This window comes from Apium graveolens, chromosome 5 (genome assembly GCF_009905375.1).
Source record: "Apium graveolens cultivar Ventura chromosome 5, ASM990537v1, whole genome shotgun sequence".
In the NCBI taxonomy this organism is placed as follows: domain Eukaryota; kingdom Viridiplantae; phylum Streptophyta; class Magnoliopsida; order Apiales; family Apiaceae; genus Apium; species Apium graveolens.
In genome coordinates, this window is record NC_133651.1 from 151,359,338 (window position 1) to 151,431,426 (window position 72,089).

The 72,089-nt window shown below is 35.1% G+C and overlaps 1 protein-coding gene across 2 annotated transcripts; it reads left to right on the forward strand.

Moving 5' to 3' along the window:
- Window positions 1-26,212: 26,212 nt before the first annotated feature.
- LOC141724572 (single myb histone 3-like) lies at window positions 26,213-31,636 on the forward strand. 2 transcript variants are annotated; one of them, XM_074526760.1, is made up of 7 exons: window positions 26,213-26,433; window positions 28,483-28,664; window positions 29,264-29,348; window positions 30,105-30,188; window positions 30,534-30,575; window positions 30,983-31,238; window positions 31,361-31,636. In XM_074526760.1, exons 1-7 carry the CDS (start codon window positions 26,284-26,286, stop codon window positions 31,396-31,398), a joined length of 837 nt encoding a protein of 278 aa, XP_074382861.1. In that variant the 5' UTR covers window positions 26,213-26,283; the 3' UTR covers window positions 31,399-31,636. The 2 variants fall into 2 exon arrangements, with proteins under 2 accessions (XP_074382861.1, XP_074382862.1); XM_074526761.1 differs by lacking the exon at window positions 30,534-30,575 and having other exon boundaries at window positions 26,215-26,433.
- The last annotated feature ends 40,453 nt before the right edge of the window (window positions 31,637-72,089 follow it).

Sequence of the window (72,089 nt, forward strand, 5' to 3'; positions counted from 1 at the left end):
ATGGAAAATAAAGTGAAAGAATCAGTAAAATTAAAAGCGTTCATGAATACGCGTGATTACAATTAGTATGTTAGGCCACACACACTGTAGAAGGGGGTTGAATACAGTATTTACTATAATCAAATCGAATATAAGAACTCAAGTAACAAAACACAGATTTTATTCAACACAATAAACTCTATTACAAAGAACTGTTCTCTCTCAGTGATGAACAAATTATCACGAGAGCTGCTAGGGTTACAATAAATAATAATCTCGATTAAGATAACACATATAGTGTAAACCCTATGTCTGTGTTTAGATACTACACAGTTACAAGATAATCTTCTAATTGATATCGAATATAATTCTGCTTCCTAATATATATCAATCAGTTATCTTTTCTTCCAAGTATTCTATTCCTTATAGAATTCTTCTTCTTCATGCATATCTCTTCTTGTTTCAGTGTTGATCTTCTTTCCTTTCAATCAGCCGCCTTCCTTATCTGAAAGCCTCCTTAAGTCCTGATATTATCTCCTGATAAATTAAGTTCTGATATCTCAAATCCTAACTTCAGTATAAGTATTGATTTCCAGTTAAGTACTGATTTGTCCTGTTAAGTAAAATCTGAAAACTAAACACAAATCATATTAGATATGACATCACAAATATATCTAATCAAGTCTAGGTGTATGTGCTTTAGTCTACTTCCTTGCATTTTCTGTTGTTCTAGTTCTTATACCTGCTTCAGGATCTCCAATAATCAAGTCAGGTGTATGTGCTTTAGTCTACTTCCATGCAGATGGAAGGTTATCTCTAGAACTGGATGCTCACCCATGATCCATGCTGACTCCATCAGCAGTTTCTGATGCTCCCCCTGAAATTATGATCTCTGAGTTGGATCCTTCAGAATGCGAGTTTCCAGAATTATCAGAATTTGAGTTTCCAGATTTATCAGAACTTGACCCATCAGAACTTGATGAATCAGAACTTGATGAGCCTGTTCTAGATTCTGATGCTTCTTGAGATGTGGTTGTATCTTCAATATGCTCCCCCTGCACAGTTGCATTTTCCTTTGGCGTAGTTACCACAGTTTCAATAACATCAGAGTTTAACCCATCAGAGTTTGCAGTATCAGGATTTAGACTGTTTGGATTTACAGAATCAGAATTTAAAACTTCATTCCCAAATCTCAGATGATCATGATCATTGAAATCTTCAAGTCCAGTAATCTTCTTATCATCAAAAGAGACATTGATAGATTCCATGATAACCCTTGTTCTTAAATTGTAGACTCTGAAGGCTTTTGTGGAAAGTGGATATCCAACAAAAATTCCTTCATCAGCTTTTAGATCAAATTTGGATAGTTGTTCAGGATGAGTCTTAAGAACAAAACACTTGCATCCAAATACATGAAAATACTTCAGATTTGGCTTCTTTTTCTTCACCATCTCATATGGTGTCTTTCCATGCTTGTTGATAAGTGTTGCATTCTGAGTAAAACAAGCAGTCTGCACAGCTTCAGCCCAAAAGGAGGTTGGTAACTTTGCTTCATCAAGCATAGTTCGTGCAGCTTCAATAAGTGTTCTATTCTTTCTTTCAACAACTCTATTTTACTGTGGAGTTCCAAGAGCAGAGAATTCCTGCTTTATTCCATGGTCTTTGCAGAACTCTTCCATAATCAAATTCTTGAACTCAGTGCCATTATTACTTCTTATGATTTTCACAGAGTCTTTGACCAATTTATCCAGTTGTTTGACATGATCAATCAATATAGATGTGGTTTCACTTTTTGTGTGCAAGAAATACACCCATGTGTATCTGGTGAACTCATCCACTATGACCATAGCATATTTCTTCTTTGCAATAGACATGACATTCACTGGACCAAATAGATCAACATGTAGTAGGTGATAAGGCTCAAGAATTGAAGATTCAGTCTTGCTCTTGAATGAAAATTTTCTTTGTTTTGCCTTTTGACATGAATCACAAAGGCCATCAGGAGCAAATACTGATTTTGGTAGTCCTCTCACAAGATCTTTCTTGACTAGTTCATTTATATTGTTGAAATTTAAATGAGAGAGTTTCTTGTGCCAATTCCAGCTTTCTTCAATTGATGCTCTACTTAACAGACAGATTGCAGAACCATCAGTACTTGTTGAAATCTTGGCTTCATAAATGTTACCATGCCTGTATCCTTTCAGAACAACTTTGCATGTAGATTTGCTTACAACTTCACAGTGTTCTTCAAAGAAATCCACATGATAACCTCTGTCACAGATTTGACTAACACTCAGCAAATTGTGTTTAAGTCCTGAGACTAGAGCTACTTTTTCAATGATGACATTCCCAAGATTGATATTGCCATATCCCAGAGTTTTTCCCATGTTGCCATCTCCATAAGAAACACTTGGGCCAGCTTTCTCCATAAAGTCTGATAGCAGGGCTTTATTTCCAGTCATATGTCCTGAACATCCACTGTCTAGAACTAGGATGTTTCTCCTGTTGCCCTGCAATCACAAAGACCACTAATGATCATTTTTAAGGACCCAGACTTGCTTGGATCCTTTGGTCTTATTAAGTTTGTTAACATTTGCAGCGGATTTAGCATCAGAGTTTATGTTAATAGTTTTCTTATCAGAATTTGTTATATCAGACTTTGCGTCAGAACTTACACTAGAAGGAATAATGCTAACTTTCTTTAAAGATGGTTTTATATGATAATAATCATAGTACAAACTATGATATTCCTTACAAGTATAAATGGAATTCCATAAACTACCACAATGAAAACAAGGATTTTGTGGCCTATATCTAACAGACTGACTCTTAACTCCTGATTTTGAAGGTATGGAGTTTATGTTCTTATTCTTCCTGCAAAAAGAAGCCAGATGGTTAGAATTTCCACAGTTATAACATTTCTTTCTAGGAGCATTAGGAACAGGCTTATAATCATTGCTTTTATTCACACCTTCCTTTCCATTCCTATTTTTCTTCGGTGGATTTACCTTGTTTACATTCTTAACATCTTTCAACTTATGCTTATGCTGCTTTTTTGTCATTAAGCCTATGTTAACTTCAGTTGGTTTATCCTGTTTTGGTTTGTCAGAAGTTAATTTCTCTTTAACTTCTGATTTATCAATATCAAACTTTATAGCTACAAACTTAACAGGATTTACCTTTGGCTTTTGTTTAACAACTATAGGCTCAATTTATACAGTTCCTTTATTATTCTTATCATCTCCATAACCTAAGCCCTCTTTCCAATTTCCACTACTTAACAAATACTGAGTTGTTCTGTCAGAGTTAGTCCAAGTCCTGATAATCTCTCTTTCCTTTTCTAACTCAGTTTTTAGAGATTCATTCATTTTAAGCACTTCATCTCTAACATAGAAAGCATATTCTCTATCTTTCTGAGTTTGATGGAACATAACTAACTCTTTTTCTAAATAATCATTCCTCTTTTTATAAGCATGATTTTCAGAAGTTAATCTTTCACATGTTAAAGTTTGATCTCTATAACTAATGAACATAGTTTTAAGTTATCTTCTCAACTCAGTAATATCATCAGTATGAAAAGCTTAAGTTATTTGAGGTACCTTTAACTCAACAGCATCAGAACTGCTATCAGCATTTGCCATCAAGGCATAGTTCACCTCACTTTCAGAATCTGAAGTGTTTGTCCAGCTTTTCTTCTTTGTGACAAGAGCCTTGCTTTTGTCACTCATCACTTTCTTGCAATCAGGAGATATGTGGCCTTTCTCACCATAGTTGACATTTGAGTAATCTCCTCTGTCAGACTTTCCTCATTTGCCTTCAGATTTTCTGAAACCTTTCTTATCAGAACTTGCACCTTTCCTGGAAAACTTCTTTCACCTTCTGAATTTCCTGTATGCAATCTTTGTGATTCCTTTCACCATAAGAGCACACAGCTTCATCATCTCTTCATCAGGGTCCATCTCAGATAGACTTTCAGTATCTGAATCCTCATCACTATCAGGACTTGATGACTCAGCATCAGACTTTATGATGAGAGCCTTTCCTTTGCTTTTCTTTGAGACAACCACTTTAGGGGATTCCTCCTTAGCCTTAATAGCATCTGTCCTTGACTTTCTCCCATGCCTCTTGCTTCTTTGATCCATCTCAAGTTCATGAGTGTTGAGCATACCATAAATTTCATCAAGAGTAGTTTCATCAAGAGCATAGTTGTCTCTTATAGTTGTGGCCTTCAAATCCCAACTTTCAGGAAAAGCTAAAAGGAATTTGAGATTAGTATCTTCAAGATCATATTTCTTATCCACTAGTGACAGATCATTCAAGAGTCTGACAAATCTATCATATAAACCAGTTAATGACTCATCAGGTTTTGAGTCAAAGTGCTCATACTCTTGAGTGAGTATAGTCCTCATGTTCTTCTTAATTGAATCAGTTCCCTGGCATCTTGTCTCCAAGGCATCCCATATCTCCTTTGCAGTCTTGCAGTTAATTACCCTATTATGACATTATCAATGGCACTGTGCAGCAAATGTCTTAGCTTTGCATCCTTTGCAATAGATGAGATATCTTCAGCTGTATATTCACTTTTGTCCTTTGGTACAGTCTGTGTTGGCTGATCTACAACTACAACAGAGAGCTTGGTTGTCTTATGTGGTCCTTCATTGATTCAGTCAAGGTATTCTGGATCTGTAGCTTCCAGAAACATAGACATCCTCACCTTCCATATGGGATACTCATAAGGTTTCAGTATGGGAACCCTAATAGTCTCATATCGATTATGGATTTGAGTCTTTGGAGTTTCTTCAGTCTTGGTGGGCTTGGTTGGAGTTTGTGCTTCTTCAGACATGATTGTTTTTGGATCTTTACTGTATGTATGTTAACAGATAGCTCTGATACCACTTGTTAGGTCACACACACTGTAGAAGGGGGTTGAATACAGTATTTACTATAATCAAATCGAATATAAGAACTCAAGTAACAAAACACAGATTTTATTCAACACAATAAACTTTATTACAAAGAACTGTTCTCTCTCAGTGATGAACAAATTATCACGAGAGCTGCTAGGGTTACAATGAATAATAATCTCGATTAAGATAACACATATAGTGTAAACCCTATTTCTGTGTTTATATACTACACAGTTACAAGATAATCTTCTAATTGATATCGAATATAATTCTGCTTCCTAATATATATCAATCAGTTATCTTTTCTTCCAAGTATTCTATTCCTTATAGAATTCTTCTTCTTCATGCATATCTCTTCTTATTTCAGTCTGGATCTTCTTTCCTTTCAATCAGTCGCCTTCCTTATCTGAAAGCCTCCTTAAGTCCTGATATTATTTCCTGATAACTTAAGTTTTGACAACTTAAGTTCTAATATCTTAAGTCCTGACTTCAGTATAAGTACTGATTTCCAGTTAAGTACTGATTTGTCTTGTTAAGTAAGATCTGAAAACTAAAAACAAATCATATTAGACATGACATCACAAATATAGCTAACATAGTAAGAAAAGAAAGTTAGTATACATTATGTTGGTCCTTTTGAGATAGAAAAATATGCAGAAAGATTGAGAGTAAGTTAGCTTCACCTTTATGTAAGTAGCCTGTGCATAGTATGTTTATATGTGTGTACTCAGTAAGTATAGACTAGAATATTATAATTGTGATGGGAACTCAAGTGAGTTGTATAAACAACTGGTAGAATATGATGTCAACAAGAGGCTGTTGAGTAACGATTGGTGTTGTGAGTTAAAGTACTTGAAAAAGTTGTAAGGTTGAGAGGTCAACCTAAGAATTTATTAGTGAGATACTTGAAAAGTATCATTATTTGATCCTTAGCATGATTATGAGGACATAATCCTTCTAAGGGAGGGAGGATGTAACGAATGCGAAAATTACGATTGTTTTGTGATATATTAAATGAGTATTATGTGATTTATGCTATTATAAATTATGATTTGGTATAAAAAGTTATATGTATGTGCTATATGTGTTCTGTGTGGTTCGGATTATTTTCAAGTACTTTACTACGTGTTAAATGGATTTATATTAAAAATTATACTTTCCGAATTTCATTTTAATAGTTGTTATTTAGTATAGAGCAATTGGCTTTATTCGGCATCATATGGCGTATATCATAGTGATTTTTCGAACATCCAGTTAATTTAGGGAGTGTTTTGGTTCATGAAAAATAACTTTTCCGGGCCCCTACCGGGATGTAAAATCCCACAAAAATTGTATTTTTATTTTTATAAAATTTTGGGACTTTCAAATATTCAATATGTTCGCATTTTTTAAATTATTCGTAATTTTTGGGAAATTTTGACATAATTTTTGCATTTATTAGTTTAAAATTTATTCCCCGTTAATTACTAATTTTGAGCTAATTGTCTTAATTAAATGATATAATTAGGCTTTAAATAATTTTGGGGGTATTATTTTTGTAATTATAAATAAAATTTACTCATTATTTAATTATTATTTAATTTTATAAAAATCAGATAAACAAACAAAATTCAGTATTTCTCTCAAATTAGGGTTAGGGTTTGTTCTTGGTGTTCTTGGGATTAATCAGTGGTTTTGGGATGATCCGGGAAACAAACTAGCTCGTGTTTGTAATCAAACTGAAGCTATTGAAGAGCCCTATCATATTATACCATCAAAACGACTCCTATAGGTAAATTTTTATTTCAATTTTTAGGGTTCTTGGCTTAAAATTGGGGATTTGAGCTTGGATGATTTTCGGTGAATTTGATTGTTATAATTAGTTTCCCCATGTCATTTTCAATCGATTCATACCATATTTGTGATTGTTTGATTCTTGGAGATGTATAGCCGAAGTCTGCATTTTTTCCGGCGTATTCTTGAATTTTCCGGTCTATTTACTAATTGTTTGTTGTTTAAATTATATGGAATAGTTTTGTTTTGTCTGTAGCTTCAATTTGCAGTATAAATCAGCGAGTTTGGTTGCGTTTTATGTTTAATCGAGTTACAGCCGGATGTTTGTCGGCGTTGCTTGAGCTTCAATCAGAATCAATGGCGGGATGTTCGTTGGTATTGATTGAGACTGGATTTAAGTTGTAGAGATGATGGGGAGTGAATTTTGGTTGAGAAACGGGTTAAACCAACTTGTTTTGGCCATGGATTAAACACGTCGGAATACGGTAAAGCTACAGGACTTGTTGAAAAATCCGGCGGGTTAATCCGGATCCGCCCTGGTCTTGAAAACCCGTCTCTGAGACCCATTAACCCGTAGAGGCAATCCAGTTTTGATCCATAAATCCACAATTCCCTTCCCTGAAAACTGTTTTTGAGAAGTTCTTTTAAAAATTAATCCAAAATCCAATTATTTTAATTTTGAAAATCATTTTAATTCAAAATTAATTTAGTTAATTATTTTTAATAATTATTTAAATTATTTTAAATTCCAAAAAAATTATTTTTATTTTATTATTTTCAAAGATCCAAATTTATCTTAATTATTTATAATTTATTCTAATTAATTATTTAAGGATTTAATTGATTAATTAATTCAATTAATTAATTAATTTTATTTATAATAAGTTAAATAAAATTTATTTATTTATAATTAAGCCAAATAATGATTTAAAAATTATTCTTATATTTTAAAAATTATTTAAAGATGTTTAAAATTCAATTAATATTATTATTAATTGAATTACTCTTATTTTATTCATAATAAATAGTCCGTTTGTTTGTTTAATACGAAACGAACGCGTCTAGACTCAGAAAATTATTCTGCTTCCGATAAAAATAATTTTGAGCCCTAAATGCTTTTGTATCGAAAGGTAATTTATTTTGCAAGTCGTTTTGAGTCCATTATTGATCAATAAGTACTATTTTTAACCCGATTTCAATTCTAAAAGTACCAAATCCTATCTTTTGACGATTTGACTTATGTGTTACATGATTTATGTGGTTATTTCTTATATGAATAATATAATGTTAGGTCACACTTTCACTGTAGAGGGGGTGAATACAGTGTTTATTACAATCAAATCAAACTTCAAGAACTTATGTAACAGAAAACAAACTTTATTTAAACAATAAACTCTGTTACAATCTGGAACTGTTATCTCTCAGTGATGAACAAAATATCACGAGAGCTTCTAGAGTTATAATAAATAATATTCTCGATAATGATAACACCTCTAGTGTAAACTCTATTTCTGTGTTTATATACTACACAGTTACAAGATATTCGCTAATTGATATGGAATATAATTCTGCTTCCTAAAATATATCAATCAGATATCTTCTATTCCAAGTATTCCATTCTTCACGGAATTCCTTCTTCATGCATATCTCTTCTTATGTTTATCTTGATCTTCTTAACTTTAATCAGCTACTGTCCTTATCTGATCGTCCTTCAGCACTTAAGTTCTGATATCTATCTCCTGATAACATAAGTACTGATATCCCTTAAGTTCTGACTTCCAGTACCTTAAGTTCTGACTTCCAGTATAAGTACTGATCAGTTAAGTACTGATTTGTTCTGTTCAAATAAGATCTGAAATCTAAACATAAAACATATTAACCATGACATTATCAAATATATCTAACAATCTCCCCCAACTTGTAAATTAACAAAATATACAAGTTTAACAGATATTTGATGATGTCAAAAACATTAAGTACAAATGCATGAGAAATAGACAAGATAACTACAACTTACAGTCCTTAAAGTTTTTACCAATTCAACTTCTGATAACAACTTCAACCTGTATAAATATCAGAATATAAGCAGTTGTAGATCTTCGACTTGGCTTCATCATTTTCCAATCTCTCTGATGTCAGGAGTTGTTCTGAGATAATTCTTCAACAAACATTTCTCAGCATATCTGAGTTCATCAATCATTCTCCGTTTGACATCTTTAAGCTCTGCAGTATCTTCACCAGTTTGAAATATTGCAGCTCTGAGATCATTAATCTTTGCTTTTCTCAACTCCCGATCTAGTCTTATGATATAAGCTTTGTTAGACTCTAGATTGAATTCAAGCCCCTTAATACCAAGATATGTTCTGATCTGTGCAGTATTAGGCTTCATATCAACAATATCACCATTGTGATTTCTGTACTTTGGAACATATCTGCTGTCAGACTTAACAGAATAAAGTCTTTTCTGTCTCTGAATCTGTTCCTTTAAGTAGTTTGCAGCAGTCTCTGTTATTCTGTCATCCACTTGAAGTAAGAATAATACATGCTCCAATTCTTCAAAATACTTCAATGGAATGGCATTTTGTCTTATATGATAAACCCTACCATCTGTCATGAAATACAACATGATGTATTCTTTCAAGTAGGTATGATAAACCATCTGTACAGATTCTAGTTGATTCAATCTCTCAGGAGTTGCTCCAATACCTGGTTCACTCAAGGAAGTTGGATCATCAGTAGTGTTGTGTACTCTTCTTTCATCAGCACTTCCCAATCCAGTTTTATCTCTAGCTTCCTTTCCAGTAACTACTCTTGCTTCAAAACCACTTAAAGTAGTCTTCAAAGATTGAGTCTGTTTTGCTTTAGTGAATCCTGGTAGGAGTGTTTTAGATTTATCTTCCGATATCAAGTTAACTTGCGCACTGTCAGAGGTTACTTGCTTCTTCTGAATATCAGAACTTACAATTTCTTGACTCTGAACAACTTGAGCCATGTCAGAGGTTGTTTTAAGAATTTTTCTTGAAGTCAGAGCAAGATTATGTTTTCCATCAGTAATTTCTTCTTCCACAGGAGGTACATAAGGCTTGATAGGTTCACCAACCTTTTCTTTACCCTTGGATCTTGGATCTATCTGTGATTGTGATCTAGCCAAAGTTTCTTCAGTAAGTATCCTCTCTTTGATCACAATGCCTTTAGGTTTTGGAAGTAACTTTTTACCAGAAGCTTCAGATTTAGATGAGACTTTCTCTGATTTAAGTCTGGCTTCTTCTTCCTTTAAACTTTCCAAGTCCATCCCTGGATTTTCTTGAAGAAATAACTGTCTTGACATTTCCTCATCAAGATCTAGAAGTTCATCAGAACTTATCCTTTTACCAGCAGCAGAACTTATTCTTTTCCCAGTATCAGAACTTGTTCTGTGACTAGCTTGTCTTGATGTAAATCTTCTACCTTGACTATGACCACTACCCATTCCAGAGTTTCCTTGGTCATCTTTTCCATCATCCTGTCCTTGCAGTGACTTGTTGGTTTTGCATTTGGACTTAATTACCTTCTCCCCCTTTTTGGCATCAGCAGGTAATAAAAGAGAGATAAGTAGTTCCACTGAGGTCTGGATTTCAGTAAGTTGCGATTGCTGAGAAGCTTGATTTGTCAGAATTTGATCAATCTGACCTTGTTGCTTCTCTTGAGTTTTCTCAATATAAGCAACCCTGTCAATGGTAGGTTGGAAGAACTTTTTCTTATCAAGTTTCCAAACTTGTTCCTGTTTAATAAAGTTCTCCTGAATCTTGTGTAGCTCTGCATGAGTGTTGGAATGAAGACCTTGTAGATGTTTAGTACTCAATGCAGTGACTCTAAGCTGGGTTTTAAAATCATCAGAATTTAACATTTCATCAGCTTTAGTCAAGTGCTCAGCAAGATGTAAAGCATTTGGAACACATGAAACTGAGTTCCATTCCTTAGTCCACTCCTGTCCTGCAGGAGTTTCACTCCAAGGTACTGGTGCATCCCTGATAACAAACTCCTTTAGCAGTTCAGACTTAGAAAGAGTCAGTGGAGGAGTATGTCCTGAAGGACCTGCTGCATCAGCATCTACAGTTGTAGCAGCTTCACCAGTATCTCCAACATTTGCAGCATCACCAGTATCTCCAACATTTGCAGCATCAGAACTTAAAGAATCAGTATCTTCTGATAAGACAACTGTATGAGTAGCAATGGAGACTTCAACATCCTCTAATTGCTGATCTGATACTAAGTTCTGATCAACAGCCATATCCTGATGCTCACCTAAAATCTGATCATCATCTTGATGCAGAGAAGGTGTTAGTGATAACTCAGGAGTTTGAACAGCATCAGTAACAGGTGTTGTGGAAGGATTATTTGCTGTTGGAGCTTCTAAGAAAAGTATTTCAGGCACAACCAAGTTCTGAATATCAATTTCAGCACTTGTGCCTGGATCAACAAGAGATAAAGAAGGTAAATTAGCCTTGTCAGATACAGGTTCCTGAAATGGAGTTGATGGAGAAGAAGTGACTGGAGCAAATTCCTTGTCTTGTGAGATCAGAGATTCCTGATCCCCTTCCTTAGCTGCTTCCTCCTCATCATCTGAAACTGGCCTCTGTGCCCTCTGTTTCTTGTACTTCCTTGTTGATTTGGATTCCTTGGGAGTTGCAGGAACAGTCATACGTCTAAGCCTCTTGAGAAGCCTAGAACCCCCAATTGCAGAATCCTTCTGAGAAGTTGCTTTCTCAGCTTCATAAATCATAGGTTCTGAAGAAGGAACCTTATCTTCAGAATCTGTTTCATCTCTCAAAGTAATCCTCCTCTTCTTCTGAGATGTTTGAGGAACAGTCTTTGTTCTCTTTGGCTTAGAGGATGTAGGCTTCACAGTAGGTGCTGAAGAAGAAGGTTGAGCAGTCTGTGAAGTGGAGAGATATGATTTGAGATAAGTTCTGAGGGTAGGTTGAGTAGAATGAGAGGTAGGGACTGAGGTTGATGGATTTTGGTTATGGTGAGTTGGTTGAACATTTGAGTAAACAGATTTGTAAGTAGCTGGATCAGCATTTACCAGAATCTGTTTCACAGACTGAGGAATCTGTAATTGTCTCACCATTGATTTCTTTGTGTCAGCATTTATCAGGTCGTTAAAGTACCTTTTTGCAACCTTAAAAGGTGGGGTTTGAGTGCTGACTAACTGGGGTTCAGCAGTACAAGTCGTATAAATAAGTTGACAGAATCTAGCAAAATAAACAACATCTCGATCCTCTGTCATCCTATCCCCAATAAAACCAATTATTCCAGTTGCAAAATCAAAATGAGTTTGATGGATAATAGCATACCCGATGTGCTGACTCAGAATTGGGATAGCATCATAATTAGAACATTTGTTCCCAAAAGCCTTGGTGATGCAATCGAAGAAGAAACTCCATTCTCTTCTGATATGAGCCCGTTTCAACTGTCCAAGTTTCGTCAGACTCTGTTCATATCCCAAATCAGTCATTAACCCCCGAAGTTCTGATTCCTCTGGTATAGAGAAGGTACAATCTTCTGGAAGATGTAATGCTCTTCGTACTGTACCAGGAGTGACTACATAGGAAGAATCACCCACTTGGAAGATAATACTGGGAGTTCCTCGTTTACCACCATCATCAAAAATTCCAGTCCTCCAGAACCGCAGAACTTGTTGACTTGAAAATAATTCAGGCTGAGTTAAGGCGTACCCAACCTCACTATGTGCAAGAAGATCTTGCACAAAATGCAATTCAGATGGAGCGTCAGCATGATCAAGAATTGCAGCATAGTTGTTTGGAACAAACTTTGCTCCATCAATGATTAAATCCTTTGGTGCCATGTGAAAAATATTGAAATTCAAGTATTCCTGTTAGGTGTTTGAGATAATATCTGTATGAAAACAACGGAAATAGTAAAGTGAAGGAGAGTAAAAGTAAGAAGAGAGATAGAAGATGAAGAAATTAAAAAGATTAAAGAAATCTTCTCTCTGCTGTACTTATACAAAAGAAATATTACCGTTGGACACCTGTCAGACATGCAGTAATAACGGATAGTTACTGGGCTCGAGAAAACAGTAATCAGTACTTACCCATTTGCCGAGTTTCAAGGAAAAACTGTTCCATTTATCAATGGAAACAATTCAAATTTTAACCCGTTATCACTGATTGGTTATTTTGCACTGCAACATTAATATTCTGAAAATGAATCATGTTAAAAATGACCGAGATAATTTCGATGAATAAGTGCTGACAAAGAATCAGAACTTAAATCAGAACTTAAGACAAAATTTAAATGGTCATCAGAATATCAAGCAGGATTTAACAACACAAGATAAAATAACTCAGAGACAAAATCTTGAAGTAAAAACAATTTTCATTAATATATCAAGTCAATACATAAATGAAATAGAAATTACATCAATACAAGATTTTCCCTAAGCTTCTAATCCTAACGTCAACAGCTTTAGTCCTAGCTAAGAAGCCTGACAAAGCTGAGGATGAAGAAGAACAGGAAGAAGACGAGATTAAGTCATCTTCCTCTTCCTATCTTCGACAAACAAGATGGCGAGTCGAATGATTCGCTCTTGCTGACGGATACGACGAAGGTGAAGGTCTCTTCGAACGGCCACCAGATCACGTTTGATAACCTCTGGAAATTGAATCCAGAGATTGTGAGGGATGTTGGTGATAGGGTAGGGAGTTGGAATTCCATTCAAAAAGACATGCACAGTCTCATCACCGTAATTGTAGAACCAGCCAAATTCAGCCATTTGTGATGAAAAACAAGACTGAATTTGTGATACAAGTGTGATGAAAAGACTAATGTGAAGTGGCTGTGTATATAGGCAAGAGAATGCAAGGAGACGTGAAGATATTGAATGCAGACAGGTAGAATTAAATCTACCTCGTCTCCCTAGACTTTGAAAAAGAATAACAGTCATTGGAAAAGGAATGTGCACATGGAACAAGAGTGAACTGTTCAAGAACGAGTGTCATTATGTTTTAACCATAGACTATTAATCTTCCACTTCAACATTTCGAAATTAATCTGAGACTGTTACCAAATTTTACTCACAGATAAGTTAAGTAAAGGGTTAGACTGAAAAATCAGAACTTAGACCTATACCAGAACTTAACAGTCATCAGAACATAATGTCTTAACTCGAACAAGGAATATCTATCTTAGTAAATACTCATACAAGTTCTTAGTTATGAACGTCAGAAATTAATCATCAGAACGTGTAACTAGAACTTGTCCTCAGAATTTGTGCAGAAGTGACACAATGACTGTTTATCTAAAATAACATAGACCACCACAGAAATTTCATCATTCATATGGAGTGATGTTTGTGTGCATTAAGCTAAATAACAGACAAAGAGTAAAGTCTGATCTACTTCAGTACATCTTAGAAGTAAGTCATAATTAAAATTTTGCTAAAGATCTGTCATTATCCTGAAACCTACTGATAAATGAGTTCATGCATGAGTTCACCTCTACTGTTTTTGTGCTAATTTTATGCATCTTTTGAAATTCTATTTTACAGAGGCTTCTCAGTGTAAGTGAGTCACGACTGTTTATTAGAATTTATGCTATTATCAGAGTATTTCTCCAGTAATCATAGAGTGTGAAAAGTCACCAAGAAAATATTTTGCTTTTCTAATGCATATTTACTTAATACCAGCAATGCACTTGGGTCGTCCCTTTCACATTTTTACTCTAGATCTCAAAGGAGTACCTGATATTATTCTTTGATTTTTGTTTCTTCTTTTGATAAGTGAGGTTTATCAGCACTTAGTACATTCAGCAGTTTTACTAGAATCAGAACTTAAACAGATGAGTAGCATTATTCTAATTTGTGACTTAGTAATAAGATATACAAAGTAAACTTAACTAAGCTCAGTTATCAGAATTTGCTTGTGTCATAAGATTTCCACAGAAATAACTACTTCTTTCATGGGATCATTTGTTTATTGAAGACTAGTAGGTCAGTATCTAGCACAGTTATCCTCATAGGATAGAATAGTTACTGAAACAGACATATCACTTATCAGAGTTTAGACACATATATCAGACAACAGTCAGTACTTGAAGTCATTTACCAATTAATGCACAGAATATACAAAGAGATTAATTCTGTAAATACTGATCATAAAGTCTGATAACATAGAACAAGTTTAAGCAGATTTAGAGAAAGAACCTGAAATCATTCCAAGTTCATTTACCAAATTTGAAAAGGTAGCTTCACACAGTGGTTTTGTGAAGATATCTGCTACTTGTTGATCTGTGGGAACAAAATGCAATTCCACTGTACCTTCATCCACATGTTCCCTGATGAAATGGTACCTGATGCTGATGTGCTTTGTCATAGAGTGTTGAACTGGATTACCTGTCATAGCAATAGCACTTTGATTATCACAGTAAATAGGGATTTTGAAATATGTTAACCCATAATCCAGTAACTGATTCTTCATCCAGAGAATCTGTGCACAGCAGCTTCCTGCAGCAATATACTCTGCTTCTGCAGTTGATGTGGAAATTGACTTTTGTTTCTTGCTATACCAAGAAACCAATCTGCCTCCAAGAAATTGGCAGCTTCCACTTGTGCTTTTCCTGTCAATTTTGCAACCTCTGTAATCAGTAATATCTACTGATTTACCAGTATCCTTATCCAGTTTTGTTGCAGTGGCCATGGGAGTGGATGCACTTGAACAGTCTTGCATTCCAATTTTTTTTAGCAAGTTTCTGGTGTACTTAGATTGACAAATAAAAGTTCCTTCTTCACTCTGCTTGACTTGAAGGCCCAGAAAATAACTAAGTTCTCCCATCATACTCATCTGATATCTTGACTGCATTAGATTGGCAAACTTTTTGCAAAGTTTGTCATTTGGAGACCCAAAAATGATATCATCAACATAAATCTGGATCAAAAGTAAGTCCTTGCCATGGTTGAGATAGAACAATGTTTTGTCAATAGTTCCTCTGTTGAATCCACTTTCCAGAAGAAACTGAGCTAAAGTCTCATACCATGCTCTAGGAGCTTGCTTAAGTCCATAAAGTGCTTTATCAAGCCTGTAGACATAATCTGGATGTTTGGAATCTACAAAGCCTGGAGGTTGTTCAACATATACTTCCTCTTCCAATTCTCCATTGAGAAAAGCACTTTTCACATCCATTTGAAAGACAGTAAACTTTTTGTGAGCAGCATAAGCCATGAATATCCTTATGGCTTCTAACCTAGCAACTGGAGCAAATGTTTCATCATAGTCAATTCCCTCCTGTTGAGAATATCCTTTTGCAACCAGCCTTGCCTTGTTCCTTACAATTATGCCATCACTGTCAGTTTTGTTTCTGAATACCCACTTTGTACCAACAACCGATCTATTCTTGGGTCTTGGCACTAAGGTCCAGACTTTGTTTCTTTCAAATTCATTCAACTCTTCCTGCATTGCTTGCACCCAATCAGCATCTTGAAGAGCTTCTTCCACTTTCTTTGGCTCAGTCTGAGAGAGAAAAGAATTGTAAAGACATTCATTCGAAGTACCTGTTCTAGTTCTGACACCTGCCTCAGGATTTCCAATTATTAAATCAGGTGTATGTGATTTTGTCCACTTCCTTGCAGATGGAAGATTTTCTCTAGAACTGGATGCTCCCCCATAATTCATGCTGTCTTCGATTTCATTTTCTGATGCTCCCCCTGAAACTATGCTCTCTGAGTTGGATCCTTCAGTACTTAGATTTTCAGCACTGTCAGTACTTGGCTTATCAGAACTTGACGAATCAGAATTTGACGAGCCAGATGTATGTTCTGATGCTTCTTGAGATGTGATAAAATCTTGAGTATGCTCCCCCTGCAGTGGTGCATCTTCCTTTGACGTAGTCACCACAGTTTCAATAACATCAGAGTTTAATCCATCAGAATTTACAGTATCAGGACTTAGACTGTCAGGACTTGAGGTATCAGAAGATGAGTCTTCATTTTCAAATCTCAGCTTATTATGATCAATGCAATCTTCAAGTCCAGTGATCTTCTTGTCATCAAAAGAGACATTGATAGATTCCATGACCACTTTTGTTCTCAAATTATAGACTCTGAAGGCTTTTGTAGAAAGTGGATATCCTACAAAGATTCCCTCATCAGCTTTTAGATCAAACTTGGATAGCTGTTCAGGATGAGTCTTGAGAACAAAACACTTACATCCAAATACATGAAAGTATTTGAGATTTGGCTTCTTGTTCTTCACCATCTCATATGGTGTTTTTCCATGCTTGTTAATGAGTGTTGCATTTTGAGTAAAACAAGCAGTCTGCACAGCTTCAGCCCAGAAATAGGTTGGAAGCTTTGCTTCTTCAAGCATTGTTCGTGCAGCTTCAATTAGAGTTCTATTCTTCCTTTCAACAACTCCATTTTGCTGTGGAGTTCCAGGAGCAGAAAATTCCTGCTTTATTCCATGATTTTTGCAGAACTCTTCCATTATCAAATTCTTGAATTCAGTGCCATTATCACTCCTCAAAATTTTCACAGAATCTTTGATCAATTTATCCAGATGTTTGACATGATCAATCAGGATAGATGCAGTTTCACTTTTTGTGTGCAAGAAATACACCCATGTGTATCTGGTGAACTCATCTACTATGACCAACGCATATTTCTTCTTTGCAATAGACATGACATTCACTGGACCAAATAGATCAACATGAAGTAGATAGTAAGGCTCAAGAATTGATGATTCAGTCTTGCTCTTGAACGAAGATTTTCTTTGTTTAGCCTTCTGACATGAGTCACAAAGACCATCAGGAACAAACACTAATTTTGGCAGTCCTCTCACAAGATCTTTCTTGATCAGTTCATTTATCTTGTTGAAGTTTAAATGAGAGAGTTTCTTGTGCCAATTCCAGCTTTCTTCAGTTGAGGCTCTACTCACTAAACAGATTGCAGAACCATCAGAACTTGTTGAAAGCTTAGCTTCATAAATGTTACCACGCCTGAATCCCTTCAGAACAATTTTTCCTTTAGATTTACTAACTATTTCACAATGTTCTGCAAAGAAATCAACATGATAACCTCTGTCACAGATTTGACTTATACTCAGTAAGTTGTGTTTAAGTCCTGAGACCAGAGCTACATCTTTAATAATGACATTCCCAAGATTGATATTGCCATATCCCAAGGTTTTTCCAATGTTGCCATCTCCATAAGAAACACCTGGGCCAGCTTTCTCCACAAAGTCTGATAGCAGGGCCTTATTTCCAGTCATATGTCCTGAACATCCACTGTCCAGAACTAGAATATTTTTCTTGTTGCCCTGCAATCAAAAAGACCACTAATTATTAGTTTTAAGGACCCAGACTTGCTTGGATCCTTTGGCCTTTTTAGGTTTGTTAACATTTGCAGCGGATTTAACATCAGATTTTATGTTAACAGTTTTCTTATCAGACCTTATACTAGAAGGAACAACAGAAACTTTCTTTAAAGAAGGTTTTATTTGATAATAATCATAGTACAAACTATGATATTCCTTACAAGTATAAATGGAATGCCATAAACTACCACAATGAAAACAAGGATTTTGTGGTTTGTATCTAACAGACTGACTCTTAACTCCTGACTTTGTATATAAGGAGTTAATATTCTTATTCTTCCTGCAAAAAGAAGCCAGATGGTTAGAACTTCCACAGTTATGACATGCTTTCCTAGGAGCATCAGGAACAGATTTATAGTTATTGCTTTTATTCACACCTTCCTTTTCATTCCTGTTTTTCCTAGGTGATTTTACCTTGTTTGCATCCTTAACATCTTTCAGCTTGTGCTTAAGCTGCTTCTTCGTCATTAAGCCTATGTTAACTTCAGCTGTCTTTTCCTGTTTTAGTTTGTCAGAAGCTAATTCCTTTTTAACTTCTGATTTCTCATTTTCGGATTTTTCAGTTACAAACTTAACAGGTTTTAACTTCGGCTTTTGCTTATCAACAGGCTTAATTTCTACAGTTCCTTTTTCATTTACTCCATAGCCTAAACCCTCTTTCCAGTTTCCACTGCTTAGCAAATTTTGAGTTGTTTTGCCAGAGTTAGTCCAAGTTCTGATAATCTCTCTCTCCTTTTCTAACTCAGTTTTTAGAGATTCATTCATTTTTAGCACTTCATCCCTAATATAAAAAGCATTATCTCTATCCTGCTGAGTTTGATGAAACATGACTAACTCTTTTTCTAAGAAATCATTTCTTTTCTTAAAAGCAAGATTTTCAGAAGTTAATCTTTCACATGTTAAAGTTTGATCTCTATAACTAACAAACATGGTTTTAAGATATCTTCTCAACTCATCAATATCATCAGTATGAAAAGCATAAGTAGTCTGAGGTACCTTTGTTTCAGCAGCTTCAGAACTGCTCTCAGAACTTGATTTATCAGCATTTGCCATCAATGCATAGTTCTCCTCACTTTCAGAGTCTGAGGTGTCTGTCCAGCTTTTCTGCTTTGTGACAAGAGCTTTGCCTTTGTCATTCTTGGTCTTCTTGCAATCAGGAGATATGTGGCCTTTCTCACCACAATTATAACATTTAACATTAGCGTAATCTCCTCTGTCAGACTTTCCTCCTTTTCCTTCAGATCTTCTGAAATTCTTCTTATCAGAACTTATGCCTTTCCTGGAAAACATCTTTCCCTTCCTGAACTTCCTGTATGCAATCTTTGTGATTCCTTTCACCATAAGAGCACACAGCTTCATCATCTCCTCATCAGCATCAGTTTCAGGCAAGCTTTCAGAATCTGAGTCATCATCACTCTCAGAACTTGATGACTCAGTATCAGATTTTATGATAAGAGCTTTACCCTTATCTTTCTTTGAGGAAGGTGGTTTGGGGGATTCCTCTTCGACCTTGAGAGCAACTGTCCTTGACTTTCCTCCTTTTCTCTTGCTTCTTTATTCCATCTCAAGTTCATGGGTCTTGAGCATTCCATAGATTTCATCAAGAGTTGTTTCATCAAGATTGTAGTTGTCTCTTATTGTTGTTGCCTTCAAATCCCAACATTCAGGAAGAGCTAACAGGAATTTGAGGTTTGTATCTTCAAGATCATACTCCTTATTTACTAATGACAAGTCATTCAAGAGTTTGACAAATCTATCATATACATCAGTCAATGACTCATTAGTCCTAGAGTCAAAGTGTTCATACTCTTGAGTGAGTATTGTCTTCCTGTTCTTCTTAACTGTTTCAGTTCCTTGACACCTTGTCTCCAGTGCATCCCATATCTCCTTAGCAGTCTTGCAGTTGATTACCCTGTTTGACATTACATTATCAATGGCACTATGCAATAAGTGACGTACCTTGGCATCCTTAGCAATAGATGCTATATCTTCAGCAGTGTAATCAGTCTTTTCCTTTGGTACGGTCATTGCTGCTTCACCTGCAACTACAACAGCGAGCTTGGTAGGTTTGTGAGGCCCTTCCCTGATTCTATCAAGGTATTCTGGATCTGTTGCTTCCAGAAACATGGTCATCCTTACCTTCCATATGGGATATTCAGATGGTCTCAATATGGGAACTTTGATAGTCTCATATCGACTCTGAGTTGATATCTTTGATGATTCCTCAGTTTTGGTAGGCTTAGTTGGAGTTTCTGTGTCAGACATGATTGTGTTTGGATCTTTAACTGTATGTGTGTTAACAGATAGCTCTGATACCACTTGTTAGGTCACACTTTCACTGTAGAGGGGGTGAATACAGTGTTTATTACAATCAAATCAAACTTCAAGAACTTATGTAACAGAAAACAAACTTTATTTAAACAATAAACTCTGTTACAATCTGGAACTGTTATCTCTCAGTGATGAACAAAATATCATGAGAGCTTCTAGAGTTATAATAAATAATATTCTCGATAATGATAACACCTCTAGTGTAAACTCTATTTCTGTGTTTATATACTACACAGTTACAAGATATTCGCTAATTGATATGGAATATAATTCTGCTTCCTAAAATATATCAATCAGATATCTTCTATTCCAAGTATTCCATTCTTCACGGAATTCCTTCTTCATGCATATCTCTTCTTATGTTTATCTTGATCTTCTTAACTTTAATCAGCTACTGTCCTTATCTGATCGTCCTTCAGCACTTAAGTTCTGATATCTATCTCCTGATAACATAAGTACTGATATCCCTTAAGTTCTGACTTCCAGTACCTTAAGTTCTGACTTCCAGTATAAGTACTGATCAGTTAAGTACTGATTTGTTCTGTTCAAATAAGATCTGAAATCTAAACATAAAACATATTAACCATGACATTATCAAATATATCTAACATATAATACGGTCTTTATGTGTTTACGTGTTATGTAATTGTGAGTCCAAGTGTCTTTTAAACGTTATCTGATTAAAATATGACCCTTGTCTGTTATTAACGGGTGGGTCGACGATAAGTATAAGCGTAAAATAGACAATTATATATTATCAGATAATTGAAATGGTATCTTTTATGATAGATACACATAGTTCGAGACGTTCAAATCCAGACAGTGATAGTAAAAGTAAAGCTTGATTGTGTGTGGTACTGAGACAAGTAAATACAGAATAGAGATAAATATAGAATGGTGATTGACAAGAAGGGTCATATAGCCTATCACTGGAAACACAGATATACCAGAACTGAGTTATATGGAAGATAGCTAAAGATCAGAGGATTATCAATTGAGGCAAGTATTCCTAAATTTCCTTGTGTCATATTGCAAGTATTTCTTTCCTATTCTAAATTCAGAATAGTTAAATGTTTTACATTTCACTACAATTACTCTTAATTATGCAAGTACCTTTTGTTATTGTTCTTGATTACTATTGATTGATCTCTTGAGCAAATATCTATTATTCCGGGTTATTTGTGAACCCTGAATCAGGATGTTTTGAAATCAAAATGATTTGATATCAAAATACTCTACGGACTTGATGGTTACGATGAGGGCCAGGGATGGACTGGACCCTATGGGCTGGGAGTGGACCGGACCCTTGGTTATTAGGCCATAGAGTCTGGGTACCCGAATGGATCTATACAGGTAGGTATAGATCTGTACTATATTGTGACTGATCAGCAGGGTATGAGTGCGAATATTGGTTCTGGTGTCTAGTCTAATTTATTGTTGATCGCCATTAACGACATTCCTTCTTGAAAAGTTTTATGATGATAAAACCGAACAAAGACCTGATTCAAGAGATGAATCTGGGAATTGCTCGTTACTTTTGATTTATGATTAAGGGATAATAAAGGCAAATATTTTATTCGCTCAACTACTTCAAATAAATAAAGATGTTTATAAATTATTTAAAGATTGTGTCTAAAAATTTCTTTTGATATTGATACCTGGAAATCAGTTATGCTACTTGTTGGGCATTTTTGGCTCTCTCTTGCTTTGTGAATTCTTATTTCTTTCAGTTTCGAATGAGGATTAAAGTGAATAGCTCTTAATAGATAGCAAAATTAGGGAGATCCCAGCTGCAAGAGGATGGAGATGTTAGAATGAATAAGACAAGAGAGTTGTTAAGAGGTAATAAAATTGTATTTAGTTGATGTAAATTTTAGAAGGTTAGATTCTTGTTTCATACCATAACTTGTAAACGATCCAGAAGTGAGGTATTATATGTATATTTATTTTAATATACAGGTTTATATTGTTTAAAGTTATTTGGTGACACCCAGTCCTAACCCCGGATTTGGGGATGTTATAATTTCCAAGTCCAGAGATGAAAGTTGAAAGCTGATTGAAGATTTTTGGTAATGGTTAGTTGAGTTATCCTTCAAATTGTGGATTCTCCATAATTATTTGATCGCCAGGCGTAACAGTCAAATAGGGGGAGATTGTTGAGCAAGATTGAAGCTGCATGTATAACTTAACAATATTAGTTCGGATAACTCAATATAGAATAAATGACTTTGAAGTAATACATATTCCACTAGAATTAGTACAGATTATTTATTGGGCATATACACCATGATTTTGTTAGCTACAGTGAAGAAGATGTCAATAGTGATTCGTATGAAGTTCATTGACATGTTTAGGTAACGGAAGAATAAAGTTGGAGTCATTCGAAGTAGTTATCAGGATCAGTGTGAAGACCTCAAGGATTGTTAGTGAAGTTGTTTATATCTGATAGATGACTTGACAATGATTTGAGAAGATATAGTACGAAGGCCTGAGAGCGGAACTAGTCACCTGTGAACTAGACCATTGCACTAGGTGTCAGTGATTCGTGAAAAAAAATTGATTATTATCATTAGCACAATTGTTACGTGAGGATTCGTATATGGGAATACATGTTTTATGGTTTATACGAAGACTCAAGAGAGAAGACTTGAAGACAGGACAGTTTTGGGATTATATTTCTCTACAAAAACAAAGTCAAAGTGATCACTTCCTTGTCGTAGGAGTCACCCTAATCAGTATATTGAATATCATAAGCAATATCCTTGAAATACAATTCAATATCTCAGTACATGAACTGATCTTGACTTGGTTCGAGCCTCAGGGAATAAAGAAGAGCAGAAAGAAATTCAGAAGTGCAATTTATTCCCCTTGGTCGCCAGTTAGAGTATTGTAAGTATGCTTGGATATTTTTCTAAGGAAATTGAACTTCCTAGCTCTACTAGGAAGCCTTGGTCGCAGTTATAGCTAGCAAGAGAGAGAAACAAGCTCCCATGTGCAGCTAGGGCCCACAGAAGTAATTTCCAAGCTCACACAAGTGCACTAGGTCGCATGTTAGCTTCATAGAGGGTACAAGTCACAAGTAATCCTTTCCTAGAGACACATGAAGTCACAAGTGAGGAGTTTGAATAAAATATAAGTGCCAAAAGTCTACTTGTGGTCACCAGTTAGCTATTTGTGCTAAAGCAACTCTAGCCTTTACTCTAGTCACAGGTTAGCATCTTGGGAACCTCAAGGTCGCAAGTAAAGAGCTATTTGGAGAAGCACTAGTCGCCAGTTAAGTTTTAGAAATAGAATTTAAGTGATTATATCATTCAAGTCGCAAGTAAGAAAGGAAAAGGCCCAAGGATGCAAGTTACACCTAATTGCAAGTTGTCATATTTAAAAATACTTGGTTCTCAGAGTGCTACGTCTCCTTTCTTCTCTCTCCATCCTATACGTCTATAAACAAATAGATGCAGATCTGTTTTGCATCTCTCCCAAATTGAATATAACGAAACTCTTGCAAATTATATTCATAATTCTAAAAGGCTTGATTTGACAAGGAGAGTTCATGTCGAATTTGATTCACACCATTTAAAGCCTTACATACTTGTAACACTCATTATTTAAACCTTCTTTGATTGTATTTAATATCATTTGATAAGAGATTTAGATTTTTAGACTGATAAGAAGAACCCTAAATTGATAGCTTGTTGCTTTGTTTGTTTTTATATTTGTAGCTTCGAATCTCTGTATTTGGAGTTGTAAGCAAACCATTCGGGTATATATACTTTGAATAATGAATATTTACCCTGAATCTCTTTGTTTTTTTTTATTTTTAGTTTTGATATTCCGCTGTATTAAATTGATAAAACCGAAATATATACATTCACCCCCCCTCTTTATGTATCTTTTGGACCTAACATATCAGTATTGGACATCGATTATACCTCTTAAAATAAAGGATAATTTATCTTATCATCAAAGAATGACTTTTAAATGAAAATCAATCATTCTAAACGTGATAATTACTCATATTTATTGGATAAATATATGGAATCAAGTATAATTATTATGATTTATTGATTTATTGAATTTAAGGAGTCCTGCCACGCATGACGCTGAAATCCCATTTGGGAAGCAGTTGGGATTGGCATGGAATATGAAATTGGCTTATCAGCAACACTCAAGGACAGGAGTCCAACCCGGAAAGAACTACATTCAGTTTGATCCCTATAGAGAGGGTATGTAGGTGGCTGGAAAAGGTGTTCATATTTTCACTATCTACGCGAATTGACACGTATAACCAGAGTGATAATTTTCGAGTACTTTCGGCCGACCTGAGAAACTCAGCCATTTGTTCTGGTTATCTTTGCTAATTCCGCTCAAACACTACACACTTTCGGGTACGTCATTGCAGCCGCACCGTCATTACCACGGTTGTAGCAACAACTCTAAGTCCGAGAACCAAAGGTTATTCAGTTATTTCGGCATGATAATCACCGAATGTTGTAACCAAAATTTTCTCACAACATCATTTTTTCAATAATAATTCTTGAATAAAAAAATCGTCAGAGTATCGAGATTTTATATCTCTTCAGTCAGCCTGTGGTCCTTCGTTTTTAATCTCTAACCCTGGCATATTGTATAGCTTCACAGTAGTCTCTTTTTAATGAAAGTTTTGGTAGTTTTTTACTTTGTATGCGGGAGTATGATTTTTGATTTAATGATAAAAAAAAATAGGTAATTGCAATTATGATCAATAATTTAGACGAGATTATTTCAGCCGAATGTGATGAATCGTATACATGTAAATATATTTTCAACAAATAGTGGGATTATATCTCCAAATTAACTATTGTTTTCATTTTATATTTGTTCGACGCGATTATCTTATTGAATTATTTTTTACTCCAAAAAAAAGACCCCAAAATACATGACGCTTTTATGTATTTATGCATATAAATCATCATTTTATTTAATATTTATAAAAAATATATTATGACAATCAAATGAAATTATACAATGCTTAATTATTAATTCAAAAATATATTTTTAAGAGTTTTTTTAGTGACTTGATCATTGATCACCATCTAACCGGTTAATGATAAGTGTATGGCTAGAAGATAAACTTAAACAAAAAAATGCCAGATATCCAAATTATTATTACATTTTTTTAATATTTATGCGTGTTTAATTAATAAATTGAGATTTTGTGAATATTTATATATATATATATATAAATCAAAGAAAGAATGCCCAAAATACACCAGTTTTCATCTTCTAGTGCCCAAAATACCCGTGTACGCGAGTTCCGCCCTAAATACCGACGGATTACGTATTGCACATATGTGTATTCAGACTTTTAAAAAAATGTAAAGAACACGCATTATAAGAATGCATGTTTTGTTTTTGAATTTAGTTAGAATACGCATCTTGAAGATGCGTACTCGCTAAAAATCAAAAAATAACCCCGCATTTTGTACATGCGTGTTCTTTACAAATTTTAAAAAAATTGAATTCGTATGTTAGCAATGCGTATTCAATGGGTATTTAGGCGGAACCCCCGGCAATCAGCATTTTGGGCAAATCTAGCCAAATAATGGGTATTTTGGTTTTTCACCCTAAATCAAAACCGGTCAATTTATATTTGAGAACTTTTATCAAAACTTAGTTTCATAAAAACAATTTAAAATTGTTTCAAAAAGAAGTAACACTGGTCAACAAAAATAAAATAAAGAAAATATTTAATTTGTCGATTTTAGAAATGAAAAATCAAGAATCAAAATGAATCATTAAATCAACAAGTGGTGAACTTGTGACACATTTAAACATAATAATTAATTGATGTTTAACCGATTATATACATACAGGAACAGGAGTATATAATAGCAACACACGTAAATAAAGCACACTCAGTGTAGGGCAGACAAGGGGGAGAGAGGATGGGAGTTCCAAAGTCGAAATGGACAAGTGCAGAAGAAGAAGCTCTTCGCGCCGGAATTGCAAAGTACGGCCCCGGCAAATGGAGAAACATCAAAGCTGATCCTCAATTCACCCATATTCTCATTTCTCGCTCCAACATTGACCTCAAGGTTTATTCTTTATTTCGGATTCTCTGTTTGATGTTGTGTAGATTAGTCATTCTTTTTTGTAAGCTAGGATTTTGATGATTGGACCATGTGACTGACATTCGCAGTTCAATTCTCACTTTCATCCGACCTTTGTTTTTTTTTATTTGCACTAATTTTGTTTCATAAATGGGTAATGTTTCAAATATTATGTTGCCCCTACTTATATAGCAAGTCGGGTGTCCTAAGTTCAAATTTAGGGCATTTCGCAAAAGAATTTGATCCAACATTGTCCTAGTGATGCCTTTTATCAACCTCTCATTGTCCTAACTTATGTTTAATAATAAAAACACTCTTTTTCTCTCTGCTATTTATTGTATTTTAATGATGAGGGTAACTTCTATTAATAAAATACTAAATATATAGCGAGGATAAGACACATTGTTGGAAATGAAGTTTGTTAAATATTCCCAAAGTTACTAGGACATAATTCGATATTATATTTAAGACTCAAAATAGGACATTGTTGGACTTGTTCTAAGAGGGGCTATAAGGTGGTAGTGTCGGTAAAGTTTAAGACCTTCAGTGGTATTTCATGGAAGACATATGTTACTTAGACTCTTCATTTGCTTTGAGTACCCGTGTCGGATACTTGACACCCGGACATGGACACTCGGACTTGGACACTTAGTTTAGACCAAAAACATGTATGTTTTCCAAATTCTAGCCGAGTCTGAGTAACATAGGAAGATTGTGTAATTGTAAGTCAAATTGCTTTTTTAGAAGGCATGGGAGATAAACTTGAGATAAGGAAAGTAATAGAGGAACGTTGTGTTTTAGATTGGAGTGCAAGACTCGAAATTTAATCAAGTTGTGAAATTAATGAACTTGAAAATTGAAATTTTGCAATTACATGGCGGAATTTAGGAATACTGTGATAAGGTGGGCTTACTTAAATGATTAAGCACATTGTATTTATTGTATTCATTTCTGAATTTGAGTTTCATAAAGTATGTCACTTGAATGCTCCCTCCGTCCCATTAGATAGTGTACATAGGAGGTTTTGCACGAAGGTTAAGAAAGAGTGAAATTTAGTGGAAAAAAAGTAAAAAAAATAGGTGAAGTGGTGGGATCAATTAATATTTAATATATAAAGTGAGTGTAGTGGAAGAAATAGTGGCTGTAAGTGAATGTAGTTAATTTTTATATTATAAAACTTAACTATTTTTGGATGTATACAATTAAGTGGGACGTCCCAAAAACGAAACTATATAGAAATGAACGGGACAGAGGGAGTATTATTTAGACATCCATGTTGAGTATCTAAATTATGAAGGGATACACTTTTAGTATGGTTGAAATGGTTGTGGAAACCAGATATTAATTTCGGAAGTCTCTTAGTCTTACATGTCTATAAGTCTAATACATACCATATCATCCTTTGAGTGAGAAATCAAAACATGATGTGCATACCATAAGTTCAATATAGCTATTGCCTCGACAAGGGCAGACACAACTCAGAATGTACTTCCAATATTTAAGGATTATAGTTTTGCAGAGGGCACCTATCCAACTGGATGGTAGGTAACTGTATTCCATTCGAGTGTCCATGTTTCAGCTGTCTGAGATCTTGACTCTCATACGTAATATAGTATATACTCGTAGATTTATAACTACATTATTTGCTTACTTGTCTGATTGATTCCCCTTTAAACTATCCCTTAAGATTTATTTTCGTTCTGTTGGTTGGTCTTTGACTCTTTGTACTTCTATTCCTATATTTTTAGGAATATTTAATATTTGACTGCTCTCTTGCTTGCTACAAAACATGTTGTTTATTAGATGCTTGACAATAGATGCATTTTCCTTTTATTATCGCTGTTGACCGTTTATACATTTGTCTGCCGCTCCTCACAACATTCTTACGGGCATATTCTTATCAACAATTTAATATGTAATGCCTCGATCTTAGAAATGAATTCTCTGTGATAAATCCAACTACAATTATAAATTGATGTGATAAAAAAGTGAATAGATGTTCTTTTAAGTGTTCTGACCGATTTGTTCGTGCAGGACAAATGGCGGAATATGTCTGAATCACGAATACTAAAAAGTAAGCCCCGTGAAGATGCTCCAGCTACTCCATTGCTTCTCACTCAGGCTTCTGCTTCCTTTAACCCAGCAGCAAATGATGCACCAGCAAATGCCATCGGTGGTTATTCAAAACACTCAGTAGATAAGAAGACTGCTTCAAAGTTGGTCTTTTTTTTTCCTGTTTACAGATATTTTTGATATGACAATTACCTTCATTCAATTTTTTTAAAAATTAGTCTGCCTACACATATGGTCTTCCTTCTGTTTATGTGTTCAGATTAATTTCATATTAAGTACCTATTTAGGTACTTATCTTCCTAATATAAGAGGAAGAGCGGAAAATAAGCTTAAACAAACACCCGCATAGCCCTGGTGGGAAGCTGAGACAACTTTTCTTATGCATAGTAAATTGCTTACAGTGTTAGAGGAAAAAACGGTAAACACTGGTGAAAAAAGGAAAATACTCATAGCTGAGTGAGATATTTCTAGAGAAAGTGAGCAAGATTTATCGAGGGTAAATGTGAATTGTCATTTTTCTTTTGGAGTACCCACTCTCCTTCTTCAACGATCTTTATTGCTTTTAAGTTCTAAAGCACATCTCTTTTAGCTGGAAACTATTCATAGCTACAAACTTGTTTTTTATCATTATACTAAAGTACATGGGTCATTTTAAATCCTTCTAATTCTATTTATCTTGTTATATATGCTCTAGTTGTTCTCGATTGTCAATTTCTTTTTATATTCTTGATGCAATTTTCAGGTATGATACTATGATTCTAGAAGCACTTTCAAGCTTGAAAGATCCAAATGGATCAGGAACCGATGCCATCATTTCCTTTATTGAGGTATAAATCCAGAGTTCTTATTTGTTTTTTTTATTTTACCATATCTAGTATCTTTGTGTTCATTATGCGATTAATGTCCATTTTCAGAATATTTTTTTGTATCTCATTTTGCATGTGTTTATCTTATATTTTGTTTTCACAATGTAAAATGATATTTTATTCTTACGAAGATGTAGAGAATGTATAGGCATATGTGAATGACATTAGATGGCATTTTAAATATTTTCATCCTATTCCATCTTAATATTGAGAGGTTATAATTAGTTCACAAGGCTCATGAATCAGAACCCAGCAGAGTCTCTGCAAGGATCACAAGTCATGAGTATTGTGTGCATGTGTGTGTGTGTGTCTGTACATAAGTGCATATAATATTCAAGTATTTTTTTGAAGAAGGCGTGTTGCTTTTACTGTCAACTTTATGAATAAAAAAGTAAAATAATAGAAATTATTAAAAACATAAAACATGTTATATATATAAGACTAGAAATCATAAAGGTTTCACATAGATGAATTAGCAAACAACAATGCGTACCCAATATGACAGCCCACAAAGTTTTTCATCATCAGCTAGAGCTTTATAGAGCAGCCAAGAATCTTAACAGTAAACAGAGAGGGGTTTCTTATGTTGATCTCTTCAGCACAGTACCGATTCTACTTCTACTTTTGCTGCTACTCTTTCTGTTCATATTAAATATTTACTTCTCTTACGAATCTATAAGGTAATCAGGTTCCTGCTATTATCATTATAATTTGCAGCAAAAGCACGAGTTGGCTCATAATTTCCGGAGTTTATTGAATTCTAGGTTAAGAAAACTCGTCGAACAAGGCAAACTTGAAAAGGTAATCTTTGTCTTTGTTTCATGAGGTCACTATCGATATCATAAGAACAGTTAAATATTGTCTCTCCGCAATTGTTGTATTACCTAAACCTAATTAGCATTTTTTGCATGATTGCATACAAGTAGTAGTTCTTACTTTGCACTTTAATTTGTGTCTGCCACTTTGTGTATCAAATAAGGTTTCAACATTAAGTAGAAATCTCCCGACTTAATACAATCACAAGCTGTCTCACAAGGCTATATAATTTTATATGTGTTTAAAAGAATTAAATTGGCATTTGAAGTTGATCAATTTTATAGACACTCGGCATATATTAATATTTCCTGTGTCATATGTACATATTAGGAAGTCAAGGACATGCCCAAAAAACGGAACCTTTTCTTTAAGGTACATATATCTTTCTTATGCCCCTCACGTGGTATTCTTTTAACCCTATCTTAACATGCAATTATTGTATAAACATCATCTTTGATATGCAATAAATCATGAATTATTTAAATGACTAGTATTATGTTTCATGTTGAAAGGTTGGACAAAAATAGAACTTTAGAATAATTATTAAACCTTGCTATAGCTTGAGGTGTGTGGGTCAGTAGGAAGCCAAGCATAATCAAGCAGGTCTGGAAACTAAACTAGATTATGACCATTGTTATACTTTACTATGCTGTCACTTTTTCTTTTTCTCTCCACTTGAAGTTGTTTCTTTTTGTTATCTATTTCAACTGGAGTTTCATCACAAATTAGAAGGCTTAAGATGGATAAGATAAATGATATGTTTTGCTCTCTAAATCCAGGTACAGAACTGCTACAGAATTAAAAAAGACATCATAGGTGGAGTTGAGGTGTCTACCGCAAGACTGAAAGAGTTGCAGCCAAAAACATTTACTTCTCCAGTGCAAGAAGCAACTGAATATGCCGCACGTGCGATTGCTGACGCGGAAAGGAAGTTATTAGCAGCAGTGGATGCAAAAAAGGAGGAAGAAAGGGTGTCACAAATGCTTGATGATGCAACAGCAGCGCTAGAGTTTGTACGAGGTTTATATGAAAAATGTACAAGACCGGAACTTCTTTTATAAGCTTACTTCTTCTCACTTATTTTTTACCCTTTTTTTTATGTATCTTGGTTCAGTTTTAACGTCTGACATAGTATTTATTGACAAAACTCTTGCTAGGTTCTCGTGAAGAAATGCTTTGGGTGGTTAGGATATGAGTTGCATCTTCCTGGAGATGGTAGGGAGGATTACAGTATTGATCTTCCTGACCCCCTTGGTTATGGTAGCCATTCCAAATTAGAGATGCAATTATTTAAGGTCACAAAGGTAGGATACAGACTTGTGCCAAATAGGAAAATATCAAGACATTCTCGTCATGATGTGATGTTATATTGAATGTGTTGAATATTTTTGAATTTTGGTGGGAATATATAAACAACTATTTTGTTGGATGTTCTTCTGCATACTTGGTATTTCTAATTTTACTGTATACTTGTTCACGCGAATTTTTGTTTTTACTGTATACTTGTTCACGCGAATTTTTGTTTTCTACAATTTTCCACAAAAAATTTCTTGCAAATTATCATCTATGAACTCGGTACATATTAAGCTTTCGTAACCTTCATCAGGACACAGAGGGGTTACAACTACGGTGAAATAAAAAAAAATTCCATTGGCATGTCACTAGAAACAAATTTTCTATAAGTATTTAAATCCTCAAGGTCATTGTGTAGTTTTGACAAACTAATCTGATTGATTTTTTTAGATAAGCAATCTAATCTGATTGATACTTGATTTGAATTCGAAAGTTTGGATTTATTTTATTCGAAATTTTGAATTTGTCAATTTAAATATGATCCAAACCTAATTTTGAATTTGGCAATTCAAATTTAATTTGAATTCGAAAGTTTGGATTTATTCTATTCCAAATTTTGAATTTGTCAATTTAAATATGATCCAAACCTAATTTTGAATTTGGCAATTCAAATATGAACCGAAATTTGATAAAAATTTGAGTTATATATAATATAAAAAGCTAAAAATACGTGTATATATATAGGTCTTTATTACGTGGAGAACTATTTTATATGGAAAATCATTGTTTTTATTTTAAAATCTAATCACAAATTGTAAAAATTTTATTTTAAAAATATAAAATTCGATGCTAATCTAGAATAAAAAATTTAACAATTAAAATTTGATAAAATTATTTGATTTTAAATTTGATTCTACAGTGTAATAATTTTTAATAAGTGTCATTCTACTGTGATTCTACTATAGAACTAATTTAAACTTTTTTAATAATTTCAATGATTTTTTAAATAAAAAATTGTGTAACTTCGATTTTTAACTTAATAATTAAAATTTATAACTATATATGATGAAAAATAAAATAAATTATGTATTTTATATTTTTTAAATAATAGTTCTCCACAATTCTCTATATAAGAGGGTACTCCATGAAGTACTACCCTATATATATTATATATGTAAGAAATATAATTTTACATATAGTTATATTATTATTTGATTAGTCTTTGATTAATAGTCAATATATATCATAACTCTTTCTCTCCGTTTCAAGTTTAATTAATACTATCCTAAAATCCGTGCACCGTTGTTTTTAATATTATATAAACTTGGAATTTAATTTTATGTAAAAATTTTAAATTTTGAAATTTATTTATTAGAAATTTTTAATAATATAATTTGAAAATAATTTTAAATATACACGTGTATGATTTAGTGATATTTTAGTTTTAAAAAAATAGACTAATCGAAATATATAGTTTTACTGATATTTATTGGTGGGTTTATGAAATAAAATTATATTTTAATTAAAAGATAAATTTTAACTCACATGAATAATATATGAATTAACTAATACCGACCACATCCAACTAATTATATTCCGATTTATTTTTATTTGTTTAATCTTAGCATTGAACAATATTATACATTATTTTGTTTTAGCCTCACATCCGTTATATCAACCAACTAATTATATTTATTTTTTTATATATATATTTTAGCTTTGGGTAAATATTTTTTTTAAACCGAATATATAATATATTTTATTTTAGCGTGATAATATTATATCAACCAACTTATTACATTTCAAATTTTATTTTTGTTTTAGCCCGGTTCATTAAATATTTTATTAGATTGATTGGTAATATTTATTATTTTGTTTTAGTATGAGATAGTAAATATTGATTTTAGCCTCAGACTTGTTGTATCAACCAAATATAACTAATTATATTTAATTTTTTGTTTAATTTTATTTTAGCCGGGGGTAAATAGGTAAATATTATTTTCACTTAGACCGAATGGATAATATGTTTCTTTTTGTTTTAGCATGGCACCATTAAATGACTTTAACGAATTTTATTTCCAATATTTATTTTTGTTTTAACCCGTTTATTATTTTATTTTACCGTGATGACATTATATTGATCAAATGAATTTCCTTTCAAAAATTTTATTGGTCTTTATTATTTTGTTTTAGTCAGAGACTGCAAATCCAACTAACTATATGTAGCCTATTTTTAATCTTTATTTCAGATTGGATCAATTATAGTATTTTGTTTAGCCCGTCTCGGATAAATATTATATATTATTTTGTTTAAACAAAGTTTATTATACATATTATAATTCTATTTGTATATATATAATTCTATTGTAAATATTAATCTATTTATGAGAGTGTTTTATTTTAAATATTGCTATAATAACGGTGATCAGAACGACTACCAACCAAACTTTCATTGTTTCGTCTTTAATATAATAGTATATTAGCTTGATTGGTAATATTTATTATTTTATTTTTTCATAAGGTAGTAAATATTGGTTTAGTCTCAGACCCTTTATATCAACCAAATCTAGCTAATTATATTTAGTTTTCTGTTTAATTTTATTTTAGCCCGGGGTAAATAGGTAAATATTATTTTCTCTTAGACCGAATGGATAATATGTTAGATATATTTGTAATGTCATGTCTAATATGATTTGTATTTAGTTTTCAGATCTTACTTAACAGGACAAATCATGACTTAACTGGAAATCAGTACTTATACTGAAGTCAGGACTTAAGATATCAGAACTTAAGTTGTCAGAACTTAAGTTATCAGGAGATATTTATCAGGAGATAATATCAGGACTTAAGAAGACGTTCAGATAAGGAAGGCGGCTGATTGAAAGGAAAGAAGATCAAGACAAACATAAGAAGAGATATGCATGGAGAAGAATTCTATGAAGAATAGAATACTTGAAAGAAAAGATAACTAGTTGATATATTAGGAAACAGAATTATATTCGATATCAATTAGAAGATTATCTTGTAACTGTGTAGTATATAAACACAGACCTAGGGACACAGACATAGGGTTTACACTATGTGTGTTATCTTAATCGAGATTATTATTCATTGTAACCCTAACAGCTCTCGTGATAATTTGTTCATCACTGAGAGAAAACAGTTCTTTGTAACAGAGTTTATTGTGTTGAATAAAATCTGTGTTCTGTTACTTGAGTTCTTATATTCGATTTGATTGTAGTAAACACTGTATTCAACCCCCTTCTACAGTGTGTGTGACCTAACAAGTGGTATTAGAGAAATCTGTTAACATACATACAGTAAAGATCAAAAAACAATCTTGTCTGAAGAAGCACAAACTCCAACCAAGCCCACCAAAACTGAAGAAACTCCAAAGACTCAAATCCATAATCGATATGAGACTATTAGGGTTTCTATACTGAAACCTTCTGAGTATCCCATATGGAAGGTGAGGATGTCTATGTTTCTGGAAGCTACAGATCCAGAATACCTTGACAGAATTAATGAAGGACCACACAAGCCAACCAAGCTCTCTGTTGTAGTTGCAGATCAGCAAGCACAGACTGTACCAAAGGAGAAAAGTGAATATACAGCTGAAGATATCTCATCTATTGCAAAGGATGCAAAGGTAAGACATTTGCTGCATAGTGCCATTGATAATGTCATGTCAAACCAGGTAATTAACTACAAGACTGCAAAGGAGATATGGGATGCCTTGGAGACTAGATGACAAGAAACTGATTCAATTAAGAAGAACATGAGGACTATACTCACTCAAGAGTATGAGCACTTTGACTCAAAGCCTGATGAGTCATTAACTGGTTTATATGACAGATTTGTCAAACTCTTGAATGATCTGTCACTGGTGGATAAAGAATATGATCTTGAAGATACTAATCTTAAATTCCTATTAGCTCTTCCTGAAAGTTGGGATTTGAAGACAACTACTATAAGAGACAACTATGCTCTTGATGAAACTACTCTTGATGAAATTTTTGGTATGCTCAAAACTCATAAACTTAAGATGGATCAAAGAAGGAAGAGGCATGGGAGAAAGTCAAGGACAGTTGCTCTTAAGGCTGAGGAGGAATCCCCTAAAGTGGTTGTCTTAAAGAAAGGTAAAGGAAAGGCTCTCATCACAAAGTCAGATTCCGAGTCATCAAGTCCTAATAGTGATGAGGATTTAGAAACTGAAAGTCTATCTGAGATGGATGCTGATGAAGAGATGATGAAGCTGTGTGCTCTTATAGTAAAAGGAATCACAAAGATTGTATACAGGAAATTCGGAAGGGGAAATAAGTTTTCCAGGAAAGGTGCAAGTTCTCATAAGAAAGGTTTCAGAAAATCTGAAGGTAAAAGAGGAAAGTCTGACAGAGGAGATTACTCAAATGTCAAATGCTACAACTGTGGTGAGAAAGGCCACATATCTCCTGATTGCAAGAAAGTGAAAAGTGACAAAGGCAAGGCACTTGTCACAAAGAAGAAAAACTGGACAGACACTTCAGATTCTGAAAGTGAGGTGAACTATGCTTTGATGGTAAATGCTGATAGCAGTTCTGAAGCTGCTGAGTTAAAGGTACCTCAAACAACTTATACTTTTCATACCGATGATATTACTGAGTTGAGAAGATATCTTAAAACTATGTTCATTAGTAATAGAGTTCAAACTTTAACATGTGAAAGATTAACTTCTGAAAATCTTGCTTATATAAAGAGGAATGATTATTTAGAAAAAGAGTTAGTTATGTTCCATCAAACTCAGAAAGATAGAGATGATGCTTTCTATGTTAGAGATGAAGTGCTTAAAATGAATGAATCTCTAAAAACTGAGTTAGAAAAGGAAAGAGAGATTATCAGGACTTAGACTAACTCTGGCAGAACAACTCAGAATTTGTTAAGTAGTGGAAACTGGAAAGAGGGCTTAGGTTATGTAGATAATAAGAATAATAAAGGAGCTGTAGAAATTGAGCCTATAGTTGTTAAACAAAAGCCAAAGGTAAATCCTGTTAAGTTTGTAGCTGTAAAGTCTGATATTGATAAATCAGAAGTTAAAGAGAAATTAACTTCTGACAAACTAAAATAGGATAAGCCAACTGAAGTTAACATAGGCTTAATGACAAAAAAGCAGCTTAAGCATAAGCTGAAAGATGTTAAGAATGTAAACAAGGTAAAGCCACCTAGGAAAAATAGGAATGGAAAGGAAGGTGTGAATAAAAGCAATGATTATAAGCCTATTCCTAATGCTCGTAGAAAGAAATGTTATAACTATGAAAATTCTAACCATCTGGCTTCTTTTTGCAAGAAGAATAAGAATATAAACTCCTTACCTTCAAAATCAGGAGTTAAGAGTCAGTCTGTTAGATATAGGCCATAAAATCCTTGTTTTCATTGTGGTAGTTTGTGGCATTCCATTTATACTTCTAAGGAATATCATAGTTTGTACTATGATTATTATCAAATAAAACCTTCTTTAAAGAAAGTTAACATTATTCCTTCTAGTATAAGTTCTGATGCAAAGTCTGATACTGTAAATTCTGATAAGAAAAATATTAACATAAACTCTGATGTTAAATCCGCTGCAAATGTTAACAAACTTAATAAGGCCAAAGGATCCAAGCAAGTCTGGGTCCTTAAAACTAATCATTAGAGGTCTTTGTGATTGCAGGGAAACAGGAAAAACATCCTAGTTCTGGACAGTGGATGTTCAGGACATATGACTGGAAATAAAACCCTGCTATCAGACTTTATGGAGAAAGCTGACCCAGGTGTTTCTTATGGAGATGGCAACATTGGAAAAACTCTGGGATATGGCAATATCAATCTTGGAAATGTCATCATTGAAAAAGTAGCTCTAGTCTCAGGACTTAAACACAATCTGCTAAGTGTTAGTCAAATCTGTGACAGAGGTTATCATGTGGGTTTCTTTGAAGAACACTGTGAAGTTTTATGCAAATCTACAGACAAAGTTGTTCTGAAAGGATACAGGCATGGTAACATTTATGAAGCTAAGCTTTTAACAAGTTCTGATGGTTCAGCAATCTGTCTGTTAAGTAGAGCATCAATTGAAGAAAGCTGGGATTGGCACAAGAAACTCTCACATTTAAATTTCAACAATATTTGTGAGAGGACTGCCAAAATCAGTATTTGCTCCTGATGGCCTTTGTGATTCATGTCAAAAGGAAAAACAAAGAAAATCTTCATTCAAGAGCAAGACTGAATCTTCAATTTTTGAGGCTTATCACCTACTACATGTTGATCTATTTGGTCCAGTAAATGTCATGTCTATTGCAAAGAAGAAATATGCTATGGTCATAGTAGATGAGTTTACCAGATACAACTGGATAAATTGGTTAAAGACTCTGTGAAAATCATAAGAAGTGATAATGGCACTGAGTTCAAGAATTTGATTATGGAAGAGTTCTGCAAAGACCATGGAATTAAGCAGGAATTTTCTGCTCCTGGAACTCCATAGCAAAATGGAGTTGTTGAAAGAAAGAATAAAACTCTTATTGAAGCTGCACGAACTATGCTTGATAGCCAAAGTTACCTACCTACTTTTGGGCTGAAGCTGTGCAGACTGCTTGTTTTACTCAGAATGCAACACTTATCAACAAGCATGGAAATACACCATATGAGATGGTGAAGAAAAAGAAGCCAAATCTGAAGTATTTTCATGTATTTGGATGCAAGTGTTTTGTTCTTAAGACTCATCCTGAACAGCTGTAACACCCCCAGATCCGGGGTCGGTGATCCGGGTCGTTACGGTCTTTCTTTCCACAATATCACTTAACTTAATTAATAATAAATAACCTAATGATGTGACCCCACACTAACACACACCACAACACGTTATAGTCTCAGAGATGAAATTGAAATAAGTACAAGTCCTTGAATCCACAATTTAAAAGTTATTACAACCCAAAATGATTACTTGATAAGTTTACAGTTAATTGCCATTATCTGCCACAAGTTATAATTATACATAATTGATTACCAAAAGTAGAATACCTGATCTACAAATAGATCTACCTCTACAGCTATAGTAGCTACGATATCAACGGGAAGACGGGGGACGCTTCCCACGCGCTTGCGCTGGGTCTGCTTGAGTCTGGTCATCTTTCCTAACTGTTGTTGTGTGATGAAGAAATGAAGCAAGAGTGAGCATGACAGCTCGCAAGATAATATATAGTGTAAACAATAATGCAAGTATCTAAATGGATAACTTACTATAATCCTTTATCAAGTGTAAGGTAATTACTTACTGGATATAAGCTTAAAGGAAGATGAAGTTACCAATTACTTCACTATACTTATACCATTTTTAGAAAACTACTTGAACTACCACTGTTCAAAGTATAATAAGTTTTAAAAGTTCATCCCATAGATGAGACCACAAGTTAAGACTTGAATAGATTAAATCTTTGAAATATTATTGAATGAAATAAAGTTACGAGGTACTTCATTAAGTCCCGATATATATATCCACATATATATCTCTTATACATTTCCTGGAAACCTCTGTCATGTAAAGTATGAACAGAGTTTGTAATATCCAATGAATATTGGAAAGAAAAGAATTTTGGCATAAACCCGATATCTTGCTGATCAGGCAAAGATACCAATAAGTAACCTTTTCTACTAGTAGATGGACGAATTCCCCACTGGTCATCACCCTGGCCGGAATAGGCACTTATGCTGGACTGCCACTCAGCCAATTACGCATTTGATGGACTCCCACTGAGCTACTTACACTTTCATGAACGCCTGTTAGGTCCCAATGTGTTTGTAGAAGGGGGGGTTGAATACAAACAGTACCAAATAATCGAATAAATGCGGAATAAAAAATATGAAACAAAATTTAAGTTAAATAAAAATATTATTAAACTTGAAAGGTGTTACAACAAATGTATCGATTACAAGGTATTAATCTCAAATCAATTATCACAAATCTAGAATAAATTCGACATGAACTTTTTCTATTTTTGCAATAATTAGAATCAAATGCTAAACGCGATTTGAGATTAAGTTCTAGGGATTTTGATCCGTTAGATTGTTACACAAGAACAAGATAAAGATTTCTAGTTGATTGGATTTAACTTTGCAATCTAGAAATTGATCTTTGAATTTCAGCAGAGAACAATGAAATATTTCTTAGGCGGCTGCTGTGTTCTTGTATTTTTTAGTGTGTGAAAGTCTTCTGCTTCTTTTTCTTTTTGTATGCAATCCAACAAAATTACTTGAACTGCAATGACAATCGGTAGGACAATCTCTTTGGCTCAGCAAGACTTTCAGTAGGACTTTCAATTGTACTAGCAAGACAATCTGATTGAACTACAATGACTATCGGTATGACAATCAGTTGAACTAGCAAGACAATCTCCTTCCTAGTGTAACTTTCGGTATGACAATTGAAATGACTTGGCATGACAATCGGTATGACAATCCAGATTGTCATGCTAGTTCATTTTCAATTGTCTTGCTGATTTAAGACTGTTTTTAAACCAATTAAACTTCTGAAAATTCCTAAAATTAATTCAGAATTAATTAATCAATTAATTCAATTAATAAATAAATTATTCTTCGCAGATATAATTTATTTTCTTAATTAAATTAGATGACTTAATTAATTAATAGAGAATTAATTCTAGTCTTGAGCAGCAACCATTCTTCTGCAAATCTTCTGAAAATCACTGAAAATTATGAATCAATTCCACCACTTCAACGTTGACACTCGATGTACTGTCTGGTTCATGAGTGACTAACTTCCGTGACGTTTCTTCATGTGTTGACTTTGATACTCTGATTTTCTTCAGATTAAATCCTTGTAATTAATGATACTCTGACGAGATCTCTGTCAGTTGATTAAATCCACGATCTTGATTTATATCACTGAGGCATGATCAACTTCTTGAACTTCTTCCAATGAATTAACTCCTCAAGTCTGTAGATGAACCTTGTTTCTGAATCCTTTGACAGATATTACTTTGCGAGATCTCTCTGACGGTCGATCCACTATTTACTTATTACATTCTTATTTGAGTTGAGTTGAATCCTCGAATATACAAATAGGCTATGACATATGACTTACAATCTCCCCCTATTTGTTTGTTAGACAATAACACACAAATACCTAGAGGATAACTCAACTAACAAATAAGAAAAAGATATAAACAGAAATGCAAAGTAAATAGCAGAAAAGTTCTGGATGAGATTTAACATTTTCCAGATTCCAAGTAGATGTTCCTCTAGACTGAACATATCTTCAAGTAGTTCCATCTTCATTTGTACAACCACATTTCCTGTTGAGAAGCCCATATCTCTTGCTTCTCCCCCTATGAGAATCAACTGATTAAAGAAGATCACCTTCGTTTTACCACCTCTCCCGTACAATAGGATCCGCAGATAAAAACCAATGGTACTCCCCTAACTGCTTCTTCCCTTACTAGGAAATCACCTTGTGTTTACCACCTCTCCCGTACAATAGGATCCGTAGTTAGAAACAACAATGGTGTGGTGTAGTGTACATTTTTAGGATCTTTTTCTTCCTCCCTGCTATTTCTCCCCCTTAGTTGAGGAATCCTCCAAACTATTTCTTAAGCTTTTATCTCCCCCTTAAAGAAGGAATGTATGCCGTCGTCTGAAGGAGTTCTCATATTTCACTTGGTTGGAAAAGAAATAACAAGTAGTTTCTCTTTCTACCTCACTGTGAGTGTGTGATTCTGTTTAGTGTACCTCACATGTGTTTCACTCTTCTCTCCACTCGTGTTTACACTCATTCTCACAAGTGTATCACTCTTCTCTCATAGCTCCATAATCCAGCTGTACCTGCAAGGAAAATCACCTTAGCCATCCTTAAAGGAGGTTACAGGTGGTGCAATGGGAGTTCACAAATCCCCATCCTTGTTAAACTCGTCAGATAAATCTGAGTCATAATCTACAAGTTGCTAGTTTCCCTTTTAGGGTTCCAGATTTGAATTCTGGGAAGGTAAACAATGATCCAACGATTTTAGCATAAAGATCAAAGTTCCCTTCTAATGTCTGTGAAGACACTTCCTTGTGACTTATCAGGTAATATCTGAATCATTGTCAACAAGTTGTCGATCTGCACCTATGTCAGATACACTATCCGCAGATGCATCCAGGGGATTTAAGCCTGGGGAGGTAGACACTGACCACTGACATATGGCTTTTGGATCAGTATCCTCTCCTAACACCTGTAAAGGCAATTGGTCCACTAACGAACCTTGAACAATCGAATCTGACCTTAAAATGGTCAAAACTCTTGTTTTCGTCAACTCATCCTTTGTGTGTGTAACCTCTCCTTGTGCATCAAGAATTGTTTATGTTTGAAGTGGTGACACTACATCGAATACCTTGGCCGACAGGCAAAATTCAATAGGCTCACCCTGTTGAGAGAATGAATCTAGTAACTGTTTTTGTGCCTTTTCAGCCATTACATCTTTTTGAGAAGATGTATGGGGGCTAGCAGTTGTCTCGGTTTAAATACTACTCATCTATGTAGGAGACAGAGCTACTGGGTTGACTACAGAACCTTCCTTATGTGGTGCACTAAGGCACTATCTCCCTCACGCTCATTCATACTACATTTAGTGGTAAGAGAGTGTTGGTTGGTTCTATTTTTGTGTTTGTCTTTACAGTCTGGGATAGACGTTGTGGGTTTTCAACCTCATGACTGTTAATGAAAGAAAGTCATTGGAGACTGAACCTGTAACACAGAATATATGGTAATAGAGAGAAAATGATTTACACTAGTGATTTCAAAAGATTTTACATGAAATAAGAAACCACTAATATAGAAAGAAGTTTAATTTTGTTTTTCAATATGAATGAGTTTTTGGATAAAACATTGATCACTTAGGGTAAAGTCTAAGTAATTCTCATTCATGTCAAAAGCTTACAAATATCTGCAACATAATGTTAACAACATATCATTGACCGATACTTGTCAAGTACTTTAGATACTAATTGTTATGTTGCATAAAACAATATATCACTGCACATATAAAACAATATGATTGTGCCTAATGATAAGATAGTTATTAATATGACGACTCTACTTATTCATATAAAATTATAACTTCTGTTAGAGTGCCATACCATGTCCTTGACGATTGTTTGAGCAGTATACTAGTTCATACCAACCTGAAGTGAGATTGTGAAGAAGAGATTGCATAGTCCAATAGATCTGCAGCTGCAAAGTCCATGAACTGTGGTGCATTGACTTCCTCTTTTGACTCACCAACCAGGAGTACACTTGTACACATCTTACTAGAGTCCAATTCCAAGTGTAATGTGCAGCAGGTGCCTGATATGTCGTAATATTCTCAAGTCTCGTCACTGGTGCTATATGTTAGATATTGCTTCCTGATAATAACCTAGCACACTATACAAAATTTCACTGATAACATTCCCAGCTTGCAAACAGCCATATCCCTCAGATAAACCTTTGCTGTTATCTCCAAAGGTAACCAGGGGGACAGCTTTCTCAATCCTCATTTGATAGCAGGGCTCTATCTCCGGTCATATGTCTTGATGATCCACTGTCAAGAATCCACACTACCGGTTACACCTGTTTAATGCCCTGCACTTCAAATGGATTAGACCTTCTTCGGAACCCAAACTTGGTTGGGTCCGACATACTTGTAGAATTGTCCTTTGTCAGGCAAAACAACATTTTTAATTTTAACGATCTCAACATCCTCAATGACTGAACATTTGACCTTGTAAATAGCCTTAACAAATTTCTGTTTAAGCTTAGGCACAAATGTCTCCTTTCTAGCCTTAGAAGGACTAGCAGTCTTAGACCTATCATGCTTCTTGTTATTCACATGCTGACGAGGAGTAGTCTTATCATTAGACACATGCTTACCATTAAAATAAGCATACATCATATTAAAAGCACAAGACATACAATTAGCAACACCACATGCTTTATGAGAGTGATTAACAGCAGGTAATTTATTCATGGTAGACATGGAATTATTGTTACCCAACTCATGTGTGTCTGAGTTAGTCTCAGTTGCTTTCACAACTTTGACTGGAACTTTCGACTCACTTGACTTGGAAACAATCTTCTCATTAGCATGATCTTCAGCACGTATTTCTTCATGAATAACATAAGAGGTCGCATCAAATGGTTCAGCAATTGATGCTTTATAGAGGGGTTCATCAACACCCTTAAGCACATGTGGTACTTCCCTCCCTTTAGCACAGACATGAGGAGGGGAGTTTATGCCTAATTCTCCAATAGCAGCATTGTAATCATAACCTATTCCAGATGTTTGATTAACAGCTTGCTTACTGTAGAACTCTTTAGCCTTCGAACAAGAATTGAAGTAGGCTCTAACCTTAGTCTCAAGACCGGTGATCTTGTCTTTGAGAATAGTTTCGAGTTTTCTATAACAGTCAACTCTATTCTCTAGAAAAGATACCTGTTCTTTTAATTTGTCTTGATTAATGTGCACAAGTCTTAATTCATTGACCTCTTTCTCAAGGTCTGTGATCTGTAAACTTAACAGTTCATTATCACGATGTGCACAATCTAAGTTACCTCTTAGATGATAAACCATTTCAGCATCAGAAAGTTTTACCTCTATTCTTGACGATGAAGCTTTTCCATCAATAGCCATAAGAGCAAGATTTCCTTCATCTTCATCTTCACTGTCAGTATCATCCCAGCTTCTTCCCTTTGCCAGATAAGCCCTTTCAGAGTTCTTTCTTACTTGCTTTAGCTTCCTACATTTCGTGGCAAAGTGTCCCAACTCATTGCAGTTATAGCATCTAATGGTGCTCCGATCAACCATTCCTGTTTTGTACCCACCACTGCTGGTGTTAGAGGATGAAGATCCACCTTTCTGGAATTTGTTGTAGTTGGACTTGTACTTAAGCTTGGGATTCCTCCTGAATCTGACATGGGAGAATCTCTTGACAATTTGGGCCATTGATTCATCTTCCAATTGCTCCAGCTCTTCCAAGGAATAAAAATCATCACTTGATTGATTTGTAGTAGGAGGATCATATTCTGCTACTAACTCATTTTCCTCACCCTTGGAAAACTGTACCATTCTTTCTAACTGTTGAGATTGTTGTTGTTGTTGACCTTCAGCTACAAGTGCATTAGATGTGCTGACCATTCTATCCTTCCCGTAGACTTCCTTCTGTTGAATCTGCTCCAACTCATAAGTTTTTAACACTCCATAGAGCCTGTCCAAAGAAATCTTACTCAGATCTCTAGCTTCTCTAATGGCAGTGATTCTATGTTCAAGATGAGCTGGCAGTGTTAAAAGGAACTTTTTGTTGACCTCCCTGATTGAATAATACTTTCCATTGATGTTCAGGTTGTTGATCAACGCATTGTACCTCTCAAACACTTCAGTAATTCCTTCTCCTGGATTTGATTTGAAATGTTCATATTCAGAGGTTAGGATTTCCAACTTGTTCTCCCTAACTTCATCTGTGCCTTCATTAATTACCTCAATAGTTTCCCACATGTGTTTAGAATTTTTACAGTTCATCACATGTCTGTTCATCAAGGGATCAAGGGAATCAATTAATATTAATTGAAGGCTGGCATCCAAGGAGGCTTCTTCCTTCTCAGCAGGAGTAAAATCTTCGGGCTCTTTTGGATAGGTTCTAGCTTTAGTAGTCACCACACCATCTATTATTACCTCCGGTTCAATAACCATCGGAGTTTTTATACCCTTCTTTAACAAGTTTGAATATTTGGGATTTGCAACTTGTAAAAATAATAGCATCTTCTTCTTCCACATGATATAATTCTCTTTATCAAATTGTGGAATTTTAACGGTTCCAACTTTATGTGAAGTCATTATGAATTTTTGAATAAATAAAAATTCAAGGAGTTGAAAAATCACAAAAGTCTAGGATCTTGATTTGTTCGTTAATCAGAAGGCTCTGATACCAATTGTTAGGTCCCAATGTGTTTGTAGAAGGGGGGGGTTGAATACAAACAGTACCAAATAATCGAATAAATGCGGAATAAAAAATGTGAAACAAAATTCAAGTTAAATAAAAATATTATTAAACTTGAAAGGTGTTACAACAACTGTATCGATTACAAGGTATTAATCTCAAATCAATTATCACAAATCTAGAATAAATTCGACATGAACTTTTTCTATTTTTGCAATAATTAGAATCAAATGCTAAACGCGATTTGAGATTAAGTTCTAGGGATTTTGATCCGCTAGATTGTTACACAAGAACAAGATAAAGATTTCTAGTTGATTGGATTTAACTTTGCAATCTAGAAATTGATCTTTGAATTTCAGCAGAGAACAATGAAATATTTCTTAGGCGGCTGCTGTGTTCTTGTATTTTTTAGTGTGTGAATGTCTTCTGCTTCTTTTTCTTTTTGTATGCAATCCAACAAAATTACTTGAACTGCAATGACAATCGGTAGGACAATCTCTTTGGCTCAGCAAGACTTTCAGTAGGACTTTCAATTGTACTAGCAAGACAATCTGATTGAACTACAATGACTATCGGTATGACAATCAGTTGAACTAGCAAGACAATCTCCTTCCTAGTGTAACTTTCGGTATGACAATTGAAATGACTTGGCATGACAATCGGTATAACAATCCAGATTGTCATGCTAGTTCATTTTCAATTGTCTTGCTGATTTAAGACTGTTTTTAAACCAATTAAACTTCTGAAAATTCCTAAAATTAATTCAGAATTAATTAATCAATTAATTCAATTAATAAATAAATTATTCTTCGCAGATATAATTTATTTTCTTAATTAAATTAGATGACTTAATTAATTAATAGAGAATTAATTCTAGTCTTGAGCAACAACCATTCTTCTGCAAATCTTCTGAAAATCACTGAAAATTATGAATCAATTCCACCACTTCAACGTTGACACTCGATGTACTGTCTGGTTCATGAGTGACTAACTTCCGTGACGTTTCTTTATGTGTTGACTTTGATACTCTGATTTTCTTCAGATTAAATCCTTGTAATTAATGATACTCTGACGAGATCTCTGTCACTTGATTAAATCCACGATCTTGATTTATATCACTGAGGCATGATCAACTTCTTGAACTTCTTCCAATGAATTAACTCCTCAAGTCTGTAGATGAACCTTGTTTCTGAATCCTTTGACAGATATTACTTTGCGAGATCTCTCTGACGGTCGATCCACTATTTACTTATTACATTCTTATTTGAGTTAAGTTGAATCCTCGAATATACAAATAGGCTATGACATATGACTTACAACGCCCACTGAGCCCATGTTGCTTATGCCGACTCAATAGATGAACTTACTTCCCGAACGTTGGGTAAGTAATCAATTCATTTATCAAAATAGCAACCTCGTTGCGAATATAAAATATACCACAGAGCCGGATCCCTCAGGTTTTGAGCGAGTATTTAAATCCCCTTTAAAAGGAAGATCTTAAATATAAAAATGAGTTTTGGGATCCGCTCTAACTTTTAAAATCATTTTGAAGACTCGAAGACATTTTTAAGAATGTTTAGAGTAATGCTGATTTAATGAAATAAATCACTCCCAATATATTAGAAAATATCTGAATATTATTATTTAAATAATATTCCCATTAGGATAATCTCTATAAAAATAATTTAAAGTAGAAGTTTTAAAACTCATACTTGAAATGAATATTAAAAAACCAAAGATATACTTATATGAAAGTACTATCTTTATTTGAATAATAGAAAGTAAGTTTGATTATCGAAACATTATTCTTTAATAAAATAAAGAATATTATTTAACAAAATAAGCGGAGTCATAAGTCCTCGAATGAATATTCAAAATAATATTCATTAAATAAAATAAACGGAGTCATAAGACCTCGAATGAATATTCAAAAATAATATTCATTAAATAAAATAAACGGAGTCATAAGTCCTCGAATGAATATTCAAAAATAATATTCATTAAATAAAATAAAGTTATCGAATAAACCTTATTCGATTAATAGTTTTGAAAACTATATCAATATATATATATATATATATATTAATATATATATATTATACTCGGGAACATCGACTCCCGGTTTAGAAAATGTTCACCTTTGGGTCCCCTATACTAAGGGTATACACAATTACTGTTTATCTCTAGCATAGGTATTATGCAACTATAATCATTGGAATCAACAGATAGATATCAAGATTACGAAACAAACATGCATATATACCATATCACATGCTCCAATATATCGCAAGATTTGCTAATTAACCATCATGCATCTATCACAAGATAATGTATATACATATATTTACATCACAACAACTGTATAACGGGTAGAAAACTTGCCTGAGCGACTGGGGGTGATAAATGGCTTGGGATGAGTCTGGTAACCTATAAACAACATATAAGTTGGAATTAAACCAAAGTCGCTTATGAATCTATACTTTAACCAATTAGACCTTAACGTTCGATTTTGCGCTTAACGATTCACTTAAGTCGCTCGAGTACCCTCGGCTCCACCATTTTTAATAAATTAACCATTAAGAGTTTTAAGGCGATTCTTTACCGAGTACCTTACCAACTGCCTAATCCACTTTACATAATTGTGTCATAATCCAATTAGTCATTTAAGGTCCTTAACCAATGTTTCAAAGTAAGGCGAGGGGTAATGGTTCGTTCGTGAAACGCCGTTACTTAAAACGGTCGTTTCTCCTAAACCGTACATCGGATTCAAGCGAACCACATATCAAAAAGAAGCTCGTAACATGGACTATCTAATCATGGAAATGGTCAAAACTTAACAGTGAGTTCTCGGGTCCTGATGTTAAGAACAAAAACAGTGTAAAGTAAATCGGGCATTACGACGGCTATGTTTACGCCATTACCAAAATTTATCCTACTCCAAATCAATCCACAATCAATCCACAATCATTACTACAACCAAACTCCATCCATACAATACTACAACAGCCCCAACACCTCAAGTTCTCCAATTTATATTATTCTCAAACATGAACTAAAACTATACTTAAGTTCATTAACTAATAATCCAAGATTTACAACTCCAAACTCATTACAAAACCAACCACACTCTAAGTCTACAAGAATCATGCTTCTCATGAACCATACCAAACACAAAAACTCTAAATATACAAAAGTAGGGCTAGGGTATGAGATTATACCTTCCTTGGTGAGTAAAAGTAACTAAAGAGCTTGGAATCACCCTTGAAAGTCCTTACCAAAGCTTAATCTAACCAAAAATAGAAGATCAAACAATTTAAATTTCTTGAAAACACTATTCACTTTCTTCTTAAATGATTTATTGAAAGAGATTGTAAAGGAATTTGGAGCTTAAACTCCTAGGATAGCCATAACTAATCATAAGGAACCTTGGATAATTACCTTGCAATTTAACAATGCTTGGATCTTGGATTTTGAATTTTCTTCTTTGAAAAAAAGGAAGACGCCGAAAGCTCTTCTTGAAAAATGGAAGTGTTTTGTGTTTTTGATGTTATGATTTGTTTTTGGCTTGGTTGATCCACTTTGTTTGTTAATTAGATTGTTACAATGGTAAATTTTGCGTGGTTCACAATCAACCAACAACACACTTCTTTTTGTCATGCTTAGGTCATCATTCTTATGTCATCTTCCCACACTTGTCCTCTTCTTGTTGGTTTGATGACATCATCATCCCTAACCTCCTTGATTAACTCCTAATTTCTTGCCTAATGACCGCTGATCTGTTATACGGTTCGCTTAACTTTCATTCTCGTTTATCGTTTGAGGGATCATACCCGGGATCTTATTACGTAGGTTCCCTTAACCTTTCTCAGTACATTATATTCCTTTTATGATCCTCTCTTATAATCCTTGAATTAAAATCCTTTTAATCATGTTACCTTATACTCAATTCTTTTTGTATCTGGTGGATTTTCGGGAAAAATCAAAGTGTTCGAATTTGGATTCTGACGATCTTTACATACACTTATATACCATATAGAGTGCTAATAAGATCTCAGAACATCAATAAAAGATCTGCTACATAGTGTGGCATGAAACATTTTCTTATTCAGCATAATCAGCAAAAATACTATTCATAAGGGTTACAAAAAGTTCAAAAATTTTGGGGTTATTACAGTCTCCCCTCCTTAAAAGGATTCCGTCCCGGAATCAAATAGAGAACAAATGGGGGTACTTTTCTAGCATTGCGCTCTCTAGTTCCTAAGTTGATTCTTCCACATTATGATTCTGCCATAGCACTCTGACTAGCTTGATCACTTTGTTCCGAAGCACCTGCTCCTTCTTATCCATAATCTTTATTGGTTTCTCTACGTAAGTCAGATCTGGTTGCATATCCACCTGCTCGTACTCCACTATGTGTCTGGCATCCCGATGATACTTCCTTAGCATTGACACATGGAACACATTATGAACTTGTTGTAGGTTCGGGGGTAAGGCTAGCTCGTAAGCCAACTTCCCAATCCGTCTTAGTATATCAAAAGGTCCAATGTATCTTGGGCTTAGTTTCCCTTTCTTTCCGAACCTCATTAATCCCTTCCAAGGGGATACTTTTAGCAGTACTAAGTCCCCTACTTCATACTCCTTGTCCTTTCGGGCTAGGTCCGCATATTTCTTCTGTCTGTCTTGGGCTGCTACCAGTCGTCCTCTGATGAGATCCACTATGTCTTTAGTCCTTTGGACCACTTCGGGTCCAAGCATCTTTTGCTCTCCTACTTCATCCCAGTATAAGGGAGATCGACACCTTCTTCCGTACAGGGCCTCATAAGGCAGCATTCCGATGCTAGCATGAAAGCTAGTGTTATAAGAAAACTCGATCAACGGCAAGTGATCATCCCAACTTCCTTTAAAGTGTATTGCACAGACTCTCAACATATCCTCTAGTGTCTGGATGGTCCTTTCACTCTGCCCATCCGTTTGGGGATGGTAAGCGGTACTCATATTTAACTTGGTCCCCGCACATTCTTGAAAGCTCCTCCAAAATCTGGAGTTGAACCTGGGGTCTCGGTCTGAGATAATGGACGCTGGGACTCCATGTCGCGTCACTATTTCCTTAAGGTAAATGTCCACCAGTCTATCGACCGCGTATCTCTCATTGATAGGAATGAAATGAGCTGACTTTGTCAGTCGGTCTATAATTACCCATATGGCATCATGATTTGCTTTCATCCTTGGTAAGCCAATAACAAAATCCATGTCTATCTGTTCCCATTTCCATTCGGGAATCTCCAGGGGTCGTAAAAGTCCACTGGGTCTCTGGTGCTCTACCTTTACTCTTTGGCAAGTCAAACATTTGCTTACCCATTCTGCTACGTCCCTCTTCATGTTGGGCCACCAGTAATACTCCTTCAAATCCCTATACATCTTGGTGCTTCCCGGGTGAATGGAATACCTTGAACTATGGCTTTCATCCAAAATCTCGTTTTTAAGCTCCTGAACATTCGGAACCCAAATCCGGTAGGAGTACCTCATTATCCCTTTATCATCTCTCTCAGTATGGATCTGTTCTCCAGTCACTGACTCTCTGCCTTCATTCATTACTTTCTCTTGGCACAATCTAATCTTTTCCAATAACTCTAGCTGCATCGAGATCTCAAACAGCTTTTCAGTTCCGGCTCCGGTTACCTTTACTTCTATTTCCATTCTCTCGAAATCCCTTATCAATTCCTCCGAAGTCATTATCATTTTGGGTCTCTCCTTCCTGCTAAGGGCGTCAGCCACCACATTGGCTTTCCCTGGATGATAGAGAATCTCACAATCATAGTCCTTGATTAGTTCTAACCATCTCCTCCGGCGCATGTTGAGCTCTCTCTACGTAAATATGTAATTGAGGCTCTTATGGTCTGTGAAAATCTCGCACTTCTCTCCATACAAGTAGTGCCTCCAAATCTTTAAGGCAAAAACTATTACCGCGAGCTCAAGGTCATGAGTAGGATATCTAATCTCGTATTCCTTCAGTTGTCTCGACGCATATGCAATCACCTTACCATGCTGCATAAGCACACACCCTAATCCTTTGTGTGACGCGTCACTATATATCACAAAATCTCTTTTTCCGTCTGGCAATGCCAACACCGGGGCCGTTACCAACCTTTTCTTTAATTCTTGAAAACTGTTCTCGCATTTTTCCGTCCATTCAAACTTCTCTATCTTACGAGTAAGTCGTGTCAAAGGGGCTGCGATCTTCGCAAAGTCCTGCACAAATCTACGATAGTAGCCGGCCAATCCTATGAAACTTCTTACCTCTGTGGGTGTGGTTGGCCTTTCCCAATTTGAGACCGCCTCTATCTTGGAGGGGTCGACCAATACTCCTTCTTTATTGATCATATGTCCTAAAAACTGTACTTCATTCCGCCAAAATTCACATTTCGAGAATTTGGAAAATAACTGTTCCTCTCTGAGTATTCCTAGAGCTATCCTCAAATGCTCTGCATGTTCTGTCTTGGTCCTTGATTAGATTAAAATATCATCGATAAAAACTATCACAAACTTGTCCAAGTACTTCTTGAATACTCTGTTCATTAAATCCATGAAAGCCACTGGGGCATTGGTTAATCCAAAGGACATTACCAAGAACTCATAGTGCCCATACCTGGTACGGAACGCGGTCTTGAGAATATCTTCGGGTTTAATCTTTAGTTGGTAATATCCAGTTCTCAGGTCAATCTTGGAAAAATAAACAGCATCCTTTAGCTGGTCGAACAGATTGTCTATTCTAGGTAACGGGTACCTGTTCCCTATGGTTAGCTTGTTTAACTCTCGGTAGTCGATGCACAGCCTCATGCTCCCATCTTTCTTCTTAACAAATAACACTGGTGCTCCCCACGGAGACACACTGGGTCTTATCATACCCTTATCCAAAAGTTCCTGCAATTGGGTAGCTAATTCTTTCATTTCTAATGGGGATAACCGGTAAGGTGCCTTTGAAACTGGCGCCGTCCCTGGGGAGGGACGGGGCCAACTCAATAGCAAATTCAATCACTCTATCGGGTGGTAATCCCGGAAGGTCTTGTGGGAATACATCTTCAAATTCGTTGACTACCGAAATATCTTGCAAGTTGGGCACCTCTTTCTGTGTGTCCACCACATAGGCTAGGTAAGCCTCATTTCCTTTTCGTAGCATCTTATTGGCCTGGGCCATGGTCAAAAATTTTTGTGTCTGCCTCTTTCCCCTAAATATGACTTCTTTCTTCCCTGGGATATTCAACTTAACTTTCTTCCCCTTACATTCTATCTGAGCATCATTGCTAGATAGCCAGTCCATTCCTAAAATTACATCAAGCTCCCCTAATTTAAAAGGAATCAGATCAACACTAAAAGTTTGTTCCCCTATGCCTAACTCACAGGCGGGGTGAATCTGGTTAACAGGAATATTTTCATGGTTGGCTATTTCCACTTGTAAGGGTTCTATCAAGGGTTCAGCCTTAAGTCTTAATTTATGCGCAAAGTCCTTTGATATAAAAGATTTAGTTGCTCCAGAATCAAATAAAACATTTGCACTGATTGAATTTAGAGAAAGGGTACCTGCTATCACATCTGAGTCTTTCATAGCATCTTGGACTGTCATGTTGAAAGTCCTCGCAGTAGGTGGCTTATTGGAAGCAGCTCTGCTTGCTCCTGAAGCTACTGGTTTGTTCATTGGGCATTCCCTCTTCCAATGACCCGGGCGTCCGCACTGATGACAAGTGGTGGTTGGAATGACAGCAGGGGTTGATGAAGGGCACTTAGTTGAATAGTGACCCTCTCGACCGCACTTAAAGCAGGTTACTGGCTTTCCTTTACATTCCCCAGTATGCATCCTTCCACAAGTGTTACAAGCTGGTAATGGGGGTTGAGACTGGTTGGAAGAGGGCATTCTTGACTTCTGGCCGCTCTGGCTCACATTCACACTCATTGGCCGCTTAAACCCAGTGTTCTTTCCCGGTAGGGACACTACTCCTTGATTAAATCTAGTTGGGAAGCTCCCTCCTGCGGAACCTCCACCCATGCTCATACTTTTCCTCTTTATTCCCTTCTTCTCTATTTCCTTCTGCATCTGTTCACTTCCGGCTTCTACAATTGTTGCCTTTTGCACCAGAGTGGCATAATCAGTAAGCTCAAGGATTGCCACCCTATTCTGAATCCACGGTTTCAGTCCCTGCTGAAACCTCCTAGCTTTCTTTTCCTCGGTGCTCACAAACTCCGGCACAAACCTTGATAACTCGGTAAATTTTTCTTCGTACTCTGCTATAGATAAGTTATTCTGCTTTAGCTCCAAGAACTTGAGCTTCATCTGGTTCTCCATAAACCTTGGGAAATACTTTCCCAAAAACAACTGACTGAATCTCTCCCAGGTTATAATAGCATCTGTCTCCATATTTTTCTTAGCCTCCCACCAGTAGTTGGCCTCTCCTTTCAGAAGGTAGGTAGCAAATACAGTCTTCTGTGCTTCATCGGTACTCAGAATCTCAAAGGATTTCTCCATTTCCTTTAACCATGCCCTTGCCTCAACTGGGTCGGCTGATCCGTGGAACTCAGGGGGCTTAAGGGACTTGAAAGCCCTGAAAGAGTTTGCCACAGTATTGTTATTTCCTTGAGGGGGTGGGTTGGGTTGACGTTCCAAGTTCTGTCTTAGTAGTTGCATGAACTGTCCCATAGGATCCATGCCTGGGTTTGGTACTGGTTGCTCAACCTCAGTTTCTCCTTCTTCAGCCTCTATCTCAAATCCTTCAACATCAAATGTTTCCTCCTCCTCTTCATACAGGGAGTCATCCTGTTCAACATAATCCTCATCTTCCTCTTCATTGTGTTCTTGGTTCCTACGGTCCTAGTTATGGCTTCCCTGGTCCTCAGATCCAAGGTTTGCCCTAGTTCCAATCTTTCTTGGCGGCATAATACTGATAAATTTTTGGGGAAATTCAATGTTAGGTTACAATCATACATAAAATTGTGTCTTGCACAGTTCTATAATGGGGAGAATGTATCTCGCAATTCTAGTATATTATGACAGTTCTAATAAGAAGTGCAGTAATAATAATGATAAAAACAGTGATCTCGTCACTAAGGAACTAAACTGAAAGGAAACAAATATATACATAATGTGGGAAATACATAGTTTGATCTGGTCAAAAGTACAACAGTTCTACAGCCATCTGCCCAAAAGTGATACACAAGAATCTAACTATCTAGTCAGAGAAAGGGATACTATATACAAGTCAACTATCCCGGAAAATTGGCTCTTACTATGGCCTCGACTAATTAGATGACTAGACTACCCCATCACTGATCCTGAATCACACACCGGAGCGGGTTAGCTCCCACACCCTTTCCATCGCACGACGGAAGATGTAGTCAGCCTGCCTCCTGGAGATCCTGCCGTGCCTGTCCCCCTGGAGTGATTGGAGTCTCACACGAGCCGTGAGCTCTATCCCCGTCAGCTCCCTCCTCAAGGATCGAGGTATAGTAGCCCTAGTCTCATAAGCTCGGGCACGCCTACCCGCGCTCTCCGCATCCAACTCCCTCCTGACCTCATCCAGTCGGGCCTCAACAACAGCCACTCGGGTCCTCAGTACATCCTGAACATAGCCGTGAGCTAACAAAGACTGCCTATGGGCAAGGTCGAGAGGTGGTAAATCCGGAGCCGCTGGGGGTGCCTCCTCGGTCTGCCTAGGCTCGGGAGTATGGGTCTCTGAGCTGTCATCATAGGGTCTCCAAGATAGTGGTGGAGGGGTAGGAACTCTGACCACCGGGAGTGAGGGTAAATAGCTCCGACATGCTCCTCAGCTATTAGGACCTAATCCGGTCCTCCTCATCTGAACTCGCAATAACCTACGTCTCTGACTCCTCTGAGGGGTCCTCCTCCTCCTCCATCTTAGGCTCCTCCTGATCCTCGACATCTAGCAGTGCCTCATCATGCTCACGCTCGAACATCTCTGGGTCGTCTATCTCACGTGCCTACACATTAAACGAGCTAAGTTACTATCCTGATACTTATAAGGGTTCCCGTAAGGGTTTTAACTATCAGTGCTACTTTAAGTAGTCCGACTATGAACTTGGAAAGAGTTCTTATTATCTTTGTGAGTTTATTATTATATCGTCGCATCATCTCTGAGGTTTATAACGCTTAGCTCTGATACCATTCCTGTAACACCCCCGATCCCGATCCGGGGTCGGGGATCCGGGTCGTCACGGTCTTTCTTTTCACAATATCACTTAACTTAATTAATAATAAATAACCTCATGCTGTGACCCCACACTAACACACACCACAACACGTTATAGTCTCAGAGATGAAATTGAAATAAGTATAAGTCCTTGAATCCACAATTTAAAAGTTATTACAACCCAAAATGATTACTTGATAAGTTTACAGTTAATTGCCATTATCTGCCACAAGTTATAATTATACATAATTGATTCCCAAAAGTAGAATGCCTGATCTACAAATAGATCTACCTCTGCAGCTATAGCAGCTACAATATCAACGGGAAGACGCGAGACGCTTCCCACGCGCTTGCGCTGGGTCTGCTTGAGTCTGGCCATCTTTCCTAACTGTTGTTGTGTGATGAAGAAATGAAGCAAGAGTGAGCATTACAGCTCGCAAGATAATATATAGTGTAAACAATAATGCAAGTATCTAAATGGATAACTTACTAGAATCCTTTATCAAGTGTAAGGTAATTACTTACTGGATATGAGCTTAAAGGAAGATGAAGTTACCAATTACTTTACTATACTTATACCATTTTTAGAAAACTACTTGAACTACCACTGTTCAAAGTATAATAAGTTTTAAAAGTTCATCCCATAGATGAGACCACAAGTTAAGACTTGAATAGATTAAATCTTTGAAATATTATTGAATGAAATAAAGTTACGAGGTACTTCATTAAATCCCGATATATATATCCACATATATATCTCTTATACATTTCCTGGAAACCTCTGTCATGTAAAGTATGAACAGAGTTTGTAATATCCAATGAATTTTGGAAAGAAAAATATTTTGGCATAACCCCGATATCTTGCTGATCAGGCAAAGATACCAATAAGTAACCTTTTCTACTAGTAGATGGACGAATTCCCCACTGGTCATCAAGCTGGCCGAAATAGGACCTTATGCTGGACTGCCACTTAGCCAATTACGCATTTGATGGACTCCCACTGAGCCACTTACACTTTCATGGACGCCCACTGAGCCCATGTTACTTATGCCGACTCAATAGATGGACTTACTTCCCGAACGTTGGGTAAGTAATCAATTCATTTATCAAAATTGCAACCTCGTTGCGAATATAAAATACACCACAGAGCCGGATCCCTCAGGTTTTGAGCGAGTATTTAAATTCCCTTTAAAAGGAAGATCTTAAATATAAAAATGAGTTTTGGGATCCGCTCTAACTTTTAAAATCATTTTGAAGACTCGAAGACATTTTTAAGAATGTTTGGAGTAATGCTGATTTAATGAAATAAATCAGTCCCAATATATTAGAAAATATCTGAATATTATTATTTAAATAATATTCCCATTAGGATAATCTCTATAAAAATAATTTGAAGTAGAAGTTTTAAAACTCATACTTGAAATGAATATTAAATAACCAAAGATATATGTATACGAAAGTACTATCTTTATTTGAATAATCGAAAGTAAGTTTGATTATCGAAACATTATTCTTTTATAAAATAAAGAATATTATTTAACAAAATAAGCGAAGTCATAAGTCCTCGAATGAATATTCAAAATAATATTCATTAAATAAAATAAACAGAGTCATAAGTCCTCGAATGAATATTCAAAAATAATATTCATTAAATAAAATAAACAGAGTCATAAGTCCTCGAATGAATATTCAAAAATAATATTCATTAAATAAAATAAAGTTATCGAATAAACCTTATTCGATTAATAGTTTTGAAAACTATATCAATATATATATATTAATATATATATATATATATATATTATACTCGGGAACATCGACTCCCGATTTAGAAAATGTTCACCTTTGGTTCCCTATACTAAGGGTATACGCAATTACTGCTTATCTCTAGCATAGGTATTATGCAACTATAAGCATTGGAATCAACAGATAGATATCAAGATTACGAAACAGACATGCATATATACCATATCACATGCTCCAATATATCGCAAGATTTGCTAATTAACCATCATGCATCTATCACAAGATAATGCATATACATATATTTACATCAAAACAACAGTATAACGGGTAGAAAACTTGCCTGAGCGACTGGGGGTGATGAATGGCTTGGGAAGAGTCTGGTAACCTATAAACAACATATAAGTTGGAATTAAACCAAAGTCGCTTATGAATCTATACTTTAACCAATTAGACCTTAACGTTCGCTTTTATGCTTAACGATTCACTTAAGTCGCTCGAGTACCCTCGGCTCCACTATTTTTAATAAATTAACCATTAAGAGTTTTAAGGCGATTCTTTTGCGAGTACCTTACCAACAGCCTAATCCACTTTACAAAATTTTTTCATAATCCAATTAGTCATTTAAGGTCCTTAACCAATGTTTCAAAGTAAGGAGAGGGGTAATGGTTCATTCGCGAAATGCCGTTACTTAAAACGGTCGTTTCTCCTAAACCGTACATCGGATTCAAGCGAACCACATATCAAAACGAAGATCGTAACATGAACTATCTAATCATGGCAATGGTCAAAACCTAACAGTGAGTTCTCGGGTCCTGATGTTAAGAACAAAAACAGTCTAAAGTAAATCGGGCATTACGACGGCTGTGTTTACGCGATTACCAAATTTTATCCTACTCCAAATCAATCCACAATCAATCCACAATCATTACTACAACCAGACCCCATCCATACAATACTACAACAGCCCCAATACCTCAAGTTCTCCAATTTATATTATTCTCAAACATGAACTAAAACTATACTTAAGTTCATTAACCAATAATCCAAGATTTACAACTGGAAACTCATTACAAAACCAAGCACACTCTAAGTCTACAAGAATCATGCTTCTCATGAACCATACCAAACACAAAAACTCTAAATATACAAAATTAGGGCTAGGGTATGAGATTTTACCTTCCTTGGTGAGTAAAAGTAACTAAGGAGCTTGGAATCACCGTTGAAAGTCCTTACCAAAGCTTAATCTAACCAAAAACACAAGATCAAACAATTTAAATTTCTTGAAAACACTATTCACTTTCTTCTTAATTGATTTATTGAAAGAGATTGTGAAGGAATTTGGAGATTAAACTCGTAGGATAGCCATAACTAATCATAAGGAACCTTGGATAATTACCTTGCAATTTAACAATGCTTGGATCTTGGATTTTGAATTTTCTTCTTTGAAAAAAAAGGAAGAAGCCGAGACCTCTTCTTGAAAAATGGAGGTGTTTTGTGTTTTTGATGTTATGATTTGTTTTTGGCTTGGTTGATCCACTTTGTTTGTTAATTAGATTGTTACCATGGTAAATTTTGTGTGGTTCACAATCAACCAACAACACACTTCTTTTTGTCATGCTTAGGTCATCATTCTTATGTCATCTTCCCACACTTGTCCTCTTCTTGTTGGTTTGATGACATCATCATCCCTAACCTCCTTAATTAACTCCTAATTTCTTGCCTAATGACCGCTGATCTGTTATACGGTTCGCTTAACTTTCGTTCTCGTTTATCGTTTGAGGGATCATACCCGGGATCTTATTACTTAGGTTCCCTTAACCTTTCTCAATACATTATATTCCTTTTATGATCCTCTCTTATAATCCTTGAATTAAAATCCTTTTAATCATGTTACCTTATACTCAATTCTTTTTGTATCTGGTGGATTTTCGGGAAAAATCAAAGTGTTCGAATTTGGATTCTGACGATCTTTACATACACTTATATACCATATAGAGTGCTAATAAGATCTCAGAATATCAATAAAAGATCTGCTACATAGTGTGGCATGAAACGTTTTCTTATTCAGCATAATCAGCAAAAACACTATTCATAAGGGTTACAAAAAGTTTAAAAATTTTGGGGTTATTACAACTGCTATCCAAATTTGATCTAAAAGCTGATGAAAGAATTTTTGTTGGATATCCACTTTCCACAATAGCCTTCAGAGTCTACAATTTAAGAACAAGGTTTGTCATGGAATCTATCAATGTCTCTTTTGATGATAAGAAGATTACAGGACTTGAAGATTTCAATGATCATGATCAGCTGAGATTTGAGAATGAAGTTTTAAATTCTGATTCTGTAAATCTTGACAGTCTAAATCCTGATACTGCAAACTCTGATGGGTTAAACTCTGATTTTATTGAAACTGTGGTGACTATGCCAAAGGAAAATGCACCTGTGCAGGGGGAGCATATTGAAGATCCAACCACGCTCTTCAAGTTCTGATTCGTCAAGTTCTGATGGGCCAAGTTCTGATAATTCCAGAAACTCAAATTCTGAAGGATCCAAGTCAGAGAGCATAATTCAGGGGGAGCATCAGAATATGTTGATGGAGACAGCATGGATCATAGAGGATCCTATTTTACAGCAGCTTATGGCCAGTCTGGGCTATGAGAAAAGTTTGGAAAAGCTGGGTCAACTGAAAAGATCAAATATCAGAAAGGAATAGAGCTTTTTCTTTGATTGTATCATAAAGGCATTCGCCAATAAATGCTCCAACTTTGATGCTATTCCTATCACGAGTCAGCAAATCGGGTATGCATTTATTCATCAAACTCATTTTGATTTTGCAAGTGTTGTGCTAGGTTTCATAGGGGATAGGATGACAGAGGATAGGAATGTAGTATACTTTGCTAGATTCTGTCAGCCTATATATACTTTTTGTTGTGCTAATTAACCCCAACTAGACAGTGATTTAATTCCACCCTGTAAGGTTGCAAAAAGGGCTTTTAATGATTTGTTAAATGCTAACAATAAGAAACAAGTGCTGAGACCCTTACAGATTCCTCAGTCAGTAAAACAGATCTTGGTAAATGTTGATCCACAAGCATATACATCTGTCTATCCTGATGTCCAACCCACCAACTCATTAAAACCAACCCAATCTTCATCCGCACCTACCACAACTACACAAACACCTCAAACTTCTCAACCTCAACCAACTCAACCCTCCATCAGGATATATTACAAACCAACACAGTCATCTCAACCTCAACCTTCAGCACATCCAGGAAGCCTTCATCTTCAAAACTCAAGAGGACTAAGATAGTACCTCAGTCTCAACAGAAGAGAAGGAGAATTGTTCTGAGAGATGAGTCAGATAATGAGGAACAGGTTCCAATATCAGAACCTGTTGTTGTAGAAGCTGAGAAGATCTCTTCTCAGAAAGATACTGAAAATGGGAGTTCTAGGCCCCTCAAAAGGCTTATAAAGCTAAATTCTGATGATGAAGCTCCCAAAGTCTCAACTTCAGCAAAGAAACTTAAAAAGCAAAGAGCCAGGAGGGCTGTAAGTGAATCATCACACTCTGAAGAAGTTCTGAAAGCAGCAGCTAAGGAAGGGGGTCAGGAATCTCTGATCCCAACATAACCTATAGTAATTGAATTACTTCCCACTGCTGAATCAGCTCACAAATCTCCTATTCAAGAGCAAGAGGATATTCCATAGCCAGTGCATACACCTTATATGTCTCCTATAATTGATCCAGTACATGCTGAAGACCCAGGTACAAGTGCTGAAATAGACATACATAACTTGGTTGTGCCTGAGGTTCTGTACTTGGAAGCTCCACCAAATCAACTCACTCCACCAACAACACCAATTTTGGATGCTGATTTCAATGCCAATATTCCAACAACACCAATTCTGAATCTAGATGATGAAGATCAGATTTTAGGTGGGCATCAAAATTTGGATGTTGATCAGAACTTAGCTGCAGATCAGAATTTAGAGGATGATGTTGAAGCCTCTATAGCCTCACATACTGTTATTTTATCAGAGGATGATGATACTGCAGGCTCTGTAAGTTCTGATGCTGACAATGCTGAATCTACTAGTGAAGCTGCTACAAATATAGATGCTGATGCAGCTGGTCCATCTGGACATGAACCTCAACAAGCTCCATGCAAAGCTGATCTAATCAAGAAGTTTGTTAGAGAGGATGCACCAGTACCTTGGAGTGAAACTCCTAGAGGAAAGGAGTGGACTAAGGAATGGAACACTGTTAGTTTTGTTCCTACTGAAAAAATTCTGGCTGAGCACCTTGCTAAGGCTGATGAAATGCTGATAAATGATGATTTCAAGGCACATCTGAGAGTTACTGCAATGAGTACTATGCACCTTCAAGATCAACACTCAATAACTCATGACAACGTGAACAAAATTCAAGAATCACTGATCCAGCAAGATATGAATATCAAATTGGAAAAGAATAGATTTTTTAACCAGCCTTTGACCGAATTGGGTATATTGAAAAGACTCAGGAGAAGCAACAAGATCAGAATTCTGAAATTCTAAAGAATCAAGCTTCTCAGCAAACTCAACTCAATGAGATCCAATCCTCAGTGGAATTACTTGTCTCTCTTCTTCTACCTGCTGATGCCAAAAAGGGGGAGAAAGTGATTAAGTCCAAATGCAAATCTAGTCAAGTACTGAAGGGTAAGGATGATGGAAATGATGACCAGGGAAACTCTGGAACGGGTAGAGGTCATGGTCAAGGAAAAGGTGTTTCATCAAGCAAAGCTGGAACTACAAGTCAAAGAACAAGTTCTGATACTGGGAGAAGAATAAGTTCTGATATTGGTAAAAGGATAAGTTCTAGTGAACATCTGGAAATTGATGAAGAGATTTCCAAAAGGCTATTCCTAAAAGACAATCCAGGCATGGATATTGAAAGTATGAAGGAAGAAGAAGCCAGACTTAAAGCAGAAAATGTCAAGTCAAAGTCTAAAGCTCAAGTCATGGAAAAGAAGCCACCTAAGCCTAAGGGCATTGTAATCAAAGAAAAGACAAATTCTGAGGCAACCAAAGCCAAATCACAAGTGGAGGTAGATCCTAGATCCAAGGGCAAAGCAAAAATTGATGAACCTGTAAAGGTATATATGCCAATCATGGATCTGGAGACAAAATTTGATGAAGATGCTAGTTTGATTTTGAAGAAAAAGGATATTCAAACAACCTTTGACAAAGCTCATGTTGTTCAAGATCAGGACTTAGTAAATTCTGATATTACAGTGAAGCAAGCAACCTTTGACATAGCTCAAGTTGGCTTGATATCAGAAGATAAAGAAAAGGAAACCTCTGACATTGCTCATGTTAAACCTTCAAAGATACTACTACCAGGATTCACAAAAGCTCAACAGACTCAACCTTTGAAGACTACATCAAGTGGTTTTGAAGCAAGAGTTGTTCAAGGAAAGGAAGCAAGAGACAAATCAGGATTGGGTAGTTCTAAAGAGAAGAGAATAAACAATACTACCAATGATCCAACTTCCTTGAGTGAACCAGGAGTAAGAGCAACTCTTGAAAGATTGAATCAACTTGAATCTGTATAAATGGTTTACCACTCTGTTTTGAAAAAAGATATCATGTTATACTTTATGATAGATGGGAGGGTATTCCAGATCAGGGAGAATGATATTCCATTGAAGTATTTTGAAGAACTGGAACATGTTCAGTTTCTACTTCAAGTGAGAAACAGATCAACAGATGGTGCTACAGGTTATTTAAAATCAAATATTTAAAGACAGAAGAAACTTTACTCTGTAAAGTCTGACAGCCCATACTGTCCTAAGTACAGATCTCACAGTGGAGATATTGTTGAAATGAAGCCTAATACTGTAAAAATCATCACTACATTTTCTGGTATTAAAGGTCTTGAATTCAATCTAGAGTCTGATAAAGTCTATATCATCAGACTAGATCAGGATATAAGAAAAGCTAAAATAAATGATCTCAGGGCTCCTATCTTTCAAACTGGTGAAGATACAGTTGAACTGAAGAATGCTAAAAGGAGGATGGTCAATGAACTTGAATATGCTGAGAGAAGTCTGTTGAAGAATTATCTCAGAACAACTCCTGACATTAAAGAGATCGGAAATTGAAGCCAAGTCAAAGATCTACAACTGCTTAGATTCTGAAGGATATACAGACTGAAGCTGATATCAAACTTTAAGGATGGTAAAGCTACAAGGACTGTAAGTTATAATTATCTAGTCAAATTCTCATGCATTTGTACTTAATGTTTTTGACATCATCAAATATCTGTTAAACTTGATATTATGCTAATTTACAAGTTAGGGGAGATTGTTAGATATATTTGTAATGTCATGTATAATATGATTTGTGTTTAATTTTCAGATCTTACTTAACAGGACAAATCAGGACTTAACTGGAAATCAATACTTATACTGAAGTCAGGACTTAAGATATTAGAACTTAAGTTGTCAGAACTTAAGTTATCAGGAGATATTTATCAGGAGATAATATCAGGACTTAAGGAGACGTTCAGATAAGGAAGGCGGCTGATTGAAAGGAAAGAAGATCAAGACAAACATAAGAAGAGATATGCATGGAGAAGAATTTTATGAAGAATAGAATACTTGGAAGAAAAGATAACTAGTTGATATATTAGAAAGCAGAATTATATTCGATATCAATTAAAAGATTATCTTGTAACTGTGTAGTATATAAACACAGACATAGGGTTTACACTATGTGTGTTATCTTAATCGAGATTATTATTCATTGTAACCCTAGCAGCTCTCGTGATAAATTATTTATCAATGAGAGAGAACAGTTCTTTATAACAGAGTTTATTGTGTTGAATAAAATCTGTGTTCTGTTACTTGAGTTCTTATATTCGATTTGATTGTAGTAAACACTGTATTCAACCCCCTTCTACAGTGTGTGTGACCTAACATAATATATTGCTTTTTGTTTTAGCCTGATGATATTAAATGAGCTAAATGAATTTTCTTTCCAATATTTATTTTTTTTTTAACCTTTTTAATATTTTATTTTACCTTGATGACATTATATTGATCAAATAAATTTTCTTTCAAATTTTTATTGGTCGTTATTATTTTGTTTAGTCCGAGACTGCAAATTCAACTAACTGTATGTAGTCTATTTTTAATTTTTATTTCAGATTAGATCAATTATACAATTTTATTTAGCCCGGTTCTGATAAATATTATATATTATTTTGATGGAAATACGGTGGTTCAATTCAATACTTTAAACAAAGTTTATTAGACATATTATAATTATATTTGTATTGATATAATTATATTATAAATATTTAATATATTTATGAGAGTGTTTTATTTTAAATATTGCTATAATTATGGTGACCAGACCGACTACCAACCAAACTTTCATTGTTTGATCTTTAATATAATAGTATATTAGCTTGATTAGTAATATTTATTATTTTGTTTTAGCATTAAGTAGTAAATTTTGGTTTTAGCCTCAAACAGTTATATCAACCAATTCTAGCTAATTATATTTAGGTTTTTGTTTAATTTTATTTTAGCCGGGGGTAAATAGGTAAATATTATTTTCTCTTAGACCGAATAGATAATATATTTCTTTTTATTTTAGCCTGATGACATTAAATGAGCTAAACGAATTTTCTTTCCAATATTTATTTTTTTAACCGGTTTATTATTTGTTTTACCCTGATGACATTATATCGATCAAATGATTTTCATTTCAAATTTTTATTGGTATTTATTATTTTATTTTTGTCTGAGACTACAAATCCAACTAAATGTATGTATTCTATTATTAATTTTTATTTCAGATTGGATCAATTGTACAATTTTATTTACCCGACCCGGATAAATATTATATATTATTTTGTTTAAACAAAGTTTATTAGACATGTTATAATTATTTGTATTTATATAATTCTAGTGTAAATATTAATCTATTTATGAGAGTGTTTTACTTTAAATATTGTTATAATTACGGTGACTAGACCGACTACCAACTAAACTTTCATTGTTTTGTGTATAGATGGATATATAATGAAAGAGATATGTCCTTAGTCCAATCATGTATGAGGATTTAGGAATAACTTTTATGTAATCTGTTTTAATTTCATTGATATTAATAAAAGACTTGTTTTGTTTTTATTGCGGGCTCTATCTATTTAAATGTTTAAATAAGATATACCACAGTTTAGAGTAAAGCTTTTTATGGATTGTGATGAGATCATAATAATGAGACCTAAAAGATGATAACTCTAAACTTAAATAGTTCCTGGTCGTAGGATTACTAACTGGTAATTAATAATCCGCAAAGATCAGTACATACTATGCTTGCTTCGTTATGAAGGATGTCTGTTCTCATAGACATTTGTGTGGTGACACTATAGCTAGTATGTAGGTGCTTATTATAGAATAAGTTCACTGAACATGACTCACACAGCTGAACAACTGATGGAGTTCACTCACGTGTCAGCAGTTGTTCACATAGTGATAGTTGTACAAGTATCCTTAGACTTGAGGTCATCATAGTCATCTTGTGTACACTGAACTATGCTTTGGTTTAGTTCTTAGTCTCAAGGGACAATTATAAGGGCTCTACTGGGTATAAGAATTTGTACACGAAGATAGTGTATGATCAATAAAGGATCTACTCCTTCCAGTGTAGGAAGAGAATGTTCAATGCTGATCCACTTATGTTAGTTCAGGAATCTCTGGCCAGAGTGAATGAAATTAGAAATGAGTTTCTAATTTACATTAAATAGAACTATGCATAGTGAATGAGAAAGCAAGTGATTAAATAAGATAGGCTTGACACAAGTTCCATGCCTTGTATTTAATCGTGACATTACAGGGTAGAAGGAATTAATTGTACGGTAACTACTCACTGAATAGGTTCTTGGTATTCTAAGCTGTGAATTCGTATTATCCGGATAGTCGCGATATGCTGAGAAGTATCCCTCACGATGTAGAATAAATATGATTAATTAATTAATCATATTCAATGAATTAGAGAATTTATATAAATAATGATAAAATAGTTTTATTATTATTTATTTCTACTACCGGCTTAATATTGAACCTACAGGGTCACACCAAAAAAGAGAATGATTTAATGGTGGAGAAATTAATTAATAATGGATGATAATAATTTATTTATGAAATAAATAATTAATTGGAAAATTTAATAATTGATTAAATGAGATTTAATTGATTATAAATTAATTAAGAAAAATTTCTTAATATTATTAATTAAGAATTTAATTTTTGGAAATTAAATCAAGTGAAAGAATTATTTCTAAAGTGTTTAGAAAAAGGATTAATAATTAAAAGGTGTTTTAATTATTAGTGAGAATAATAAAGGGTTAATAATAATAATATATTATGGGAAAATTTTCAGCTGAAAATTTTGCCTATAAATATACTATTATAGACCCTATTTTTGCCTCAACCGCAAAGATTTACAAAACCCTAATTCTCTCCATCTCCTCCTCCTTCATTTTATCGTTTTCTTGGTGGATACCGGTGGAGTGCTTCACACTTGAGGAGCAGCTGCTAAGGATCTCCGTTCATCGTTTTTGGATCGTCATTAAAGACCTCCATCTTTCTATTAACTTAAAGCTTCTTAAGGTAAACATACTGAATTACGAATTAAATATTATTTTTCGCATGGATCCTGCAGAGGGTTTCATTTTTTTTAAGATTTAAATTTACGTTGTCATTGCATTTATGTGATAAAAACCCTTCAATGGCATCAGAGCTACTTGTGAAATTTTTTTAATTCGTTTATGTGTTTAACTGTTTACGATATATGAGCATGTACGTGATTCGCCATGATTTGATGTTGATATAATATGCTTATATATGTATGGTTTTGAATATATGATATTCATGTGAGTTGTATAATCATAAGATTATTATGTAATCTGTATATATACTGATATATACATGATTTATGTTTGTTCTAATTATGAGAATCATATTAGATACGGATTCTGAATTGCCTGCTGCAGATTTGCTGAAATCTGGTTTTGGTGTCCGATTTACGCAGACGAATACCCTATTCTATAGGTAAACGAGCGTCTGAACAAAACTGATAGCTATTGCTATCAACGACTCATCTGTAAGGCGTTTGACATCGTTTACTGCCCGTAAACAGTGATTCTTGTTTTTCTAATATGATTATGATTTTTCCGATTTTTGTCATATTTTCTTTTTATGATTAGATCATGGATAATATGATATGTTAAGATCAGATTATGTGTTTTAACATGCTTTTATGTGTTGTATGAGCATGGTGGATGGTTATGGCCTTTCGACCTTAGTGTAATGGTTTTGGTTTTGGTTTTAAATACGACTTGCATGTCGTCAATCTTTGTAATCATAAATCTCGAATGTAACTCGAGTTATTCTTGTAAGTTCATTAGATTAGTTTTACTTTCAATCATGTAATGTAATTGAAGACTCAAGAAGGCTATCCAATGGAGGTGATACAAAGAAGAAGACGAGGCATACAAGAAGTCTAAACAAAGAAGAAGACTTATGTAATAAGTAGTTGTATTTATTTCCATCACCATATTAGATTGACCTTGATCTTTATCATGAGCTTGATAAAGATCACATGGGATGGGGCCATAACCATTACTTTATTGCACTTTACATTTACTTGTTTATTTAATTTTATATATGAGATATATGCCTATGTTTACCATGCGATGATAGATTTAGGTGAACTTAAATCAATATAAGGCGTGCTCTATAAAATTTAGAATAGGAATCGTTCCTTGCCTTAACAATAAATATTATGAATACGATCATGAGATTCTTGTGTTTATGAAACACGTAATTGAATATGAATTTTCAATATTGAAAGAAAGGATGATTCTGTCAACAACAGATTTCTATCTGTAAGAAAGGGTTATTAAGTGACGCCTCTTGACAATGCTCCACCCGATCTGGGAATCCTCTGATTATCGATTATTGATTTGAAATATTTAATTTAAAAGGAAGAATCTCTTTATAATATGATTATGATTGTAACGTAATATAATCCCCCTAAAATTAAATAATATCAAGTAGTAATTGGCCAATGACACAACGGGCTTGTGTCGGTCATAGCCTTCCAACATGGTAGAAAGTGGTTCTTATTTTTAAATCATTGTCGTTTCGTGCTACAGCCGAGGGCTTTGATTTCGAAATAAGAAATACTTATCTATTACATAGAGATGTGTACATTGAATTAGAATCTAAAGGTCGGTACGTGCTACAGCCGTGGGCCGTTGGAGACTGATTCAATTGTATGAAATGTTGGGTTAGACTTGACTTAGAATATTGAGTTTGTCATGCCACAGCCGTGACTCAATTATTCAAGAGGCTAAACTTATATTAGGGAATAATAAAAGATGTAATTGACAAGAGTTGTCTGCCTATTGAACATCATATGACGTTTCATGCCACAGCCGAGGTTGTGTGATGGAATGTAGGATCCCTATTCCCACTAGCATTATGAATGCTTAATTTTCACTTAGGGGGTTGAAAAAATTAGATAAACTAGTGGGAGACACTTATGAAAAAGACCCGATTCATATAGTGTTTTGAAATGAAATTGAATATTTGCTAAGTGTTGTTATGTGTTTATCATTTACAGATTTACTATATTCGTCATGTCTTCTACACTATCACTCCGGAGCATACTAGATGCTCACAAGTTGACTGGTCCTAATTTAGCTGTTTGTTTTCACTGTAACAAGTTAGGGCACTGGAAGAGGAACTGCAAGGTTTACCTTGCAGAATTGAAGAAGAAGAAGGGTAGTAAGACTAACGCTTCTGATTCAGGCATGTTCATGATCGAAGTTAATATGTCACTAGGTCAAATTTCTACTTGGTTATTAGATACCGCCTGTGGTTCTCATATTTGCAATTCGTTGCAAGGACTAAAGGGAAGTAGGACTCTTGAAAAAGATGAGGTGATTCTACGTATGGGCAATGGAGCAAGGGTTGCGGCCATATCTGTAGGATCATTTAGTTTACATATACCTACGGGCAAGACTATTATTTTGAATAATTGTTATTACATTCCCTCTATTGTGAGGAATATTGTTTCTATTCCTATGTTGGATGTGGATGGTTTTTCATTTATTATTAAGAATAATGAATGTTCTATCCTTAGAGATAATGTTCTTTTTGGACGTGACATTTTAAATAATGGTCTGTATGTATGTGACGTAGAGCATGATTTACTTCAGATTGAACAAACTAATAAAAGAAAATGAGATGATGAAAATCTGACCTATTTATGGCACTGTAGGCTAGGTCATATTAGTGAAAATAGACTGCGAACATTGCATAAGGAAGGGTTACTTGACCCCTTTGTTTTTGAATCATATCCTACATGCGAGTCATGTCTATTGGATAAAATGACCAAATCTCCATTTAGTGGACATGGAGAGAGGGCTGCAGATTTGCTAGGATTGGTACACACAGATGTATGTGGACCAATGTCTACGCAATCCATTGGTGGATTTTTGTACTTCATTACTTTCATAGATGATAGATCTAGATTCAGATATGTGTATTTGATGAAACACAAGTCTGAAGCCTTTGAAAAGTTCAAAGAATATAAACATGAAGTGGAGAAACAAACCAAACACAGTATTATAACTCTTCGATCAGATCGAGGTGGTGAATACTTGAATGGAGAGTTTCTAGATTATCTCAAAGAAAATGGTATAGTCTCCTAGTGGACTCCTCCATATACTCCACAGTTAAATGGGGTATCTGAAAGGAGAAATCGAACTTTGTTAGACATGGTTCGGTCCATGATGAGCTATGCGAATCTTCCAGTATTCCTATGGGGTTATGCATTGGAAACCTTAGCATATTTACTGAATAAGGTGCCTTCCAAATCTGCTCCTCAAACACCATATGAGATATGGAAAGAAAGGAAACCGAGTCTTAAACACGTTAAGATTTGGGGATGTCCAGCTTATGTCAAGAAAGTTGACCCAGATAAGCTGGAATCTCGATCCGTAAAATGTAATTTTGTGGGATATCCTAAAGAGACTTTGGGGTATTACTTTTACACCGATCACCAGGTGTTTGTCTCCAGACATGCTACCTTCTTGGAAAAGGAGTTTATCCTTGAAGGAAACAGTGGGAGAAAAATTGAACTTGATGAAGTTCAAGAAGCACAAACTACTACGGATCAAGTGGAAACACCTGTTCAGACTGAACAACCTTCTGTGGAACAGCCCATTCGTAGGACAGGGAGAGTGTCTCGCCAACCTGAGAGGTATTATGGCCTTGTCATTGAGAATGACAATGAGTTGTCAATCATTGATGATGATGACCCTGTGACCTTTAATGAGGCTATGAGTAGTGTTGACTTAGAGAAATGGCATAGTGCCATGAAATCCGAAATGGAATCTATGTATACCAACCAAGTATGGACTCTGGTTGAGGCGCCTGAAGGTGTTAAGCCTATTGGGTGCAAGTGGGTATACAAAAGAAAGATTGGAGCAGATGGCTAGGTGGAGACCTATAAGGCCAGGCTCGTGGCAAAAGGATTCAAACAAAGGCAAGGGATTGACTTTGATGAAACTTTTTCGCCTGTAGCCCTATTAAAATCAATTCGTATTTTGCTTGCGATTGCTGTTTACTACGACTATGAGATCTGGTAAATGGACGTGAAAACGGCCTTCCTCAATGGGGAACTTGAGGAAGAAGTGTACATAACACAGCCAGAGGGTTTTCTTTCCAAGGGAAATGAACACCTAGTGTGTAAGCTGCTGCGAACCATATATGGTTTAAGGCAAACTTCTCGTAGATGGAACATCCGTTTTGATGAGACAATCAAAGAGTTTGGTTTTATAAAAAACATAGATGAACCATGTGTCTACAAGAAGGTTAGTGGGAGCGTGGTAACATTTCTTGTATTGTATGTGGATGACATACTTCTTATAGGAAATGATATACCGATGCTACAATCAGTCAAAGTATGGCTATCAAAGAACTTCACCATGAAAGACTTGGGAGAAGCATCCTACATTTTCGGTATGAAGATCTATAGAGATAGATCTAGAAGAATGATAGGTCTTACCCAGGGTACATACATCCAGAAAGTGCTTAAAAGGTTTAGCATGGAAAACTCCAAAAGAGGTCTCATACCGATGAGCCATGGAGTGTCCCTTTCTGAAAAAATGTCTCCTAAGACACCTGAGGAAAGAGAGCGTATGAGTAAGATTCCTTATGCTTCAGCAATAGGATCTATCATGTACGCGATGTTGTGTACAAGGCCTGATGTTGCTTATTCAATTAGTGTGACGAGCAGATATCAGTCCAATCCAGGTGAAGACCACTGGAAAGCAGTGAAAAACATCCTTAAGTACTTGCGAAGGACTCAGGACATTTTTCTTGTTTTTGGTGGTGAATCTGAGTTAAAAATAGAGGAGATGTCAACGTCGAGAGAGTTGACACACATAACAACGTAGCAGACCCACTCACAAAGCCACTTTCTCAGAGTCACTTTGATCGTCATAAAGACAAGATGGGTATTAGATACCAGAGTGATTGGCTTTAGTACAAGTGGGAGATTGAAAGAGCTATGTCCTAGTCCAATCATGTATGAGGATTTAGGAATAACT

What these genes read in the sequence shown, in the direction of transcription:
- LOC141724572 (XM_074526760.1), top strand. Translation starts at nt 26,284, where the DNA reads ATGGGAGTTCCAAAGTCGAAATGGACAAGTGCAGAAGAAGAAGCTCTT. An exon ending in AACAAGGCAAACTTGAAAAG is followed by an intron (nt 30,189 to 30,533) that starts GTAATCTTTGTC and finishes TGTACATATTAG; the next exon opens with GAAGTCAAGGACATGCCCAA. An exon ending in ACGAGGTTTATATGAAAAAT is followed by an intron (nt 31,239 to 31,360) that starts GTACAAGACCGG and finishes AACTCTTGCTAG; the next exon opens with GTTCTCGTGAAGAAATGCTT.